A 72,089-nucleotide genomic window follows, 5' to 3' on the forward strand; every position below is an offset into this window, starting at 1 on the left:
AAGTATAAATATATATATATATATATTTAAAAAATAAATAAATAATTTAATAATTTTAAGACAATTACTGATCATTTTAAAAAAGCTCCTAGGTCGAAATCAATGTTTAAGCCATTTGGAGAGAGGGTTTTCAGCTCATAGATCCAGTATGACTCTCGCCTACTGATCTTATTGAGCTGATCGCCCCCCCTCCAGCTGGCCCGCACTGTTTCAATGGCCTAGCATTTCAACCCAACCAGATTTTTATTGTGATGAGTTAAAAAATGGTGTGAAACACTATGTGTAATGAGACATCTCTTTAAATTATATATATGCTCATACACTCTCCTCTGATAGCACCTCCCTGTATGGCCCACATACTGAAGGCCGCAGGGGCACTGGAGTAGATAGATCACAAATGAAGTATGACAATTAATGTGAGACTTAATATTATAAGTTTTTAAAGTCACATTGGATCTAAATATTTTAGTGTTATAACTATATGAATAAGCAGTGCATTTGATACATTTAAAAAAACCTTTGATCGCATTTGTTGACACAGATTCACCATGATCCAAAGGACAACTGGGTGCCAACCGTGATTTCAAATTGGATGCTTTGATGAAAATGATTTTAGGTTTAGCTGGAAGATATTGTGCTAGCGTGTTATCACACAGAAGAATGGGCCAATGTTTATTTATGATATGCCGAATTTTTGGGGCCATTTCGTTATACTGTGTTACAAAGGCCAAACTACCATTAAATTCATTATACCTTGCTGGTTTTTTATATTCTAGGAGACTATTTCTATCTATCCGATCTACCTGCTGGGATGCATCTGAAAGTAATTTCTCCGAGTACTTTCTAGCCTTAAATTTATATTTTAACTCATTTGCCTGAATTGCATACTCCTCCGGATTGGAGCAGTTGCGCTTCAGGCGTGTGAGTTGTCCCTTTGGGATATTGCGAATCCAGCTTGGATCATGTTGGCTGTCCGCTCGTAAATAATTATTCGCCTGTACGGATTTAAAATAGGTCTTAGTCTGAATTTTATTATTTACAGCTGAGATATTGAGGTCCAAGAATTCTATGTGATGTTTGTTGTGGTTAAATGTAAATGAAAGATCTCTATTGTTATTGTTTAAATAAACAAAAAATTATTCTAACTATTTTGAGCTACCAAACCAAACAAAAATCACGTCATCTATGAAACGGCGCCAGAGCACCAGGTATGCCCCAAGAGGACAGTTGTTCCATATATAATCTTCTTCCCAACTGTCCATAAAAATGTTGGCATAACTTGGGGCAAACCTGGTGCCCATCGCTGTTCCACACACCTGTAAATAAAATTGTGAGTTAAACTGAAAATAGTTATGTGTTAAAATAAAACGTATACTGTCTAGCAAAAATGATTTGCGGACTATTGAAATGGCAGTATCTGATTCCAACATGCGTGATACTGCTTGACAACCCTTAAGATGGTTGATCGTGGTATATAAAGATGTTACATCTGCAGTCACCCATGTATAATCAGTCTGCCATTCCAAGTCCCTTAATATCTGCAGGACATAAGTAGTGTCACGCAAATAAGATGTAGCCTGACACACCAAAGGTTGTAGATGGTAGTCAATGAACTGGGATAAATTAGACGTGAGTGATGATATACCCGAAATGATCGGTCTGCCTGGAGGAAAACTAATATCCTTGTGTATTTTAGGGATAAAATAAAAAATGGGTGTTTGTGAAAAAGGTGAATGCAAAAACTCTGACTCGTCTGATGTAATTGCTCCATCCTCGATGCCTTTACTCAACAGCATTTTATATTCTGTTTCGTATCGGCTCAGAGGGTCTTTTAGAAGGGGGAGGTAAGTGGTGGTGTCCCCAAGTAATCAGGAGAATATGTCCACAGCGTATTGACATGTAAACATTCGTTCAATCCACCAGGGGTCAAAGTGCCCAACTGGTGGATCCAGAATGTTTCCCGCTTGCAGAGGGTTTTAAAGCGATCGCATATTCTCCCGGCCGCTCTGGTCTCCTCTGCATTCCTCTGTCATCCATTTGTCTGAATCCTTCCCAGATCTTTTTCTGATCTTGGAATCAGGCATCCTTTATTGTTCAAACTTTCACTATTAGTATATGTATATACATATATATGTATGTGCATATATGTATATCCTATATCCCTGACTTGGGCCCATACCTCATATATCACCACTATGTGGTGTACTAGTACTACATAATACCACCTATTAAGTACTTATCGTCTTGTCCCATTATATTTGTCTAGCCCACACTATATATCCCTTATACCTTAATATATCATACATTTTGATCTATATTCATCAGATTTAGTTTATGTATATTAATACTGTTCACGTTATTCAATCATCCTGTCTTTTTCCACCTCGTATTAATTTCAATTACTACACATATACATGGGTTTCTGAGTGCATATATATATATATATATATATATATATATATATGTGTGTATATATATATATATATATATATATATATATATATATATATATATATATATATATATATATATATATGCATTTTTATTTAGATTGTTGGTTTTTAATGGATATTTAGATATTGTCTACTTTTGATACCACTAACTGTTATAATGATATATGTATTGGTTATATTCCCTTATTATATGTCACTCACATTATTATTATGTCTTATTGATATGTGTGTATAGTTTTCCATATGTTTATATTATTTATTTATTTATTTCTACAATTGTTGTGGTTTTTTACACTTTTCTTGACTTAGTTTATTGAATGTAGTCTCATTGTATAGTATTAGCCCTTTTGTTTTTTCTTTTTAGCTCCGTTTATAATTAGTTCGGCATCTATTAGCTCATTCAGTCTTTATGTATTGAATTACTTACTAACAGCTGGATTGAGGGGTTGCTAAGATATAATTAGGGTATATATACATATCCCTACATCCCATCTCTACCACCCTTTGAAAAAGTCGCCCGTGTGTGACGAAACGCGTCAGGGAGCGTCATTATGGAATACGCTCGGACACTACGTCATCACGCATGCGGAGGAACAGGCCGGTTCGAGCGCGAAACATCACAGAGGCCATCCAGCAAGGAGACATTCTCTGGGATTTCTGGAACGTTTTGCTGAACATTATCTATGCACCCTGGACATCCTGACGGATCACTGCCCCTTCATCTCTGAGAGACTGATGGACTTTTGATTCAAGTACAGATACCGGATGGTGGTGATATTGTCACGAAATGCTTTTAATTCTTGTACCCTTGTGAGTTTATTTCTTCCCCCTCCCTTTCCCTTCATTAAATATATGGTTTTATACTGTGGGGCGTGCGCTCTCTCCTCTCTCTTTTCTGCAGATTCCAAACGGATGTGGTTAATCCCCTTGAGAGCAGCCGGAGACCCCTTTTCCAGCATCACCATCATCATTGTTGGACATTTTTGAAAGGACTGGTTTTTATCTTCTTTTCCTTTTTATCATCACAGTTTAAATTACTATTTGGTTTTACATTTAACACTATTATTTAATCCATTTTATCAGGCACTTACACATTCATATTATGTTGGTTTATTGTTGGTACTAATTTTGTATATTCATATTTATTTTATATTGTTTTTTGATCTAATACCTATTCTAGGCGCTGCTTTATTGTTTTTCGTTTGTTATATATATATATATATATATATATATATATATATATATATATATATATATATATATATATATATATATACTTAGTTAAGTTATGGTGGGTAAAATAAGTAACAAAAACCCTCCACAGCAAAGCATATAGCAAATGGAAATACTCCTGTATGCTCATTTGCATGTCTTAGACAGATCTGCAACCCTGCCTTTCACCATTATCACCCAGCACACATTTATATATATATATATATATATATATATATATATATATATATATATATATATATATATATATCAAAAAGAAAAAATGGCACCAACCTAAACCTCTAAATGAATATAAATGATGAAAAAAAACCTATACTATACAAGGTAAGAAACATAGTATAAACAATACACAAACATATAAAATAACAGATGAAAAGTCCAGAAAAAATATATAATAAAAAATATACAAATCCTAAAAAATGCTCCAATTGCTATCCAAAAGAGTCTCTGCAGCCCGATTGAAGGGAACACCACTTCCTTGAAGATATCTATAAAAACACAGAAAAAACAGGCGCACTCATAGCGTAAAAGGTATAACAATATATTTATGGAGTCAAGGATTTAAAAATGCACACTCACAAACATAGCTTAATAAAAAGCATTTTTGAGTAAAACTCAGCCAGCCAGACGCAGGAACCCGGTAGCAGATGACTTTGGTATAGTGTCCGGTGTAGGTACACTGCAGCAGCCTCTATGGATACCTCCGGAGCCCGGGGAAAATGAGGGACGCCGCCTTCCTCTCAATCCTGCGTCACACAGTGAGTACTCAGCTCCAGATACAGCGAGAACTCAGTGACGTCAGTGGATTCAACCGGAAAAAGTTCCCATGTATGCAACGAGTGGACAGCTGAGAGTAATACTTCCAAAAACGCAATAAATTGCTGTAGCAAGCCAGTGAGCTGAAATATAATAAAACTGGGCAGTAAACCTCCCCACAACACTCTCTTTGCGTTTCGTCTCAAAGAGACTTCATCAGGAGTAGTTTGTGAGTGTGCATTTTTAAATCCTTGACTCCATAAATATATTGTTATACCTTTTAAGCTATGAGTGCGCCTGTTTTTTCTGTGTTTTTATATATATATATATATATATATATATAGTCAGATAAGGCAGTTGGCACTCCAATAGGTGCTGTTAAGCCACAGGTGCACGTCCCATATAGAGAATGTAGTTATACGTTACCGTTCCAAGGATTGGTAAACAAGAGACAGCACTCAATGTTGAAGATCAAAGTGTATTAGTGATACCCCTGAGGAAGGTCCCATTCTGTAGGACCGAAACGTTGGGTTTCTGGATGTATTTTTGCTTTCACTAATACACTTTGATCTTCAACATTGAGTGCTGTCTCTTGTTTACCAATCCTTGGAACGGTAACGTATAACTATATATATATATATATATATATTTATATATATATTTATATATATATTTATATATAATCAAAAAATAAATAGATGATACCGTTCTGTGGCTAACGAAATGCTTTTATTTGTGCGTGCGTTCAAGATACACTGATCTCTTCTTCCGGCGATGTTACAATGAATGAAGCAAAAGGTATACTTAAAAACAGTGTCTCTTGGAATGTTATCTGTGCTGTTCCTTCCCCCGGTGTGGATGTGTTTTATGGCTAGAGGTGTCAAAAGGTCTGGATCTGGCACACTTACCGAGAATATTTCTGGCTGGGTGGAGGGCATTCTAAAACCACTTGTCAGGAACACACCCAGCTATATCCAGGATACCACCGACCTGCTAAACAAACTGAATGCAATTGGCCCCCTCCCAACAGGAACACTACTAGCAACCATGGATGTAGAGTCACTTTATACCAACATCCCCCACGAGGATGGGATTTCAGCCTGCAGATACTTTCTGGGACCGCAGGAGCCACTCACAGAGACAGTGACTAAATGCATCGAATTTATTCTGACCCATAACTACTTCACATTTGGAAATGACACATACCTTCAGACAACCGGGACCGCAATGGGTACTCGGATAGCGCCACAGTATGCCAATCTGTTCTGGGCAAAACTGGAAAGTGACTTTCTGTCCACCTGTCACTTGAAACCCCTTACATACCTTCGCTACATCGATGACATCCTCCTGATTTGGACCTCTGGCGAACAGGACCTCCTACAGTTCTATGACAACTTCAATGCTTTCCACCCGACCATCAACCTCAAACTCACCCATTCCCCGGATGAAGTACATTTCCTAGACACCACCATTACTATAAAGAACAACCAACTACAGACCTCTGTATACCACCAACCTACAGACAGAGCCAGCTATTTGAGGGACAACAGCTTCCACCTGACACACACAAAACATGCAACCATCTACAGTCAAGCCATACCAGGACCCAAGATGCAAAACCTGCATAATGCTCTACACAGCGGACACAATACAAATACCACACAGGAATCGGGAATACAAAATCAGAGGAAGGTTCACCTGTTCTTCCAGCAATGTCGTGTACCTCATCATGTGCATGAAATGCCCAGGGGGTTGCTACTACATAGGTGAGACAGGGCAGGGGCTAAACAAGAGAATGAACCTGCATCGCCACCGCATCACACGCGGTACAAGAGACAGTCCTGTTGGCGAACATTTCTCTGACTCTGGCCATAAGATGAAAGATCTGAGGGTTGCCATACTCAAAGGTAATCTTAAAACCCCGAAAGAGAGACGGTTGCATGAGTCATTACTGACACTAGTGAACTCTCGTCCTTGAGCGCTAAAGGCCATGTCTGTACATACTGTGCTATATGTATGCACACACAGCTGTCTCTCACACATACTAATACTCCTTGTTTTTCCATCCCTATACACCAATAGGGACAACTTAGTATCCACACACACTTTTAGTTGTGCTACAAACTCTCACATTTCCACACCCACCCACACCATTTATATCCACTCTCACTCCACACACACCTTATGTAAAGCACTGTATATACTGTGGACTCTCCATTCATTTTTATTCACACTGATACACATACACACTCTTCACTTGCTTTCAGTTACCCTTTGACACCTCTAGCCATAAAACACATCCACACCGGGGGAAGGACAAGCACAGATAACATTCCAAGAGACACTGTTTTTAAGTTATCCTTGCTTCATTCATTGTAACATCGCCGGAAGAAGAGATCAGTGTATCTCGAAAGCTCGCACAAATAAAAGCATTTCGTTAGCCACAGAACGGTATCATCTATTTATTTTTTGATTATTAAAGCTCGGCTAACACGGTACTGATACCTCTACATGAAAATATGGAAGATACCACATTGTACCGCACCCAAATGAAGCTAAAGGATTTACTTAAAAAACAGGCACAACTAGACAGCGATATCATCTTCCTCAGCAAATGCAAGAAGGAGCATCTGATCCCAAAAGGACTCGTCCTCAAAAACCCACTTGCTACCACATACAACACAAAATTCTCCCAACAGCTGTGCACCAGGAACTCAGAAAGATTAAGGAACCATCTCATCAGCATCTGTTACAGCAACAGGAGAAAGACAAAGGTGACAATAGACAGCATCCTGGAGACAGGAGAAATTCACACAGACACATGGAGAGGACTCCAAACATTCCATGAAAAACTCCTGAAGGGTCTAATTAGCAATAAGGAAAAGAAACTGCACAGACTGAGGCTAAGAATCAGATACTCTGCAGCAGCCAGCACAACAACTAATAATACAAACATTGACAGTCACCAAGAGCAGGACTGCACTGTTAACCTCTCAGATTACACACCTAAACAAGCAGAGTCCTCAGTATTATCAAAGGGTCTCACATTCTGCCCTACCAAGCCTATGGACAAGATTGAACTGTGCAGTGACCTAGAAGAATACTTCAGAAGGCTGCGTCTTAAGGAGTTCTTCCATGACAGACACAACCAAGATTATGCCAACACTGCAGAAGGAGAGCCGCTGCACATGAGCAGGGAGAAGAAAAAATCAAACTGGATCCCACAAACTGGGCGCAACCCCACATTGGACCGGTACATTGAAAGCTTCAGACACAGCGCCAAAACCACCATCCTGGACAAAGTAAGGAAACAAACATATAATCTGACACTGATGGAGAGGAGAGCCATAGAATCGCTAAAGGCCAACCACAACATAACATTCAAACCTGCGGACAAGGGAGGAGCAGTGGTCATAATGAACACCACAGACTACCTGCGGGAAGCACACAGGCAACTCTCTGATTCAAAGTACTACACCCAACTGCAGGAGGATACAACTAAAAAATACATGCGAGAACTCAACAGGATCATTAAAACACTCCCGATCCACACAAGAGAACAAATTCTGGACCTGATACCAGCTAACCCAAAACCTGGCACATTCTACATGCTCCCTAAAATTCACAAAGAGGGTAACCCTGGGCGCCCTATTATCTCTGCATCTGGCACCCTTACCGAGAATATTTCTGGCTGGGTGGAGGGCATTCTAAAACCACTTGCCAGGAACACACCCAGCTATATCCAGGATACCACCGACCTGCTAAACAAACTGAATGCCATTGGCCCCCTCCCTACAGGAACACTACTAGCAACTATGGATGTAGAGTCACTTTATACAAACATCCCCCACGAGGATGGGATTTCAGCCTGCAGATACTTTCTGGGATCGCAGGAGCCACTCACAAAGACAGTGACTAAATGCATTGAATTTATTTTGACCCACAACTACTTCACATTTGGAAATGACACATACCTCCAGACAACCGGGACCGCTATGGGTACTCGGATGGCGCCACAGTATGCCAATCTGTTCTGCGCAAAACTGGAAAGTGACTTTCTGTCCACCTGTCATCAACCTCAAACTCACCCATTCCCCGGATAAAGTACATTTTCTAGACACCACCATTACTATAAAGAACAACCAACTACAGACTTCTGTATACCGCAAACCTACAGACAGAGCCAGCTATTTGAGGGACAACAGCTTCCACCCAACACACACCAAACATGCAACCATTTACAGTCAAGCCATACGATACAACCGGATATGCTCCGACACAGCAGACAGAGACCAGCGGATTAAAGGCTTCAGATCAGACTTTATAAACCGTGGATATAACCACAGAATTGTAGACCAGCAAATTCACAAAGCCACCAGAATACCAAGAAGTGATCTCCTTGAATTACAAACAGAAGGAGACAAGCGACAGGGTTCCTTTGGTGGTCACATATAACCCACACCTAGGAGCCTTACGCAAGATCGCCAGGAAACTACAACCCATCCTCCTGGAAGATACAAGACTGCAACAGGTCTTCCCTGAAGCACCCTTATTATCATACAGACAACCCCATAATCTCAAGAATATTATGGTGAGGAGTAAAGTATTCAGCAGTACAACTGAATGCGGGACAAAACCATGCCAGGACCCAAGATGCAAAACCTGCGCAATGCTCTACACAGCGGACACAATACAAATACCACACAAGAATCGGGAATACAAAATCAGAGGAGGGTTCACCTGTTCCTCCAGCAATGTCGTGTACCTCATCATGTGCATGAAATGCCCAGGGGGCTGCTACTACATAGGTGAGACAGGACAGGGGCTAAACAAGAGAATGAACCTGCATCGCCACAGCATCACACACGGAACAAGAGACAGTCCTGTTGGCGAACATTTCTCTGACTCTGGCCATAAGATGAACGATCTGAGGGTTGCCATACTCAAAGGTAATCTTAAAACCCCGAAAGAGAGACGGTTGCATGAATACAAATTTATGCAAATGTTCGGGACACTTAGCAGTGGCCTAAACAGAGATCGAAATTTTATGAGTCATTACTGACACTAGCGAACTCTCTTCCCATGAGCGCTAAAGGCCATGTCTGTACATACTGTGCTATATGTATGCACACACAGCTGTCTCTCACACATACTAATACTCCTTGTTTTTCCATCCATATAAACCAATAGGGACCACATAGTATCCACACACACTTTTAGTTGTGCTACAAACTCTCACATTTCCACACCCACCCACACCATTTATATCCCTCTCACTCCACACACACCTTGTGTAGAGCACTGTTTATACTGTGGGCTCTCCATTCATTTTTATTCACACTGATACACATACACACTCTTTCTTCACTTGCTTTCAGTTACCCTTTGACACCTCTAGCCATAAAACACATCCACACCGGGGGAAGGACAAGCACAGATAACATTCCAAGAGACACTGTTTTTAAGTTATCCTTGCTTCATTCATTGTAACATCGCCGGAAGAAGAGATCAGTGTATCTCGAAAGCTCGCACAAATAAAAGCATTTCGTTAGCCACAGAACGGTATCATCTATTTATTTTTTGATTTTATATATATATATATATATATATATATATATATATATATATATATATAGGAAACCAGGTGTCCCACAAAGGAGACAAAAAACAGCACTCAAGGTATATTGCAAAAGTGTATTTGAAAAAAAGCAGGCACATATAAATCCAACGTTTCGGTCCTGTATAGGACGCCCCTGAGGAAGGTCCTATACAGGACCGAAACGTTGGATTTATATGTGCCTGCTTTTTTTCAAATACACTTTTGCAATATACCTTGAGTGCTGTTTTTTGTCTCCTTGGTGGGACACCTGGTTTCCTGTTATTTTTGTTGAACAAGCACCTATTTCTTTGGAGCCTTTGAAGTGCCTGCTGTTATCTTTATATATATATATATATATATATATAAATAAATACATGGTTATCAATATATATATATATATATATATATATATATAATACAGTGTGTGTAGATATATACACCTTACTACCCCACAATACACCTTATTACCCACAATGTTTAGGTGCATAAGATAGCAAGGGTGGGTTGCATGGAGTCAGATGTAACCACAAAAGGGTTCCTCAGTTCCTAAAAGGGAAGACCACTCTTGTGAAACAATTTTCTGGGTTTACATTCAAATATAAGTTCTGGAGGAAAATAGTTTTTTTTCCCCAGTTCAGTTTATAGTAGACATGCAGAAGAGAACTATAAGGTTTCAAAAACCCTGCATACCTTAATTTCATCTATAAAAAACATTCATGTTGATCCATTAATTATCTGAAAAAGATCATGCCACTTCAGAAACAATTTCAGCTATTTATTATTTATAGAAACTGCTTAAGAACTTATGTTGATTCACTAAAAAGCGTAACTATGTATAAATAATGTAGCACGTTGCAAGTGTAGAAGTATGCATTGCATTCCTTATGTAGTAAAATGTGGACCATACAACTTCAAATCCCTTTTTCACGTGAGAGAATAATATGTATTCTTCACGCGTGTTTCATATTGTTAGGATCTTTCATCTTAAATGTGCATTAGAAGTAATATAAAATTAACATTGTTTTAGCCATAAAAGCTGACATATATATCAAGTATATGTATTTAAGTATTACCCTACAACATTACCTCTGTAAATAAGATTACTTAAAAAAACATTGTGTATATGTAGATGCATGTCTCATAACTTATGAATAGCAATACATTTTCATCTGTATGCTATAGTTGGAAGAAAATTGATGCTTTCAGCATTCAACTAAAGCATTGCTCAATTTAAGAGACTTTTTATAGCTCTCATAAACTAGAGATTAAAGTAAGTAGAGCGTTTATTGAGGACAAGAAGATACATCAAACAAATAGGAGGAAACATACATAAAAGTAGAACTTTGTAAAATGTTTATTTATTTTAAAATAATTTGTACATAGCATAAAAAAGCGTTTGAACTGGTTTGAATACATTATGTAGTATCCAAGAATTATTAGAGATTACTAGATGCAAGTGTATGGTTTGCAAGTTGGGTTTGCAAATATTATGGTGATTTTTTATTTAAATTAAATGAATACAATGACAAAAGTTTGGTGTTTTTTTGTTTTTTTTTATATTCTCCAGCAAAAAAAAAAGACTTTAGGTTTCTCACATTATCAATGTGGAGACTGCAGAAGTGTGAGAGTTTGGTATGCAAACGTGTAGAGATTTTGTTTGCAAAGGCTCTGGTGAATTTTTTTTCTGAAATTCACGTAGAAGTGAATTAATTCAGTGGACTATTTTCATATCCGTAAATTTAAAACTAAGCATTTTTTTGTTTTTTTGTAATTTTTTCATTCATGTGAAAGATCGCTGTGTGCCAAATTTGCTAATTTTGTGTAAGTTTGTGACTTTTATGCTGATGTGGAAAATTCAAAGTTCACATGCTGGTGTGAAGGATTTGCCCATCTCTGACAATTGCACTTATTATAAACACTTGTCCAAAAAACTTCCCATTGGCACATGTAATTGAACAATGCCCTACTCGATTCAGTCTGTTAATTAAAAGGGATTAATTAAACTACAATCTATCTTTACTCACCAGGTAAAATGCAAAATGTCTCTGTAAAGCGCTGCGTATAACTAGCAGCGCTATACAAGAACATGCTATTATTATTATTATTATTATTATTATATATATATAGCTATGCCATCTTTGGCCACTAGCCTGCCCTACTCCTGGAAGTAAGCCCTGCTAGAATAAGGCTGCCAGTAGTCAACATGGGGTTTTCCCCCTCTTTGGTGTTGCACTTGAGTGACAGTGGGTGGTGGTGACATATCTGGTCTGAGCATGTGGAATCATGGGACAGACCGCTAGAGGGCCAAGGAAGAGCCAGGACAGCTGCAGGGCCCTGACCTGTAGTGGTAGTCCAGGGACATCCTCAAGTTGACCATCCCAGAGACAGCAGTGGGAAGAGATTTGTCTTGTTCCTGTACTGTCAGACCGAGACCAAGAGAATAAACCATTCCTGTTGTTATACTCCCACCTAGTGTGTGATCTTACTGGGGGAGAAGTGATAGCTCTACTGTAGGAAATCATCTTCACCTATCTGGAGCCTACAGTAGATGGAGGCGCTACACTGCTAGAGAACCATGTGGGTAATATACCCCAGAAACCTGATCCATCGGCGGACAGCTCAGCCCTCCTTTTACCAGTAGGAATCCTGCACCACACGACCAGTAATGGCAGAGTCTCCCAGAAGGTGGGGAAACACTGTTATATATATATGAAACACGAAAAAAGCCTGTTTATATCTCCAATGAGGTGCAGTTAAGTGTAAGTACCATCATCCTTTTTCTAAAAAAATAAAAATAAAATAAGGCGCCCTTTCATCTATAAAAAGTGAATAACACAACAATACAGTATAATGCAATTCAATAAATTATACAATATAGGTGAATACGGCTGGACCCAATCATCTTATCCTTGGAACTTTGGGGACTTTATTCAGCAATTTATTCTCACCTATACGGTTGTATTCACCTATATTGTATAATTTATTGAATTGCATTATATTGTTGTGTTATTCACTTTTTATAGATTCAAGGGCGCCCCTATTTTTATTTTTGTATGCTTTATGCTAACGTAGGGTAGTTAGTTTTTTAGTTGGCAGCCCATTTACCATTTATATCTATTTTATTTCATTTAGAGTGATTTTTGTAGTGTATTGTTAGTATCACTTATGTTAGAATAGCGCTACACACAAATACACTTTTTTTCTAGTTATCATCATTTTTCTTTTACCTTCAGGAGAATTATACCTTGTATCGAATCTGAGTCACTCACCTAGTAGTTTTACCCACTCCATCAATGAGCATTAGTCCTATGATATATTTATGGATAAGAAGCAATAATTCCAGGACTGTTGGCGCATCCAAGCTCTCTGTATATCTGTATGAGCTGAGCTGTCAAGCCCACCCCTTGGTTTTCTGCACAGAGGTAAGTACTGATGCCCTCCCATGCCTCCCCCCTTATATTGTGTGTGTCAACGGCGGGGGGGGTGTTTCTTTCCTCGGGAGGGGACAAAGTGCTTCCTTGCCTTCTGGCGCTCTCTTGTCTGTCATGACATGTATAAAGCCTGGGTTGCGGGAGATGGGCACGGGGGGGGGGAGCGGAGCGGTTGAGGTGCGCGGTCATGGCTCTTTGACAATGTCCCAAGCGGGATGAAATGCATCAGTGTGTCTGGAAATGTGAACATGCTTGTTTTTCAATAAATTAGCCGGTTTTCATAGAGCTGCGTTTGGCTATTTTTCTCTGCTGTGCACCGCAATCCTTGGACATTTTCTGTGACGGATTCAGCTGGCAGCACACAGATTCTACACACAGATTCAGGATGTCACTCATCAGTGGATCCTACTCCATTACAGTCGAGCACACTGGTCTTAGCGTGACAGCAGGTACTTCTGTGGGTGGAGTGGGCTGGGGGTTTGTTTGGAGTCTGCCGGGGTGTTCTCTGGTTGGACGGTCAGCGACTCTATTCCTTACCTGGGTTATCCCCCCTCCCCCTAGCCTACATAATAGTCTGCTTTGCTTCTAGACCATGATTTATATGTGTCTGTCCTGTGTGATTTCTATTATTATTAGGGATTGGATTTTGGACACTTACAAGTTCTGGAGCACTGGTTGTAGGAATATTGTCCTACGTTCTCGCGGTCGTGGCTGGCTGGCGGCGCATGGTGTGCGCTCCCGTTTCCATGCTTGCCCACTCGATGTGGATGGAGTGTGAGGGGGAAGCTGGTGAGGGACTGGCGCGCACAGGGTGAGGAGGCTGGAGTGCTGAGTCTTTGCACTTTTTCACCTGCACAGGTACACTTCTTCCTCCACCCTCGGTTGCTGGGCTGGCCCACCTGGGGTGAGCGCTGGGTGCAGGGGGAGGTGGCCTGCTCGGATCGCTGCCTCTCATACTCCACTCTGTGTGTGTGAGAGAGTGTGTGTGAGAGTGTGGGAGAGTGTGTGGGAGAGTGTGTGGGTGAGTGTGTTTGTGTGGGAGTGTATGTGTCACAACAAAACTACCCACCCACCGAGTCACCAACCCAGTCAGTCAGTCACCCACCCAGTCAGTCAGTCAGTCACTCACTCAGTCAGTCACCCAGTCAGTCAGTAAGTCACCCAGTCAGTCAGTCAGTCACCCAGTCAGTCAGTCAGTCAGTCACCCAGTCAGTCAGTCAGTCACCCAGTCAGTCAGTCAGTCACCCAGTCAGTCATCCAGTCAGTCACCCAGTCAGTCAGTCAGTCCCCCAGTCAGTAAGTCAGTCAGTCACCCAGTCAGTCAGTCACCCAGTCAGTCACCCAGTCAGTCCGTCACCCAGTCAGTCTGTCACCCAGTCAGTCAGTAACCCAGTCAGTCAGTCACCCAGTCAGTCAGTAACCCAGTCAGTCAGTCAGTCACCCACTTAGTCAGTCAGTCACCCAGTCAGTCAGTCACCCACTCTCTCTCTCTCTCTCTCTCTCTCTCTCTCTCTCTCTCTCTCTCTCTCTCTCTCTCTCTCTCTCTCTCTCTCTCTCTCTCTCTCTCTTTGTGCCTCTCTCTCTCTCTCTCTCTCTCGTTGTGCCTCTCTCTCTCTCTCTCTCTCTTTGTGACTCTCTCTCTCTCTCTCTCTCTCTCTGCCTCTCTCTCTCTCTCTCCCTCTTTGTACCTCTCTCTCTCTCTCTCTTTGTGCCTCTCTCTCTCTGTGTCTCTCTCTCTTTGTGCCCCTTTGTGCCTCTCTCTCTTTGTGCCTCTCTCTCTTTGTGCCCCCCCCTCTCTCTATCTCTCTCTCTCTCTCTCTCTCCCTCCCTCTCTCTCTCTCTCTCTCTCTTTCTCTTTGTGCCTCTCTCTCTTTGTGCCTCTCTCTCTTTGTGCCTCTCTCTCTCTCTCTCTCTCTCTCTCTCTCTCTCTCTCTCTCTCTCTCTCTCTCTCTCTCTCTCACACACATACACACACTGTTTCTGTATCTGACTGTCTCACACACTGTCTCTGTCTCACACTCTGTCTGTCTCACACTCTGTCTGTCTCACACTCTGTCTGTCTCACACTCTGGATCTGGATATCTTATTTACCCTAGATATCTTCACTGCCCTATACCTACACCAAAATAACCTATAATGCTTACTTCCAGATCTGACTCTCAAGCTTAACACGGGAGACATCGGCATCCCCTTAACCCAGAAGACAGGTAGGGAACACCTCCCCTCCAACATATAACATTGCGGGAATGAGGGTACCTGGACGTCGAGGGACTGCGGATCGGGTAAGATCCTAGGCGGGATTGCTACATTAGAAAATTTTGAAGCGGGGACATCCAGACACTGGTTTTTTTTATCTGGCTTTTTTTTCTAGATTAGTGAGGTCATCCGATATTTACACACACACACACGCACACGCACGCACGCACGCACGCACGCACGCACACACACACACACACACACACACACACACACACACAACTATGTAACAAGGACTAATTGTAGTAAAGTATACATGTAATAAAATAAATAAATGTATGTCAAAAATGAATGTTATTAGTTCTTACTAGGAATTTATTCAATTTCTTTTTTAAGGGGTGGGGCTGGGGGCGGGGCTACGTGGCGAGTAGATTTCTTGGTTCGGCGAGTAGATTTTTGGGTGATTTGTCAAGCACTGTCTATGCCCCTTTCAGGGTTTAGATAAGCACATTGACAATTAATGCATTTTTTGGCAAATGTTTTACTTTAATTTAAATGTAATGTATTTATTTTGGTGGTTGTTTTTTTTTAAGTTCCCCATTTATTGTCATTGTGGCAACCCATGCCCAGTGTTTACCACAGTGATAATCAAGGAGTTTATTGGCTACTGTGTAATGTACAGTAGAGGCAACGTTTATTCTAACATTTGCCGTAAACTAGCCGGGTTACATTCTGGGTATGTGCTGGGTATGTGCTGGGTATGTTCTGGGCTAGTTTGAGGCACGTTTAAGGCATTTCTGCATTGACTAACGACCCATAGGATTAACACAGCAGGGATCCCTGGCAGTCCAATTCAGTTTGAATGGGACTGCCAGGGACCCCCGCTGTTAATCTGATAGGCCATTAATCAATGCAGAAATGCTGGGGCTAGTTTAAGGAAAGTTTAAGGCATGTATTCAGAATGTACCTGGGTGTTTCCTGGGTTTTTTGGGGAATTGCCACTGGTTTTTGTTCGAATAAGAGTTGCCTCTACTGTATTGTACTGTTACGTAAATGTTATTTTATTGTGTGTGTATTTTGTTTTGAAAACAACTGGCAAACGTGATATTAGCCATTTTTTGCTATTTGTTCTTTTCCCATTTATATGTGTGGTGATGGGGGTAGAGGAGGTGGGGGATGGGGGTTGTTGCCACAGGGAGAGTGGTTAGGCCTCCCAGGTGGGTAGTGGGCAGGGTAAATCCCATTAATTACTGTAGCAGTTAATAACCGCTAAGGTAATTAAGGGGTTAGTACTTCCTGGACCAACAGGTGAAGATGCAGCTGTTAATACTTCCTCTAGTTATCTGCACCTGAGTCAAATGCAAAAACTCTTGTTAATCAATTTTCTAGCATTACGATAGCCCATTGCACTTTCAATATCACTCATGCATGCCAGCTGGAAAGGAGGCACAAATTGCCTCAATACTTTGATGCACAGAATAATATTCAAAATAATTTTCCTTGCATTAATTCAGAAGCAAACAATGACACTCTTATGTTTGAAGAATAGATCATTTTATACCTCTGTAGAGCATGTTCCCCCACCCCCTAGGACATATGGCAGCTACTGTGTGTGTGCTGTGTTATCTGTGGCTCACAGAAGGGCCAATCCTCCGCTGCTGTGAGCCTGGGGTATGCCTGATCCATCAAGTGCAAGCGTCTCCACCTGTAGCGGGATCCGACTATGTGGGATGATCCGGTACAGGGCCCAAATAATAATATACATGTAGTGATAGACAACAGTTTTACTATAAGCAAGCGAATAGAATACAGTACCACACCAATGTGGGCCACACATGGCCGTTTCCCCACAAGGCTCGTCAACCCAACTCCCACACCCTGATGGAATGTCCCCTAAAGTACTGAGTGCTCCTGGGCACCTAACCCCCCGGTGTCCCCAAGAGCTAGCCCACCCAAATGTGAGAAAGTGTTGCCCCACTAGAAATGAATGTGTACAGTTGGTGCATGAGATGAGGTACCTGTCGAGTGCTCCAACACCCGGTAGCGCTGATATGGTATGGTGGCATCACTGATCCAGCGATGTCATCCGCGAAGCCTCCGCCTCTACGTTGGGTGTTTTCCGGCGTGGACGGTTTCACCATGAAGAATGTCTCTGTACGTATGGTTATGATGATCCAGTCCCAGATCACCAAGGGCCCAAGTTGCGTCCTTGCTTTTCCTCACGCTAGTGCTACAGGACAGGGTCCCTATCTATGGGGGTCCCTGCAGCAGCTGCAAGCTATTAAAGTGAGTTGGGGCCTAGCTGGGGCCTAGGGAGGTCTCTGGCCTAGTTCAAGGGTCAAAGATGCCCTGCACCTACACCACCTACCCTAACCTTGTCCAAGCTCCAACTGGCATGGTCTCCAGCGTGCAAAATGTATCCTTTCTCGAGCAGGGGGATCGTCGCAGCCCTATTGGCCTACCTGTGGCACCTGACTACTTGCCCCTATGCATTATGGGACTTATAGTCCCCCTGGAGCCCTGTTCCTCTAATGGCCCCTCTCGCGCATTTGCGATCTTACTGTGCATGCGTGCGCACCCTCAACATGACGGCACCCCGCACAGGGAGCCGTCGGGAACCTCTGACGATGTAGTTGTCACTCCACAACTCCGCGCAATGCCTGCAATTTCCCCCGCTGTAGCAGAGGTAAGCGGGGGACTGTGGGAACCAGGGAACCGGGGAGAGACACTGCTATACCTGTATCTATAAATGAGGAATCCTCAGGAGGGGGCATGATTCATTAAAATATGAACCCTTACATGCATTGGTGACCCTTACTGCTTGCTGTTCTTGTCCTAAAGTTCCCGGCAATAATGTAAGGGTATGCACAAAATGCTTGAGGGCTCCATCTTGTGACCATATATATATGCTGACTGAGTTTCAACATGCAAATCCTTATTCAATATACTGTAATGCCTTTCCCTAGTGTTCAATTCAAATAAAATGAAAGAAACTAAAATCTTCTCCAGCACAGAAGATATCTTCACAGCATTTTATAAAGGGACCACCGTGTAAATAAAGAAAAGGTACAGTATAGTGTACTCCTTTTTACTAGAATGGCTTCAAATATTAAATAAAGGGTAGTAACTTGAAATACAGCTGTGTGCTAAAGTCCCTCTCGCATGGTATTTTCCCAGAGTTAGTGCCATATCTGGTAGGATAATATTTGATATTATGAGTTACAAAGATCTCTTTAGGTTATACAGTACAACAGCATTGATACAATTTTACTTTCCATCTTTGAACTTTACCACAGCAAAATATGACTTTGTTTTTAGAAATCCTGCCAGTTAACGCTTTTATTTTCTCTTTGTATTTAACATCTGGAATAAATTAAAAGTTGTATCCAGTGAGTAATATACTATTAAAATGTAGTGTTAAACTGGGTAACTGTAGCTACAGAGAGGTGGTTTGCTAAAGACTTAGGGCAGTACTGTATATATAAAACTCTATTAAAGTGGAGTCAATATCGGACCTGCTAAAACAAAATTCAGAAATTCTGAGTGATTACAGCAATTTTAAGTTGATTAAAATTGCAGTAATAATTTAGCAGGTGCGATATTCGGGCAAAATAGCAGTGTGGGAATTAACGCTGCCATTAATGACTCCACATCGCAATCATATTTGTATCATACACTTCTGTTATAACTATTAATACAGAAGCCTATGGTAGAAATAACATCAACCTGTTTGATGCCTGTGGCTACCACGGTATATACAGGCACCGAAGGGGTCAATACATTTAAAAAAAATGCACTACCTAATCCCGTTTCCCACCCATTAGTGGCAACTAAAGTAATCCTAAAGTAACAAAAAAGACAATTAGCCACATAAGTCAAATAAGCAATGTTGCAAACGTGCAACTCTTTGCTAGTGTTGGTATGAATACCAATAATGCTGTATATAATGAAAAAGTGCTACAAAAGGCAAATAAAGCCATTTGTGAATATTGATCATGTGAAAAAAAAGGGCAGGGTGTGTGTCGAGTACGCGCGTTTTAAATTAAACTTTTGTGTTTTGTCACTGGAATTTTAATTATACTCTCAAAAGTCTTTCATTCAATCAAAAACATAAAAATCAAAATACAATTTCACTGACAAAACACAAAGAAATTACACTTAGAACGTGCGTGCTTGGCACACCCCCCATCATTTTTTTGGAGACATCTTTGAGTCTAACACAAGAGTCAGGATTGTGTATAGCGAGAAAATAGGGCTGAGACATACAGAAAGGAGGGGCAGAAGAGTGTAAAGATTTAACAGTGAGGAAGAAAATTGAGTGTGTAGTCCGTGATTTGATAGGAAGCCAGGAGAGGGATTTCAGCAGTGGAGATGTTGACACAGATTTAGGAAATAGAGTGATTCTGGTAAGCAGCATTAAGGATAGATTGTAAGGGAGACATGTGAGAGACAGGAAGGCCGGACAGCAGGAGGTTACAGTAGTCGAGACGGGAGAGAATGAGGGCCTGAGTCAGAGTTTGTAAGGAATCTGGTGTCTAAGTGCCGTCAGCGCGACCATTACTCACCTCCCATCGGTACTCAGGTGTCTAAGCGTCTGCAGCGCAATTCCCACATACCTCCGTTGTCTGCCACTGGCACTCTGGCTCCTCACCATCACAGGATTGCACCAACCGAAGAGGTGCCTGTTGAACCGCAGCCTCTGCGTGCGTCCCCAGCTCCGTGCTCTATGCACACACGTGCATCTGTCTCTGACCCCATGTGCATACGAGCGTCAGTCACCGAATCCACGCACACACGCACGCCAGGCCCAGACGTTATGTGCATGCATTCCCAGCTTACAGAGCACACACCTAACAAAGCACTTTTTACCACTGCTCCTGCAGTGAGGCGTCGCCCCCAAGCATCACACTGTTCCATGCAAATCAATGATTACACTCAGCTGGGCTGTAACACCTCCCTCCTATCAGGGAGGACTCCTTGCAGTCCTCCAGGCCTGCCCCCTTTTCCCATTGGCCTGCCCAGCCTTATTATGCCTGTGCTTCCCATCACTCATCACTCTACATAGTTCTTTATGGAAGCATTTGACTACTCTCTCAGTGACTCCTCAGGTATTGACGCGGATTGGACGACTACCCCCTCTGGCTCTCGACTTCAGCTCTACTTGGACTTCATGACTTCTGGCATCCCTGTAACACGGCTTATACCTTCGACCATCCGCAACTCTCCAATCCCTGATCTTGGCAACGGCAATAACTACTCCTCTACTACTGGTACCGACAAGTATTGTCTTCCTTACTATACCTGGCCTGGCAACACTAACACCACACTCTGGACGCGCTCCCTTTGCTGCAGGTGCGTGTATCCCTATGTCCCACCTCAGCACAGGGGACGGGTCTGGTCTGCGGGCAGCACCGGCGTAACATTATGTCGAGCCCACAGACGCAGACCAGACTGAATTAGATATGAGGATTCCTAACCCCAAACCTTACGCAGGTGAATCTCAAGATTTTCGGGGCTTCATTAATCAATGTGAGGTACAATTTGAAATGGCCCCCCACCAGTTTTCTACTGGCCGAAAGAAGGTGGCCTATATTTATAATCTGTTGACGGGTAGCGCACTGGCTTGGGCCTCCCCCATCTGGGAGCGGCGAGATGACCTTACCCAGAATTACTCAGCCTTCAAGACGGAATTCAGGCAAGTGTTTGATTCCCCCGCACGTCGGGAGGTGGCGTCTTCTTCTCTTTTACAGATTACTCAAGGGCGAAGACTGGTGACTGAATATGCCATAGAGTTCCGGACCCTTACAGCAGAGACCAACTGGGAACAGGAAGCCTACGTCGCCGTATTCTGGCAAGGACTGTCAGACAGCATCAAGGATGTACTTGCTCTCCAACCCAGGCCACGTCTTTTGGAGGATCTCATCACTCTGGCGATTAGAGTGGACCAACGTATTCAGGTACGCCGCACGGAGCGCCAGCGCACTCGCTCGGTAACCTCTTCGTCTCACTTTCTCAGCACTACTATAGTCCCCAGGTCCACTTCACCGCTCCGTCCTTCCTTGGACTCGTCCGAACCGATGCAGTTAGGGGTTCAACGGGTTCGCATACCATTACGGCAATTCCGCCGCGCCGGGGAATTGTGCTATTATTGCGGACCTGCAAAAACATTTGACCCAAGAATGTCCTCCATCTCTGGAAACGGGAACACCCAGTGAGTATGAAGGGGCTCTTCGTGGGTGTTATGTCTCCTCGTCCCCTTCACCAAAAAGGATTCCCTAAGAAACTCACTATACCCGTGTGCCTCTCAGGCCGTAAGTTCCGCGTCTCCACAGTAGCCTTCATAGACTCCGGAGCCGGAGGCAATTTCGTGGATCAAGAGTTTGCCAAACACTACCAGATACCGCTCGTGGAGAAAAAGATCCCCATCGCCTTGGTCGGAATTGAAGGGCATCCACTCACGCCGGCATTTATCTCATTAGAGACGGTTCCGGTTGTACTTTCCTCTGATAATCACAAGGAAACCCTGACCCTCGACGTAATTCAGGCTCCGGGAACACCCATAACCCTAGGTTTGCCATGGTTACAACTGCACAACCCACGGATCAATTGGACATCAACCAACCCCATAACTTGGGAACAAAGGTCAGGCGAACCACAGCGACTCCTAGCGAATACCACCGTTCCTGAGACGAACCTCCCTACGGTTTACCACCAGTTTCTGGACGTATTTAATAAGGTGCAATCTGACCTTCTACCCCCACACAGGTCATATGACTGTCCTATTGACCTGATTCCTGGTTACACATTACCTAAGTCCAAGACTTATCCTCTGTCTCTCCCCGAAACTAAGGCAATAGACGAGTAGATCCAGGAGAACCTGAAGAAAGGTTGTATTCATCCATCTACTTCACCAGCTGGAGCAGGGTTCTTCTTCGTAAAGAAGAAGGATGGAACTTTAAGACCTTGTATTGATTATAGAGGGCTTAACCGCATCACTGTAAAGAATCGCTACCCACTCCCCCTTATCACTGAACTTTTTGATAGGTTGCAAGGTGCCAAAATCTTCTCCAAGCTGGACCTCAGGGGAGCTTATAATCTTGTACGCATACGTCAAGGAGACGAATGGAAAACGGCCTTCAACACGCGTAGTGGCCACTACGAATACCTTGTGATGCCTTTCGGACTGTGTAATGCTCCGGCCGTTTTTCAAGATTTCATTAACGATGTCTTCCGTAAAGTACTCAACGACTTTGTCATAGTCTATCTGGATGATATCCTGATTTTTTCAAAGGATTTACAGGACCACATCTTTCATACATCTTACGTACTCTCTCGCCTTTGTGAACATCACTTATATGCCAAGATGGAGAAATGTACCTTCCATCAGACTTCGACCCAGTTTCTAGGCTACATTATTTCCAGCGATGGTTTCATGATGGATCCGGACAGATTAAAAGCCGTTACTAACTGGCCTAGACCCGACTCTCTTAAATCCGTCCAGCGCTTCCTTGGATTTGCGAACTACTACCGCAAGTTTATCCGTGATTTCTCCAGAATTGTTGCACCTATCACAGCCCTTACGAAGAAGGGGGCCGATCCGTCGGTTTGGTCACCAGAGGCCAATACTGCCTTCAACACACTTAAGGAGGCTTTTTTGTCCGCACCGGTTCTCCATCACCCCAACACTGATCTCCCTTTCGTGTTGGAGGTGGACGCTTCTGATTGTGGCGCCAGTGCCATTCTATCCCAGAGACCTTCACCCCAAGAAAAATTGCATCCCTGTGCATTCTTTTCGAAGAAATTTACCTCAGCGGAGAGGAACTACGACGTGGGGAACAGAGAGTTACTGGCCGTTAAAATGGCACTTCAAGAACGGAGGCATCTCCTGGAAGGGTCGAAGGAACCGTTCACCATCCTCACAGACCATAAGAATTTATTATATATAGAGAACACTCACCGTCTGGATCCACGGCAAGCCCGCTGATCTTTGTTCTTTTCCAGATTTCATTTCCAACTGTCATATATTCCTGGGACTAAAAATGTCAAAGCCGATGCTCTCTCAAGACAACATTCTTCCGAAGAGAGACCAGAAGATTCCATGGAGACCATTTTACCTCACGAGAAGATTTTCGCCGCATCTTCCTTCAGAAGCTTTGACAAGATCGTCAAGTCACAAAGGTCCATTCCAAAGAACCTGAAGGTCCCCAGGGGCAAGCTCTTCGTGAGACCAAATTTCATAACCGAGGTTCTGGATTGGGGACATGCCTCGAGAGCAGCTGGTCATCCTGGCTACAAAAAGACTTTGGACCTTATACGTCGCAACTTTTGGTGGCCCAAGATGTCCAAAGACATTTTCGAATATACGCATGCTTGTCCGGTCTGTGCGCAAAACAAGACAATTAATCAAAGGCCTCACAGTCTTCTCCTTCCTCTGCCCATCCCAGATCGTCCATGGTCACACATATCAATGGATTTTATTGTGGAGTTGCCAAGGTCCAAAGGGAAGAATACGATTTTAGTGGTGGTGGATCGTTTTTCTAAGATGGCTCACTTTATCCCGCTCAAAGGACTTCCCACCTCACCCGCCCTTGCTGATATCTTCACTGATCACATCTTTCGCATTCATGGTATTCCTTCGTCCATCGTGTCTGACAGAGGGTCACAGTTCATATCCAGATTTTGGAGAACTTTTACCAAAAGACTAGGGATCTCTTCTTCTTTTTCCTCAGCTTACCATCCTCAGTCCAATGGTCAAACAGAAAGGGTCAATCAGTCCCTGGAAAAATACCTGAGGTGTTTCATTTCCAATTCTCAGGATGATTGGGCACAACTTTTGCCATGGGCCGAATATGCTTTTAACTCCGCTACCAACGAGTCCACCCGAGAGTCGCCATTTTTCATCAATTACGTTTTTCATCCCCCATGTCTTCCCGTCTCCAACATTCCTTCCGGAGTCCCGGCTTTAGACGACCGTGTCACATCTCTGCAGTCAGCATGGTCCAAGATTCAGTCTGCTCTTCTTACTGCCGCTCAACGGGCCAAACATCAGGCAGATCGCCACCGCCGTCCGGCATCCAGATACAAGCCAGGGGATATGGTATGGCTGTCTTCAAGAAACATTTATTTGAAGGTACCTTCCCCAAAATTGGCGCCGAGGTTCCTGGGCCCTTTTACGATAACTGAACAGATTAATCCGGTAGCATTCCGGCTTCAACTTCCCGACAGCATGAAGATACCAAACGTGTTTCACACATCTCTACTCAAGCCATTCGTATCCAGTCATTTCTTCCCCAACCATAACCGTAGGCCTGATCCGGTTATTACCCAGAATAGGGAAGAATATGAGGTCCATCCCTGCTCGATTCTCGCATATCCAGGGGTCAACTGCAGTTCCTTGTGCACTGGAAGGGTTTCGGCCCAGAAGAAAGGTCTTGGGTTCCACTTCGTGATATCCACGCTCCGGTTCTTCTGAAGACTTTCAGGAAGAAGTTTCCAAACAAACCATTTAAGGACCGTCCTGAGGCCGTTCCTGAAGAGGGGGGTACTGTAAGGAATCTGGTGACTAAGCGCCGTCAGCGCAACCATTACTCACCTCCTGTCGGTACTCAGGCGTCCAACCGTCTGCAGCGCAATTCTCACATACCTCTGTTGTCTGCCACTGGCACTCTGGCTCTTTGCCATCACAGTATTGCACCAACCGAAGAGGTGCCTGTTGAACCGCAGCCTCTGCGTGCGTCCCCAGCTCCGTGCTCTATGCACACACGTGCATCTGTCTCTGACCCCATGTGCATACGAGCGTCAGTCACCGAATCCACGCACACACGCACGCCAGGCCCAGACGTTATGTGCATGCATTCCCAGCTTACAGAGCACACACCTAACAAAGCACTTTTTACCACTGCTCCTGCAGTGAGGCGTCGCCCCCAAGCATCACACTGTTCCATGCAAATCAATGATTACACTCAGCTGGGCTGTAACACCTCCCTCCTATCAGGGAGGACTCCTTGCAGTCCTCCAGGCCTGCCCCCTTTTCCCATTGGCCTGCCCAGCCTTATTATGCCTGTGCTTCCCATCACTCATCACTCTACATAGTTCTTTATGGAAGCATTTGACTACTCTCTCAGTGACTCCTCAGGTATTGACGCGGATTGGACGACTACCCCCTCTGGCTCTCGACTTCAGCTCTACTTGGACTTCATGACTTCTGGCATCCCTGTAACACGGCTTATACCTTTGACCATCCGCAACTCTCCAATCCCTGATCTTGGCAACGGCAATAACTACTCCTCCTCTACTACCCGTACCGGCAAGTATTGTCTTCCTTACTATACCTGGCCTGGCAACACTAACACCACACTCCGGATGCGCTCCCTTTGCTGCAGGGGCGTGTATCCCTACGTCCCACCTCAGCACAGGGGACGGGTCTGGTCTGCGGGCAGCACTGGCATAACAGAGTTTTAGCAGTGGAACAACAGAGGAAAGTGTGTATCTTTGTAATTTTGTAGAGGACATAATGACAGGTTTTAGCTACCTTTTGAATGGGAGGGGAGAATGTGAGAGAGAGTAGAGTGTGACCCCTAAGCAGCGTGCTTGTGCTACTAGGTGTATGATAGTGCTTCCAAGAGTAATGCAGAAGGAGGTAGTAGGGCCAGGTTTGGGAGGAAATATGAGGAGCTCTGTTTTTGCCTTTTAAGTTTAAGTCGACGGAGGGCCATCCAGGATGATATACAGTAGCGGAGATACACTCAGAAACTTTGGTTTGTATAGCAGGTGTAAGGTAAGGGGTTGAAGAGTACATTTCTGTGTCATCAGCAAACCGTGATCTTTGAACCCAAGAGATGGGATTAGGTCACATAGAGAGAGTGTGTAAAGTGATAAGAGAAGAGGTTCCAGGACAGAGCCCTGGGGTACCCCCACAGAGAGATCGATAGAGGAGGAGGTGTTAGCAAAGGAGACACTGAAAGTATGATGGGAGAGGTAAGAGGTAAAACATATATGTATATTTTGTTATGTGTAACCCCTCTATATTTTTCCTTAGACTAACTTCTATATGCTAAAGTTGTATCCCACATATGTCCCTTTTCTATAGATGATAATGTGTTAATTGTCTTTACCGTTACTGCTTGAGATGAGTAAACACTTAATATAAATCTGTAGCTCAAAATCACTCCTAAATTAATTGACTCTTATGGCTGCTTTATTTTTGGTCCCATTTTATTTCTATAAACCTGCTTATTATTAACTACACAAAAATCTGCAAACTGTTTTTCCCAGTCCTGGTAAGGACAGTTAGTTCAGCTCCATTCATTTGAATACATGAACAAGGGTGCACAAACTTTTTTTCCTGAGCCCCCCTGCCAGATCTCCCACTGCTCGCGGACCCCCCTTTACCTTGTCTTCGGCGTTCTTTCGTCACCACGTCATGTAATGTCACGTTGCAATGGCAATGCAGCGTCATGTAACCCCATGGTATCATTTGATGCTGCGTCGCCAGAAGCCACCGGAGACCAGGTTAGGGAAGATACAGAGGTCTCACGCGCTCTCCCTGGCATTTTATTTAAATGCTTTGGGGACGAGAGCGGGGCCTCTGTAAGCACTGTACCCCCAAAAAATGTTTGTGCCCCCAGTTTGCGCACCCCTGTCTAGCATATGACAGTTGAATGGAGCTCAACTCTTTTTCTCCACCTCAGTGAAGATATCCCACCATTGAATACTGGCCATAGTAACATTGATATTATTTGACATTATCAACAATAGATTTGCCATTAACAATTAAGAGCTCATCATCAGTCTTAAAAAGTACTCTTAGGAAAAGATCACCGTTACATTGTCTGTCCTATAGCATGATATCATGAAAAAGATCCAGTATCACTATTACATTATTGTCTTTGTGATCTTGATAATATTTTGTGTACTATTACCCAGAACTCTACTTTTTCCACCTTTAATTCAGATCTATCCTTTGAACAAACTTTCGAGCATACTATATGAACGGGGAAAAAAAAAAAAAAGAAATGTCAGACATGTACTCTTACACTAAAAGGATGAATAAATAAGGCTCAAATTCAAGCACTTCACAAATTTCCACAACAAATGCTGTTTTAACACCCTGTGCAAGTGCGGAACTTGTGAATAAATGACAAATGTAATTTAAATCACTTGTTTAGTTATTTAATACACACATTCCAGCTTGAATTCAATGCAAGTGCCTGCCAGGTGAGGAATTTCCTGCACACCTTTTCTGAAACTTTTCTGAGTGCTGACATTTTCTCGAATAGTAATATAATATTCACCTAATTCAAAAAAAGAGTGGCACTTTTGGAGGTTGTAAAGCTAAGTAGATATTCTATTTTCTCCACAATCCTGGACTATTAGCAAGGCAAGATTATTTTGTTCAAGCACAATATAAATATAAATAATCATATAAATAAATATATATGTAGAGGTATCAGTACCGTGTTAGCCGAGCTTCAATAATCAAAAAATAAATAGATGATACCGTTCTGTGGCTAACGAAATGCTTTTATTTGTGCGAGCTTTCGAGATACACTGATCTCTTCTTCCGGCGATGTTACAATGAATGAAGCAAAAGGTATACTTAAAAACAGTGTCTCTTGGAATGTTATCTGTGCTTGTCCTTCCCCCGGTGTGGATGTGTTTTATGGCTAGACACCTCTAGCCATAAAACACATCCACACCAGGGGAAGGAACAGCACAGATAACATTCCAAGAGACACTGTTTTTAAGTATACCTTTTGCTTCATTCATTGTAACATCGCTGGAAGAAGAGATCAGTGTATCTCGAAAGCTCGCACAAATAAAAGCAGTTCGTTAGCCACAGAACGGTATCATCTATTTATTTTTTGATTATATATATATATATTTGTGTGTGTATATATATATACATAAATATATAAAACACCTTTTGCCCCCCCCCTATCGCAGATGGGGACCATATGTAATAATACACGTGTGTTACCGGGTGTGGTGCGTTACCTGATAGGCTCACAGAAGGCCTGAACCTCCACCACTGGGAGCCTGGGGATACCTGATTATTCGAATACAGCGCCTCCACCTGTAAGGGTTCCCACCTGAGTGGGATGGTCCTCTTACAGGACACAGTGATAGTAATACACGCACACAATATTTGTTAGCAACCATTTACTATAACTAATGATAACTTCAGTACCCTGTACCACACAGCATAAGTCATTAACCATATACATAGATCTTCAACTAGTGGACACATCAACATAGATATTCCCTCCTCCAAAGTACTTGGGTGCTGGGCACCAATCCCCTGATGTCCCTTTATGTCCACACCTACTCAAAGTGTTGGAGATAGCGCTATCCCTTGAAGTGTTAGTGCACTACTAAAGGTACCTGTCCGGGGCTCCAGCCCACGGGGCCGCAGTATAACTGGATTTGGATCCGCCTGATCCAACGCGACGTCCTCCTATGCGTGGGGTGAATTCCGGCATGGATAATATCACCATGCACCATACCGTCTATACCTTGAGCGGATCCGTCTGCAGCCGCTGACGCAGTCCCGGCTTGGCGGGCCTCTGTGAAGATAGTCTTTCTATATATATATGGGTCTGCGCCCAGACCCAGTAATTAGGCTGCGCGCCACAAAGTGCTTTCTTGGGGTTAACCAAACAGATAAAGGGGCCGAACTACTAACGTAGGGCCTGTCCCTGAAGCAACCACAAAACTGGGGCAAGGATAATGTTAATCGGGACCTATGGGGTTACCTGGCCTAGTGCAAGGGGCTACTGCTCCCCTGCACCCTCACTCACCCAGCTCCCTACACCAACTGACACACTGCAAGCCCGCGAAATGTATCCATATATGCGGCTGCCGAGAATCATGGGCCCTCATTGGCCACTCTGGGACACCTGGTGTATGTCTCCCTTTGCCTCATGGGAATTGTAGTCCCGTGAAGGCTGCTGTAACATTGGGGTCGCGTGCGTGATTCCACTGTGCATGCGCGACTTCCTAATGGCCGCCGCAACTCCCGCACTTCACTGCGCATGCGTGACCACTGCGCATGCGCGTGCAAACCATCATTGCGGCCCCGCTAGCCGGGTGCGCCACCGAGCCTCCTGAGGCTCGGAATGCTCCCTGCTCCGGCCCCCACCTTTGCCGTGTGCCGATGGGTCCCTCGCTGCCTCCGGCGGCACCCGCGACCGCTCAGCGCGCAAGGAGGGGGGTCTCTGGGAGCCGCAGGGGACTGGGGCTACATATATATACACACACACAGACACACACAGACACACACACACACACACACACACACACACACACACACACACACACACACACACATATATATATATATATATATATATATATATATATATATATTGTGTGTATAGTGTAGAAATTAAATTTAAAATAGACTACAACATAAGATATCATGTTACAGTGTCAACATAACATAACATATGATATAGAAATGAAGGATACAACACTAAAATTAACCCCAAGCATACATACATAATAAATACAATCTAATGGCCCCTAACCCCTTAATCACCTTAGCGGTTAATAACCGCTTTAGTCATTAAGGGGTTAACCCACCCTGCCCCGTTACCCAATCGGGAGGCCTAACCACCCTCCCCGTACCCACTATACCCACCCTGTACCCATTGAGTAGTATAGTGGTACATTATACCCATATAATAATATGGGCATTATAAGCCACTATAGCACTCAATGGGCACCTTAATCACAATACATTAATGCACAAAACACACAATAATAAAACATTAAAAAACTTTAAAAAAAACACTTCACTAAATAAAAACATTAGCCAGCTAATCCAATTAATACAAGCAATAACCAGATCAACAATGAATTAATGGAACCATTAAACAATCAAAACAATTAATTAATCAAACAACTCAGAATTATTTCAAACAGTAACCAATCAAACCAATTAATTACTAAACAATCTCGAAATTAATAGTAACAGTAACCAATCAAACAATTAATTAATACAACCATAATGAATTAATTGAAACAAACTACAAAATAATACATTCAAAAAATATCAGAAACAACCATTAAACGCATTAGCCAACACAATACATCATTAATTAAAAAACGAAAAGCAATCGCCAACATTTAATTTCAATAAAGCAGAAAATACCATACAATGACATCCACATAATAAATTGACATTGAAAAAAACAACAGCAATAGAAAGTCAGAAATGCCCCCAAAATATTGTCCTAATAATGTATTGATCTGTACTCTAAAGTGGTACAGATTAATATATTGTCAGTCAATGTGCAAAAAAAAAAAAAATCAAAAAACACATACTATGTAAAAACCTGTAAAAAAAATACATTTACAAACATTCAATATATTACTTACCATTAGAAGTGCCCGACTACCGGGGAAACAGGAAGCTCACGTACCTTGAAGGCCTCAAACAGCATCTGATGCCATCCGCCATGAAAATCTGGTTCAGGTACCCAAATCTTCTTTCTTTAATCAGCTTCTTCTATCTTCTTCATCTGTCACTATTTCTTGATCGTCTTTATCTTCTATCTTCTTCTTTTAATCCAAAAAGCCCCATGGATGATCCCAACCGATGTTGCCTTGTCATCATCTTGGGCTCAAATGAGGGGTCGCGGCCGTAAATAGGGCTTGTGATGTCACATTTTGGCAAGAACCGGTTTAACAGCCATCAGATTGGCTGTTTAAACCATGTGCCGACTTTAATTTTTTTTTATGACGTCACTTAAAGGGAATGATGCCAGCCAATCAGAATGGCTGTACTTCATTTGCCTTTAAGATGACGACACTAAATCCAACATGGCCGGCGACCCATGGTATTTCAGCCAATCAGATCGTGGGAACCAATTCCTCAATCTGATTGGTTGTTGTACACCACGTGAAGGAGTCATTCTAGGTCAAGTATGTGACATCATCCAAAGGGAGTCACATGGTATACAACAACTAATCAGATTGGGGATTTAGTTCCCACGAAAGAAAGTCCCGTATCGCCGCTCATCGATGCTTCTCCCCACGAATCTGCCAACTTTTTCTGGCATTTGGATTTGGGAAGAAAATAACCATGCTAGGGTCGCGATAGGCATCTATAGGCGGCGATAGCCTACTCGTGGCTACTAGAATCGCGCGTGTTTATGAACATTCTGAAAAGTGTTGATAAGTGGCTTAATGACGCTCAGTCGGCGATTTGATTTTGTACAAAAGTTTATTCGGAGAAAACGGTCGTTATCGCCCCTTTATAGAGGCTTAATGAAACTGAGTAGGCATTTTGGCCGATAAGTGCTCTATAAGAGACTTATCGACGATTACTGCATAGACCCCATAATGAGGCAGGTTGAAAGAAGTATGTAATTTGGGAAGAAGTGAGGTCATAGCAAATATGAATAGTAAAATCGGCATCACAGCAATAGTTACTGTCAAGTGAGAGGGGATTTGGCCTGGGATTAAAGGGGTTACACCCCATTTGGCCACCCTCTACTCTCACCTGGGAAGCAAGGGGTTAACTGGACTGGGGTCCAGTAATGTGTTTTTACCTTGCTTCAGCATCCTAATGTATATGCCCCTGTAAAAATGTATTGTTTCTGTTCCAGTGTTGCACCAACACATACACTGGGATTGATGCGGGAGGCTTAAGGGGTTAATGAGCTACAGTTTAGGAAAATACAATTGTGTGGGGTCTTTTCAGAAATATCTGGGCTTCAACAGACTTGATTGAAGTTGGGTGTGAAAAGTACAGAGAGGGTTTGGTGTATGTTAACACATATTGCTGGCAGAGACAGCTTGGACCCAGGCTGGGGCATTGGGTGTGAAATATAGCACCGGTGACAAATGTTCACTACACACAGCCCAGCTTCAAAGGATTTCTTGATGGGGGCTAGGGGTGCGTTTACGCAAGGAGATCTCAGAATGAGTGACCTTATTAAATATAAGAATATTATGAGATGTCCTCGGCTGAACATGCTAAGAGTTACATATGTGTAACCAGGGGACCGAGCCGCAAATAATGCTTACAGACACATGAAGTCTAGCAGGTACTAAGAGACAGATATTACTATCTCTCTTAATTTTAGTATTACACGGTAATATTTAGGGCCTCATGCAGTAAGCGACGAATATGTGAAATCGGCAAGCTTACCAATTAGGCATGTTATTGGCGATTTTCCCTCTCCGTATGCAGTAAGTGCCGAATCCCTTCAAAATCAAGACGAAAACATATCCGCCCACTCTCACGATGATTTGCCGATCACACACAGGTGTATCGGCGTGCGTGGCGGGGTGCTGTTACGTTCGCCAATCAAAAATCTTGCTGAATCAGGCAAAGCCAGCATGTATTGGATAGCACGCCATATTTAAAGGCAACATGTACTGTTAATCATTCTCTGTGTTGTTGGGAGTGAGAGAGAGAGAGACGCACAGAGCTGGGCGATTTAATATTTGCATATTGACTGAGAGACTTGTTGTGTATTGGGAAAGCTTTGTCCTTTGTTGTTTTGTTTACATCTTTGTCTTGTTTTATATGTGGAAGTGTTTCGTGTGATTGGCTGTACATTTGTTTTCTGTTTTTTGTGAGTGCTGTAAGTATGCCCGCAAAGCGTGGGAAGAGTGATGCTGGTGTGAGTGGTAGTGCTACTCGAGCGAGTACGCATCAGAGTGAACGTACTGTTCAGGGGAGTGATGTTGCTATGAGTGCGAGTACTGTTGCTGGGAGTGGGAGTGCTGTTGCTGGGAGTGCGAGTGCTGTTGCTGGGAGTGGGAGTGCTGTTGCTGGGAGTGCGAGTGCTGTTGCTGGGAGTGGGAGTGCTGTTGCTGCGAGTGCTGTTGCTGGGAGTGGGAGTGCTGTTGCTGGGAGTGGGAGTGCTATTTCTGGGAGTGGGAGTGCTGGTGCTAGGAGTGCGAGTGCTGTTGGTGGGAGTGGGAGTGCTGCTGGTGGCTCAGTTGCTGATGGGGTGTCTGGTGGTGGCGTGCTTGCTGGTGGCCAGCTTTTGGAGTCTCTTCCATTGGAACAAGGAGAGTCCAGTCAGCAGCAGCCAAGCTCTGAGCCTAAACCTGCTCGGAAGAAACGTGTGGAGAAGCCACGTAATCCTCGCTTCAATGACCAGGAAAATAGGGCTCTTGTCACTGGGATTCTGGAGCACTATGACAGTCTCTATGGACATTTAGTAGGTAAGTGTACCTTTCCATTTATTCTTCAAATACATGTGATCCTAGGTCATGTGAGTTTTGTTAATATGCAAATATGGGTTCAGAATATCTGTCTATGTAAATTATTGTGGAAACACAGCTTTTTATCATGCGTTACAAGGACAACTAAACACAGGCGTTCAATTTGCGATAACTGCATACAATATTAATTCAAGCTTGCTTACATGTCTAGGTTTAGTAGTGAATGCTCATGTGATTCACATATTACACCTAAAACAGCATGTTTGATATCTCTTGGAACAGCTTGCAGTGTAGGTAACTGGTGTTTCTATTATTATGAATTAACGTCATATATTTTGTTTGTATTTCAAGCGCGGACAAGTTCATCAAGCAAAAATGAAATGTGGGACACAATAATAATTGGTGTCAATGCGTGCGGGAAACGTGTCAGGGACAAGCTGAATTGTCGCAAAAGATTTGACGATATTAGGTCAAAATTGAAAAAGAAAATACAAGACCAACGCATGCATGCTTCTGGCACTGGAGGTGGCCCGCCACCACAACGTCTGATATTAACTCCATTGGAGGAGCTGCTTCGGGGAAAATTACTTCCCGTCGTCGTGGAGGGCGTGGCCGGTGACCGGGACATCGGAATTTATCCCTCACAATTTCCACCAGGTGAGAAATATTACTGTACTAGGCGTGTCGTTGCTTACAGTTATTTTACATATTTCCGCTGCTTTTTATACTGTCTTCACAATATAAGCATACCTACATCTATATATGTATATGTCTGTTTCTCTATATATATATATCTCAAAATAGACATATATGTTGTAGTCCTACTAAAAGCAGTAACTAATATACCACGTGCCATTGCGTGGTCATTTACATGTGAATTCCCAAAATGCATTGCTGCATTGGAAGCAATTGATGGTGGGCGAAGATGGGGAACAACAGGGTAGTACACATGTGTAACACATGCTAATGAGAAATTATTACTAGCTACAGGTACAGAACATAAATATGTGTAATATTAATGTGTATATTATTTATTTTACTCCTACAAACACGACATTACTGCCTATTCTAATCATGCATCGAATATATTGCATGCAACGGCCTACAAACATAACTTGCACTAACAAATGTATAGTTGTTTATGAAAAGGTCCATTTTTGCTTGATGTCATATACAGACAGCATAATGAGGCACACGTAGCATATGTTATGTCATTGTGTTCATAACTTGCACACTGCAGACGACTATTTAGCTCCTCTACCATTGTGTTAAAGCAGCTGCAATGAATATGTCATCACAGCATACACATCAACTGAGGGGTTGGGGTTCAGCACACACCCAAATTACAGGGTCATCTTATGGTCAACTTAGTTCACACCATTTTCACCTGTTTGAAGTAATTGAAAGCTCTGCCTGATTAGGGTTTTTGGGGAAGGGAATACCGTTCTTACAACCTGACTAGCAAAACTGAAGGTAATCACACTCATTTGAAAGCTTAACTCTAGGTACTAAATCCCCCAACAAGTCATTAGTTATGAAACCGTACGTCACACATTCGTTCACTCATATATATAGTTGAACTGATATCAACAACACATTATCACACACTGCATGTGTTGTGTTGTTGAGTGACAGCCACATTCAGGTGTGCCACAGCTTCTATTAATGTACCACACATATCCTCTACCAAAAACGAATCTTTTTGCAATATGACCACCTTCATGATAACCATTGTGAATGTTCATCTCATGATAGTTATGTACATTATGATACTGATATGACTACACAACATATGATTTGTATGTACAAATTTAATCAATTTATCCTAACGCATTACTGCAGAAACATAGTATGTTGTATGTTAGGGAACTCAAAAGTTCTAAGTACACAGGCATGTACATTGTTATTACAACTATTTATGTTCACATTCACACACACATTTTCGGTTAAGGAACTGATGCTGTTAGTTACTCATAAATACAGACCATACAATAACTGTTTGTTCAATATTTACACATGTAAATGTACAACTGATGTTATTGTTATATATAGTTGCCCCTGGAGGACATGTGTCACCTGAGACGTAACAAGTGTCTTCACCTGGGTCATGCAGCTCAACACACCTAGAAGGTGAGTGTATGAGGTGGTGGCCATATAATATGTGCACTTCTATATGTTATGTTGTCATGTTCATTATTTGTTTTGCACATGTTCTTTAAATAGGATTACTTAGTGTCAGTGAAAATGAAGTTTAAGACAACATGTATTGTGTTTGTGATGTTAAGTATCATGTAGGAGTTGTGAGTTTAGAGCAACTTTTCATTCATTCATATTTAGAGCAACTTTTCATTCATTCATATTTCATACTCAGTCCAAACATTATTCGTAAGTCAAGGTAGTTTTTAATGTGACGTTATAAAACGTATGGAAACATGTTAGGTGTTACTTATGACACAGTATAATTACATAGTAAAACAGCAGAGATTAACATGCCATTTCATAATGTGTACATTTATTTTTAGAACATGATGATGAAGATGATGATGATGCCGCCATAGACACAGAAATACAATCAAGTGACCATGAAGAGGTTCCCATTGAAACAGTTACACAGCCAAATCGTCCATCAACTAACACATACGATGCAATAGTAGCTTCTGAGGGAAAAATTGTTGAAGCTGAAAATCGTCGCCATTCTGATCTGATGACAGTGTACGAAAGGATGATATCACTGCAGGAAGAAACGATATCACAATTGGCACATCTCCACAGAGTCTTCATTGAAGTGCCTAAACAATTGCAAAAAATAAACACGTCATTAGAAGCATTAGTTGTTCAGCAAACCCAAGCTAATTACTTGAGAATGACTACAGTACCAAATTTCAACTTTAACACATCACAGGAAGGATCTTTACATGGTGGTCATTTTTCACCCCATGCATCTGATGTTCATTCCCCAGGTCGGGATGTTACCGGTAAAGTAGCAGAAAGTTCTGTGCATGTTCCTGACAACATCCTACCGCTGCCATCTGTAGAAATTCTGGAGCTGACACCTACAAAGGAGGCGGCAAAAACAAAGAAGTACAAGCAGTTACTACAGACCAGTTTTTGGACACAAACAAAAAAAACCAAACATGAAACGGACCAACCATCAGTTGTGCACTGTCTACCAACTTGCTCACATATGTCAGTGTGCACAAGCCCTTTCCGTGATCAGTCACTGGCCACAAGCCCTGCCCGTGAACAGTCACTGCCCACAAGCCCTGCCCGTGAACAGTCACTGCCCACAAGCCCTGCCCGTGAACAGTCACTGGCCACAAGCCCTGCCCGTGAACAGTCACTGGCCACAAGCCCTGCCCATGAACATTCACTGGCCTCAAGCCCTGCCCATGAACAGTCACTGGCCACAAGCCCTGCCCGTGATCAGTCACTGCCCACAAGCCCTGCCCGTGATCAGTCACTGCCCACAAGCCCTGCCCGTGATCAGTCACTGCCCACAAGCCCTGCCCGTGAAGTGCCACAGGCCACTCAAAGTGGCAGGCCTGTGACTCGCTCTCAAAAGGAAAAAAAATAATACATGTTATAATTAAGTAAATATGTCTTTGGCCTTGTTTTGTTGACTTCAGATTATCTAATGAATATTGTATGTATGGTGAAGACCTGTTGTTTCCAAACATTCAAGTATGTCATTGTACACGTGAAGTTTTGGAAATGTTAACAGTCCTAATGAATGGTGTTATGAATATGTATGTATTAATCATCTGCTCAGTAATGGTCCACCAGGACCCACTTGCTATGTTTAGAGAAGCTGCCATTTACTTACCTGCAAAACATTGTATTTGGGTGTGTTACTTGATGTAATCATTGCATGTAAATATTATTCACATGCAATTTAAAACACACATCTATTCAACTGCTAACATCTTTCTTGTCAGTGTACAGCATGATTAAGTGTTAAATATTACTTACCTTCACCTTGCTTGAACATTCTAATTTTGTTCTTTAATCATTTATGAGTTCTGTTTTCAATAATATATCTGTGAATGTTTAGTAATATATATGTAGTATGTATGGATATATGTACACAGTGTGTGTGTATATATATATATATATAAATATATATATATATATTATTTGTACTATCTAAACTGGTATACATGTATCTTCAGAAAACATACACTTAATGCTTCCTTCTCAAAACACAGTATTGTAATAATACAGGCCTACTGTTTGTGAAAGATACTTACTGTGAGCCTATAACAGTATGGGAGTTAAACAATTATTAATCACTTCATTCACTCATGTTTACCACCATTTAATTAGGTTTCATACAAGGCCTACTTACTGCCATCAATATGATCTGTGTAGAACTGGATTACATAGATATATTATTGGTTGTAACACTACAGGCCTTCTCAATTAAAAAAAGGCGTTGTTTGATGGTAAATCACAATTGCTCACAAGCCAATGTCAAAGGCCATACAACATTGTAAGCCTCTATTATTTAAACCTTTAAATAAATCACACCAATATTAAAATCCCTCTTTACATATAAGCCATTAAATATTGTAATACACACACACATTAAAAGTTTGTTTTTACACACATATACATATGTATATTGTAATATTTATATATATATATATATATATATATATATATATATATATATAATATATAATATATAATATATATTTATATATATATTATATATTTATGAGTCAGATATAGATATATATATATATATATATATATATATATATATATATATATATATATATATATATATATATATATATATATATACACATATACACACTTACTTAAACTCTGATGCAGTCAGGGAGTTAACCAGACTGAAAAATAGACACTGAAATGTATTTTAAAAAAAAAGATTACAACATTTGCAGGTGTCTGTGTATTTCATTATATGACTGTGTAAGCACTATTTTCATAAAGCGTTCAATGTTTCTTTCCTCAACCCACAGTGTTTTTTAATTAAAATTTTACAGTTGTTTTGTGAAAGTAGATAAAAGTTGCTTAATGTGGCATTCACACTGAAATGCCTATCAGAAACCACAAATGTGAACCAATTATTTGTACAACTCCAATTGGTGGTTAGAAAACAGGAGTAAAAGAAGAAACATTTTCTGACCTTGAATGCAAAAACACTAAATAGATAACATTATACTAGTTTGACCATTCTGAGCAGACAACATTCAAGTTCAGTCAGATTTTGTGTTAAGCTGCAATGGCTAACGATATGATTCAAAACAGCCATCCACACAAAGGATATAAAAGGATGATAGCTGAGGCGATCGTATCAACTGCGGAACAGAAAGCCAACGTGGGCCAAATCTATGATTTGATTAGAACAAAGTATCCTTATTACCAAGAACCTGGGCGGGCGCGAAATTTTAAATCCTCTGTAAGATTCACTTTATCAACTAATGAATGTTTTGAACATGTGCAGGATAACCTACAAGAAAGGTATGGTTTTTGGCAGATTGCTAAGGAAAATAAAATCACCGTGGAACACGGCACATATATTCTGCTAAATAGCATATTTATTCCTAATAACAATAGCAATGGATCCGCTACTACTGTTCCGTGTGAATCGATACCTGCTGCAATATCTGCACCCTCCATTCCTGAAACACACATTCTACAAGAACATAACTACTATGATTTTTTACCAAGCCTTTCTGCTGCAAACGCATTCGAATGGGTAACCGAAGAAATAAACCTACCTCCGGACCAATTGTTTGAAGAAGGCAGTGGCGATTCCTATGAGCGCCTCATGGAGGAGATGTGTGTCACACAGGATTCAGCGTTTGGGTCAACCATGGATGCAAATGCATTGGTTTTCTGGAGCGACCAGTTGCAGGCAGACGAAGTGTTACTTCTACAAGAATGGTAAATATAAAAATCGTTATGCCTTGACTCAGCGGTAAAAGTTTTTTTTTTTTGTAACCACCATTTTTACTTTAAATGCGTGGATACAGCGTAACATTGCAGACTGCATAACATGTAGCGATCACAAACACATTGTTTCCTATTACAATATAGTAGAACCAGAAAGATTAGTACACATTGCTCACGGAATAAATATACGTAATTTCCTATCCCTTTAAACATATTAGCAACATGTTACCATAACTGTAACACACACCTGTTTTTTTATCATGCAACATCTAAAAAAAAAACGGGTCGACCACGTATGACGTGGGATCCTTGTCATGTGCCAAGGCGTCCTTAAAAAGGATTACGGATGTAAGTCCCGCCCCCAAGCGACATGCGCGCGTCAAAGCCTATTGGCTGTGTTGTTTTGTTATAGTTACGGTAACTGCACTGTGTCATGCGTGCGCGTCTGTGTTTGTGGGCGTGCAGTGGACGTTAGCCGAATGTTAATTGAGTGGGAGGAGTGTTTGCGTGCGCTTCACGCTGGCTTAACATGATGTCACACGTATTGCATTTGCGCATTGTGTTATCGGCCGTGCTTTCTGTCCACACACGTCTGTTTAAAAAGAATACAGATGTGGTCGTTTAGAACGAATGTAGTTTCTCCTTTATTGTATTAGAAAGAAATATTTTATGCTTAATGGTATTTACAACATGTATTGAACGCACAACGTACGCATTGTTTTGCGCATGCGCTAACACTTAGTCGACCCAAGCGTGAAGTGCGTGCGCACAGTAAGATGTGCGCGGACATTTTTAAGTTTACACCCAACGTTAACTTCATATACATAGTTATGCGTGCTACTAATTTTACAAACGAATACATAATGATGTATAGTTGTACTTCTAACATATAACTGAGTGACGTGTGTATCTACACAATCATATAGAGATGTGTAACGCGTTGTCACGGATACATATATAGTAAGGTGCCATCTTTGACCATCATGTGTTTGCTGTATTTCAGAGATGTCGGGCAAGATACAATCGGATCAATGTATGATTTCAGAAGAGTCTAACTTTATATGAGATGATTGTGAGGAGGAGCCACCGACTACTATACTACATATGGAACTAATTTTATATTGCTTGCAGCACTTATTAACAAACAATTAAAAATGTGATACCCTTACTGCACCGACACACTTTATTCGAGCAAATACCCAGTATGTACCTGGCAGATACCTGGAATGCGCCGCTCCTCACCTCTGACAAACCCCGTTGCGTTTGCCTTCCCAGCCTGGGTTCATGCCTGGCTGACAGGCGGCTGATCTGTTAAATGATAATGATTAGGATTTAATAGGCTGCAATGCTTCGCGTGTCTACCAGATGGCATAAATTCATGAATTGTAATGCAGTATATATATATATATATACTGTGCAGTATTGCAGCTAGCGGGAATAAAATGCTTCAATCCCTGCCTGGAAAGTACCTCAATGCACTCGGGCAGAAAACAGTCACAAACCTCAATACACCCGGGTATACCCGAATTCGTGGGACTAGCCGAGCTCGAATAAAGTGTGTCGCCAGTGTATGCCTATATTGCATAAGCACTTAATTAACATAATGATGTTGCAAAAGAGTGCAGCTAGAATTTTTCTTGAGTGTTCTTTAATTACTACTAACATTTTATGACATGGTGTGTTTTATATATAACAACCATTCCCACTCTGCTAACACATTTGTGTATTCTATTGTGTAATGGAACGTATGACTGTCGAAACTATGTAATCATAATAATAATAATAATAGTATGTTCTAGTTGTACGCAGCGCTTTACAGAGACATTTTGCAGGCTGAGGTCCCTGCCCCGTGGAGCTTACAATCTATTTTTTGGTGCCTGAGGCACAGGGAGATAAAGTGACTTGGTCAAGGTCACAAGGAGCCGACATCGGGAATTGAACCAGTCTCCCCTGCGGGAATTGAACCAGTCTCCGACATCGCGAATTGAACCAGTCTCAAACTCTCTGTGCCAGTCTGTGTCTTTACTCACTGAGCCACTCATTCTCCCAATGTAAAGGACACTTACAACCAACTAGCCATTTATAGTTAAAAATTTCTTGTTACATGGGTATGTTGATGAAATGATTTGGAACTGTAGCAAAGAATGTTATTGGCAAGATGTTGTGGTCCCCTACAATGCATGATGTTATGAATATTACATCAACATCATGTAATGAAGTACGTTTATGTGTATATTTCATGTAACAAGCTAAGTATAGTTTACTGTGTTCATTAAACTTTCTAAACATAAATAGTACAGTCAATATGATGATATAAGCTACCATAATAAACCTGCTGTTATCATTTGTCGGTGTTATACATGGATCATAAACAAATTGATACAGACACAAACAGTTGTCTTAAAAAGTGTGCCTATGTTAATGTGCATGTGATTGACGTTTATATTTTGAGAATACTTGTTCATTATCATCATGATAATGATGAAGTGACGTCAATGACATTCCAAATATATTAAGAACATTGTGATTGTGGGTAATTATTAATGCAAAATTACACTTACATTTCTGACACAATTGTGGTTTTGATTACAGTTTGACACTTGTTACATGTAGGTCACATCAACACACATGGGTGACTTATACATACACATGTGACAATGTTTAATTAATGTTGACAAATAATTTATAGCATTAATAATCACCTACATTGCTAAATATAAGATGTACAACGCATTGCTGTGATTACAGGCTTCATGCATGGAGTGTTATGATCAGTCAATTGCATCCGTGATTAATGAGCTCCCGTAAGTAAAAAAAATTCTACACTTATCCCCTTCTCTCCAAACACCTCTATATTACATAAATGGAAATTATAAGGGAACATACATTAAATGTGATGAAATGGGAGTAATCATTTTATAATACAATGCACATTAAACCTCATTAGTAGCTAAATGCATGTACATGATACAGAAAGTACATGTATGTAACATTTATCGTTGACCAATATGTTGGATTTGTAATTCAAATACTTATACGAATATTGAGGTAGGCACATCTTATGACATATGTCAGCAAATATACATACCATGAGCAGTCATACTGGAGATATACCTAAAATGCAATGGAACAATATATAAATTGCAAACATTCACATGCCATCTTCAGTACTGTAAACAACACAGCAAAGTGTGTATTTGGTGTTAAATGTGCAACACCATGTATATTTAATGACATTCAAAATGTAAACCAGCCTGGTGTACACATCATATGGATGTACATATTACACTGCAACAATAACATTGTATGTAACCATACTGCAAGAATGAATGACTATGGCCATACTATGTGTATTGTGTTTGCATAAGGAACAACACAAAGGTTAAATATTACTGCTTTGTTACACCAGTTGTATTCACATACACACAACTAATTTACAATGGAAGAGGGATTATATAACCTGTGCAACAATAACATACCGGTGCCACATCCCTTTGTGCACACAGCAGAGAAAAGAAAGGTGTGCAACCCATATTCATCTGTGTCATAACAGAAGGTTAATGTGTCCTAACAGAAAGAAACATTATTGTTAATATAACATAATTAATCTATAAAAGTAGTACTAGGAACATATATGTTTTAATTTACAAGAAAAAAAGGAATTTATGAGATTCTGGCGTGTCTGGCCACCACTGGCTGTTTGTTCATTTTCAGCAGCTACATGGGTGGGATGCTCGTCTACCAAAGGCTCAGCTATGTCTGATTGTATATTGTGTCTGAGTGCCACATTGTGCAAAATGCAACAGGCAATAATAATATCAGACACTTTTTGAGGCTTGTATAGAAGAGCCCCACCAGTTCTGTCCAGACACCTAAATCTGGTCTTGAGTAGGCCAAATGTCCTCTCTATAACAGATATTGTAGAGATATGGGCTGCATTGTACCTCTCCTCTGCTTCAGTTTGAGGGTTTAGCACCGGAGTCAAGAGCCACGGCCTAATTCCGTATCCTAAATCACCTATAATCAATGGAGCACACATAAGCTTACATTAGTGATAAGATTCTACAATGAAAACATTCCTAAAGAAAAATGTGTTTTGTGTTACAATATCCAAATCTGTACTCACCCAGCAGCCAACCATGTTCAAAATGTCCCTCTTCGAACGCATGGAAGACTGAAGAGTTCCTCAGGATAGAGGAATCGTGACTGGAACCAGGGAATTTGGGTACCACATGCATTATCCTCATCGTGGCATCATATACCACCTGTACATTCAGTGAATGGTAGTGCTTACGATTACGGTAAACATGCTCACTCTGACTAGGTGCAATCAAAGCAACACGTGTGCAATCGATTGCACCCAGCACACATGGTATCCCTGCTATATTATAAAAGGCATTCCTGACTTCCAGCCACTCTGTCGCCTCTGTAGGAAAATGACCTCTGGCTGTCAAAAAATCTAAATCTCCCCTTATCTCTTCATAAAGAGATAAGATTGCTGCTGAACTCAAACGATAGCGACTGACTATCTCCTCCTCACTCATCCCATCTAACAGGGTTCTCTCCCTGTACACACGCGGACGAGGCACAACTTGTCTCCTCTGTCTTCTCCTCTGATCTCCTGTCCCTCTACCTGTCCCTCGGCCTGTCCCTCTCCCTGTCCCTGTCGTATCCGCGTGCCTGTCCCTGTCACTGTCCCTGGCTCTGTCCCTCCCTTGCCCTATGTTATTCTCTTCATCAGCAAGCATGTCATAAAAAAGAATGTTCCTCCGTCTCCTAAACAATCGCAACATTTTGAAATGAGTAGCTGTGAATGAGCAGGTAATGGGAGTCCTTTAAATAGGTATGTGATGATGTCACGTGACATAGTAAAAAGCAAGGTGTTTCATTAACATATTAAAGTACTTTGCTCACAAGCTGTGTCCATTTGAACAAAGAATTATTTGTTCTGTGTATTGAGCAGGCAATCATGATATTTGCCAATGATGTAACGTGAAGCTTTGTACAAACATTGTTTGGAAATTCTTAGTGTAATGTGCAATGCATGTAACACTTCTGAACGCAACAGTCAGTCATGTAAATAGACAAAAAGCCTGAGATTGCCGTGTAAAATGTTTGCTGCAACATGTGTAATTAGCCATGTTATTGTCACATGTTCACAACAATGAATTGTCGTGTGCATATGCATACATTTATGTAATGAGGATAGTTGCTATCGCATCAGTTTGAAAGGTGTCACAATGATTAATTACTGTACATGTGTGTATAAGTTAGGTTGAAGTGCTTGTAATGCAACGGTTACAATGTGAACATGCAATATGATTGAGTGTCCAATAAGTGATGAAAAGTCATGAAAAAAGAGAGGACCCAAAGTACAGGTAAACATGAGAAGAAAGATGTACATGAACGTTTAAAGATACGTTACACATTACAAGCATTGTGTAATGTAAAGCAACATGAATATACGGTGTATGTGTTAGATGTGTGGCATGTGTAACATCATATAAATAATTGTCGCTCAGTTCAGTAAAATGTGTGATATGATGTGAGGTTCTCCTTTAAGAGTTGAGTATAGGATTTTCCCTTGACACATCATCACATGATGAGTAATGTGACACGCAAATGCTGAAAACATCTAAAAGTACAATGTAAATGAAATAATACACGTCTGGTGTGACTCAATGCAGTGAATGCCCCCCACACTGTAATGCTAATCACATTTGTATTGTGAGCAATGGAACGTAAACTGTACTATAATGTTATACGTCCCCGCTCCATTGACTCCATTGATGTGCAGATGATTTTTTTTTCTAAGTGCCGTTCCGGCAGCCTTAGCGATCGTTCTCCCCTCCAACTTGCCAACTTTAGTTGGCGGGAGAAATTGGCCATAACATCTCAATTTCTTAGTGCCGATCAGCCCCGATAAGCTGATTTTGGTACTTGAATCCAGCCGAATTAAAAAAGTCGCGATAAGTGCCGAAAACAGGCTTATCGACAGCAGACTGGCCATAACAAAATTATCGGCTACGAAACTTGCCGAAATCAAGCACATATCGGTGCTTACTGAATCTCAAACCCAATTTTGCCTATAAAATGGCGAAAAAACACTTATCAACGCTTACTGCATAGAGCCCTTAGTCTCATTGGGAGCGTCATGCGTGCCGGAATGTATTAATATGTCTCACAGGCCAGTAAGTATTACTGAACTGAAGTTATGAAGTTATTTAGATAGGAATAGCAGTTTTTAAACGTCCTTGAGTGGGAGGAGTTTTACTCTGAGGAAAACTGTCAACCTCACCACTGATTTATGAGAGGGGCTGGGTTTATGTTGTGTTCAATGTGAAATAATTGTATAAGAACCAGGCTCAGCCTATGGCTATGGTATTTTCGTGTCTTTTGTGATTTTCAAAATTGCTGTATGAACTGCTAGTCACGATTTCTGACTATTTCATCATTTCCATCTTAAGTAAGTGTCATATTTTGTCTGTTATTTGTATATCTCGTGTGTTCACCTTTTTCAAGGAATAAATTACATTTTATCATATCTAAGCCTCGTTCAGTTCAACCCAGTGATATTTGGTGTGTAGTATTAATAGCCTTTCTCAAAGCTACCGTCAGAGTTACGTGCTAAAATGTGCAGTCTGGGATAGATAATATCCTCCTTTCCAGCGTAGTTCAAAATCAGGAATCAGGGCCTGTAGGTGTTGTATTGTACACTTGTTCAATCCTTTTGAACTCCCTTTTATACCCCAGCACTGCATGCTACTTAAAATGGGCTACTTTAAATATGGCCTGATTTGAAATCAGGCTGCAAGACAGCACAGGCTGCAATTGAGACATGATGCTGCAAAAGTCACAAATATTCCAATCACTGCAGATTATGACTAGTTAGGTTCTAAATTCTCTAAGAATAAAATGTTTTACAGGGAGAAGGCAGGGACAGAAGTGTTTCGAGATAGTCAACAAATCAACAACATTTTGCAAGGCGCATGTTTATTTATAGAGGGAATAAAAATATTTCCTTGAAGCTCGCTTTCAGAGTTATGACATTTGGATGTGCTTCCTCAATGTTCCATATTTAATAATAAAATAAGTTGAAGTATCAGGTTGTGTAACATAAAGGAACAAACCAAGGATTGAAAAGAAATCTTCAAATTGTTGGCACAAAGTAAATCCAAATAGATAATACAAAAAAATTATTTATTAAATATAACAAAAAGACATCAAGAACAAAAAGTTATAACACAAGTAAAAATAATCACAATCCAGAGCGAGGTATATGAAAAAACTAGTAAAAAAAAATCATATTACAAGAACCAGTAATTGTGTGTGTCAATCCAGCTCAAGAAAAAGTGGAAACAAAGTTTCCAACTATTACCAAAGTACAGTACCCGGGAACAAAATGTATCTAAACTGTGACTAGTGAAGGAATACATAGCTACTGTAAATTAGACACGGCATCTATCATTAATATCAAGGTTCAAAAGCGCATGAATAACTCATACATCACTAAAACTGGGTATGGAAGTAGGCTCAGCCAGTACATGGATGCAGGAGAAATATGCAGGTAAATAGAGAAAACATTGGTAAAACGCCCCGAATATCCAAAGTCCACATGCAGATTAATTGATCACATAAATCAAAATGTGTGTGTTGCTAGTTAAGCAACTCATACGTGTAACTTAAAGGAAGTCCAAGAACTTGGAACAGCATAGCATAGCCTCTCCGCATATATATCAACTACGTGCAGCCATCCATGATGCCAGAACTAAAAGCCTCATACCCAGAAGTGACGCTTGATGTATATTTAGTTTCGAAAGGCTGGAAACATCAGGATCTGTTATCAGTTTTATTGTTAAAGGGAATAAAACAAAATACTGTACCTAGTTCCTCTCTGGAGTGCTAAATAACACACTTATTAGTTCCTAACTATAAGTTGAAGAGCTAAGCTCTTTCCAGCAGTGAGCCCTGTCGCTGTGCAAGCGACAGAACCTGCACCCTGCACCCTGCACCCTGCTTCTGACGTTCTCAGGGTGTGAGCTCAGTCCAAAAACTAGCAGCCTCTAGGGAACTGCTTGAACTGCCTTATTAAGGCAGCAACCAATTAATTATCCCCCAGGTGAGGACAAAGGGTACAGCCGTAGGAAAGTGCTGGGTCCTAAATACCTTCCCTTCTTTACTTTACTGTACATAGGCAAAACAGAGCTAACACCAGCCTAGAGAAGGTGATAAAATGCATGCTTTAATTTTGATGTTAGGCCGTTTCCGATACATTTCGGGAGTTGATGATTTGCATAAAAATGACTATATTTGTGGTATTTAGTAAATAAAAATATTTGCTGCTCCACTTATTTTTTTCAGACACGTTATAAAATACGTTATTTTTAGCGCTAAAACATTGATGATTTGCATCACAAAAATAACACTTCTTTTGGAGAAAATACCGCATTTTTGCTTGAACAAACTTTGATGACTCTACACTGACTACTCTAGATAGGTAGATTTGAAACAAACATTATACGAATGGTGTCATTTCAGTGACTGCATTACTCCAGTGGCATTGATAAATGGCTTTGAATGACTGAAAGTAATGCAAGAAGCATGTAATCATCTTTAAAATATGTTCTGAGCTCACGTTCATTAAATTAGTAAAAACCATTTTTTGTAGTAATCAAAATTCCTTTTAATGTGCTGACATCCTGAATTTCACACGTACAGTAGGAATGCCTTGTCTAACACTTCTGCCTGTCTTAGATTGTAAGACTAAAATTGTGCCATGGGCAGTTTTCACAGTTGAGATATTTACCACTTGACCAAGTTGATACTTTTTCTGCATCTTTTAATTATCACATTATTAATTATATTCTATCCCAGTTTATTCCGATAAGCTTTGTACAAATAAATACAAATTAAAATATTTTTATATTGCACTATTAGATATGGCAGCAATAACTTATAATTTTAAACCTACTACCTCAATCAATAAAATGTTTCCCAATCAGACTCTTTCCATGTCCTGTTTTAATCGGATCAGACTTCCCACATGGAAAGATTCTAACATCTTAAATTGCTTTGTGAAAATCTGTGACAAGTGAAATTTGGCTGTGACAGTGGGACATTGAGAATATTTGCCTATTTCCATTATGTTTTTATTAATGTAACTATGGTTGAATAGTTGTAAATTGTTTATAATAAAGTACCAAAATGCTATTAAAATTAAATACATTTAAACCAAGCTAAGGGCCTTATTCATAAATCAGTTGGGTCTAGGTTCAATATGCTGCAAAGCCCCATTTCCCCTACTTGGATTTAAGCACTGTTTATTTAAATACTGCTAAAATGTCCCCGAGCAACGGGAAGATGGCTTTACAGTATATTGAATGATTAAGTTTATTCACATATACTGTAGTACCATAATCTCCTAAATCAAGCACTAACTAAGGCTCCTTCCTATTCAATGTGGTCAGAAATGGAATATAGCCCAATGAATACATTATTTTCTATTGCATTTGACAAGCATGTAATAAACTGTTAATCCCACAATTGTTCTCACCAAAAATCTAAAATATTATATAATGGCTTACAGTAGGAGTCTCAGGAAAACAGCCCTTGAGAAAGAGTTAACAGCATTAGTAAACAAATAGGGACCTATTCTAGAAGCCATCATAGCCCACTTATTGAGGCTTTTTAGCAGTTATCTGCCAAAAATAGCTATAGCGATTCAAAAAGCCTTAATAAGTTGGCGTTTAAAGCATTAATCGTCATTTTTGGCTCTCGTCCAAAACACATCGCCAGGTGTGCCACTATAAGCCCCTTATCGGCAGGTTTTGAAATTCATGCAATTTTCTCCCAAATTCCTCTCACCAGAAAAAATTGGTGTGAAGCTGGTGAGAAGGCGGCGGGCGAGGGACTTAGAATAAAAATGAATTTTTCCTGCATCGGATTGATGTCGGGAGTCTCCGGAGCTGATATTCATTAATACCAGCACAGGAGACGCCCGGCATGAATCCGATGCAATAAAGATGCATTTACAGACAACTTCATTACCTTATTTCAGTGATTTCCAACCTTTTTTGTTTGGAGGAACCCTTTAAGTATTTTTAGTACAATTTTGGTGAACCCCTATCTGGATGACACATGTTGGAAAGGGGTAAATCACAAAATAGACATGTAAAGCAGAAGGGGTAATAAATAATAATGAACTCATACTTTTGAATAAACAATGTGTATATATTGTGTAATGATTTTGGTTTGAACGTCACCCCCACCCTGCATCTCACATCACCCCTCCCCACTCATATCACCCCCTCCTGCATCTCACATTACCCCCTTACATCAACCCCCCTGCATCTCACATCACCCCCTCTCACATCCCCCCCTGCATCTCACATCAACCTCTATGCATCTCAAATCACCCCCCTCAAATCACCCCCCCTGCATCTCACATCACCCCTCTCACATCCCCCCCTTCATCTCACATCACCCCCCCTTGCATCTCACATCACCCCCCCCTCATGTCCCTCCCATGGATAGATGATCTCTCTCCTCTCCCTCCCCCCCCTCTCCCTCCTTCTGTCTCCTCTCCCTCACTCCTCTCCCTCCTTCCTTCTCTCCTCTGTCTCCTTCTCTCTCCTCTCCCTCCCTCCTTCCTTCCCTTTCCCCCCTCTCCCTCTCTCCTCTAACTCTCCTCTCCCTCTCTCTCTCCTATCCCTCTCTCCCTCTCCTCTCCCTCGCCCTCTCTTCTCCCTCTCTCCTCTCCCTTTCCCCTTTCTCCTCTCCCTCTCTCCTCTCACTTTCCTCTTTCTCCTCTCCCCTCTCCTCTCCCTTTCTCCTCTCACTCTCCTCTCCCTCCTCTCCCTCTCTCATCTCCCTCCTCTCCCTCTCTCCTCTCCCTCACTCCTCTCTCCTCTCCCTCTCTCCTCTCCCCTCTCTCCTCTCTCCTTATTCTCTCCTCTCTTCCCCCTCTCTGCTCTCCCCCTCTCCTCTCTCTCTCTCCTCTCCCTCTCCTCTCCCTCTCCTCTCACTCTCTCCTCTCTCCCTCTCCTCTCTCCCTCTCCTCTCTCTCTCCCTCCTCTCCCTCTCTCCTCTCTCTCTCTCCTCTCCCTCATCTCCCTCTCTCCTCTCTCTCTCTCCTCTCCCTCATCTCCCTCGCTTCTTTCTCCTCCTCACCTTCTCTCCCTCTCTCCCCCTCTCCTCTCCCCTCTCCCTCTCTCTCTCTCCTCTCCCTCTCTCCCTTCCCTCCCTTTCTCCTCTCCCTCTCCCCTATCTCCTCTCCTCTCCCTCCTCTCCCATTCTCCTCTCTCCCCCTCTCCTCTCCCCTCTCCCTCTCTCTCCTCTTCCTTTCTCTCTCCTTTCCCTCTCTCTCTCCTTTCCCTCTATCCTCTCCCTCTCCTCTCCCTTTCCTCTCCTCTCCCTCTCTCTCCTCGCCCTCTCCTCTCCCTCTCTCTCCTCTCCCTCTCTCCTCTCCCTCTCTCCTCTCCCCTCTCCCCTCTCTCTCTCTCCTTTCTCCTCCTCTCCTCTCTCCCCTCTCTTCTCCCCTCTCCTCTCTCTCTTCTCTCCTTTTCTCTCTCTCCTTTCCCTCTCTCCTCTACCTCTCCTCTCCCTCTCCTCTCCCTCTCCTCTCCCTCTATCCCCTCTCCCTCTCCCTCTCCCATCTACCCTCTCCCTCTCTCCTCTCCCTCTCTCCTCTCCCTCTCCCCCAGGAAGAAGATCCCTATGGGGATCGAAACGTCAGATGTTTGTGTTTGTTTCAATACATTATTTTGATGACTTACCTCTGAGTGCTGTCTATCTTTGCTGTTCTGCTGCCCTGCTGGATGGTAACGTTCTCTCTCTCTCTCTCTCTCTCTCTCTCTCTCACACACACACACACTGTTTCTGTATCTGACTGTCTCACACACTGTCTCAAGGAAGCACAGGCTCCATAGCATAATTCTGTGTAAGAAAATAGAAATTAATATTAAAAATAGAGAGAACCACGGTCCGTGGCTGTGTAGGTGGCTCTCCTACTCCTGCAGCAGGCAATGTATGCACGGCAGCTCGGCATCCACGATCAGCTGCTAGCATGCAGGGCGAGATCAGACCGCCCCGCGTTCCTCCATAAGGCGATAATGTCACCTCATCAGCTACATCCCAACGCGTTTCATCATTTGAGTGACAGGGTCGAAGTGTGATGAAACACATTGGGACGTAGCTGACGAGGTGACATCATCGCGTTGTGAATGCCAGCATCTGAACGCGGATGCCATGCTGCCTTACAAACACTGTATGCTGCAGGAGTGAGAGAGCCGCCTATACAGCCATGATTCTTCACGGAATGCACAACAATCTGAGGCAGGAACCAATGGATGTTATACTCCAGCTGTATGGTTCGGGACCGCAACTACTATCTGGTGACATCACCCCTATAGAGATTGACACTAAAATGCTTTTAACTTCTACTCTCTTGTGAGTGCAGGTCCTACAGACCGTGGTTCTCTCTAGTTTTATTATTAAATTATTACACAGAATTATGCTATGGAGCCTGCGCTTCCTCTTGTCTTTTCCTGTAGGTATAGTTGTATTTGGCTATACCACTAAAGAAGATGCAGTGTGCTCCATGAAGATTCACTTATCTGAAATTGCATGTCGTTTTTTCATCACTATTGGAAATTTGTTTTCAACACCTTGGGTATGCTAAATTCTCTTACTAGGTTCCTGGTTCCTAAGGGGAGTTAAGTGGTTAATTCTTGTACAGGCCCTAGTAGTATGTTGTAGGTTGCATGTAACTAATTTCATGTAACAAATGTAATGTTGCAAGTCACATAGACAGGCAATTGGCCACTCCCTGGTTTCAGGAATATGCTAGAAGGGTTGCCCTATAGGGGATGATTCAGCTAGGCTAAGCCCTTCCCTTATTTTGCCCAGCTACAGGGTTAGAGGGAAAATCTATATATATAAGGGACATGGCTCTCCATCTTTAGATCTTAAGTGGACCCGTGTGAAGGGAATATCACCTGTAAATACAATGCAAGTAATGTTAGTCTGCAACTCCATGTGTTAGTGTTAACATCATATTGTTGTTTTACAGCTAGGGAAGTTCACTCTTAAAGTTCGGACCCTCTATATGGCTCTGAGCAAGTTCCACCCACAAGAGGGAATGGACAGGTACTCATGAGAAGGTTCTGTAAGCAATAGCCTGGGAGTATCATCATAGAATTACTAGGGGGAAAGAAACATTTGGTTCTGTCAGAGGTAATATATTTTAGACTCTTATGTAGAGTGTACCCTGCCTGAGGATTCCAGTGAAGAAGGAATTGCTGTTACTTAAGAAGGAGAATGCATAAGTGCAACACAAAGTGGAAGAATGTACCTCTTTGGGGACTGCTGCCTGAGCATCCCTAAGGAAGAAGTTAATATGTGTGTTCCTGTAATAATAAAACTACAAATAAGTTCCTGGCACCCTCTATCTCTTTATTGCTCACCATACCAGCCTGCACGAATCTAGCACCATGAGAACCTGATGAATAAGGTAACAAACCACTGAGTATTGCATACACTACCGTACAGAGAATGAGAAACTTTGGTGTGGCCCCTCTTCTATTGGCTGGGGGTAGAGGCTACATTGTAGCATACCTGAAAAAAAGACATATGTCCTTCAAGTTCAACCTACAGTATGCTAAACTTAGACAACAGATATGTTATACTATATTTGTAGTTACAGTATATTTATCCAGAGGAAGGCAAACAAAAAGCCTCAGTGAAATCTAATCCAATGATATTCCATAAGGGGAGAAATAAATTCCTTCATGACTCCAAATACAGTACAACTCTCTTGATCAACATCCTTCCCATGTTTACTTATTTGGTATACCCTGTATACCTGTACCTTTCCATTCAAAAAAAGATGTCCAACCTTTTTTTGAAGATATTTATTGTACTGTATCTTCCATCACAGTCTCCATGGGTAATTGTTACCCAAGAGAATTGCTTACAGGAATACTTTTGATGCAGGAATCATAAACTGTCTTTTGAAGTAGATACTCTATCTTCACCTGGATAAATATTCTAGGAGAGAAATTAACAAACAAAAGGTTTATTTACTTCACCCTGATAATCAACATTCTTGTATTTAGTATCAGAGACTTCAAAATAAAACTTGTGTTTCCTGAATTAACATTCAGATCTCAGGGAGGAAGCTGTTGTTATTTTCCTAATCAGTATTGTTGACCTGTCCAAACATTTATTGATAGATCTGGTATTTCTAGGTTTTCCCATCAACTTCAAAGCAACACACATAATTTAGTTTGAGCATACTTCCTCAACCAATCAAACCTTCCTACATGTTCAGCTATGGGTTTAGGAACACATTTAAACCAGACAGAGTATTAGTTATTTAGGAGAAAAGAGAGGATAAGGAAAGAAGAGTTTGGAGGGACAGCTCAGACAAGGTACCTATGATCATAATTCTTGTGCACTGTAAATCTGTATATATATATATATGGTTTTATATCAATGTATTGTTAGATAGGATGAACTGTATTGTTTTGTTAGGCCTGTAATAAGTACAAACCTTATAAGGAAGTATAATTAGTACAACCATTTGTGTTATATTTTGTTGCTGTTCTAATAAATTATTGTTTACATAATTGAAGCAATCTCTATCGTGTCATAACTCTCATAAACTAGGGTGTGTATGTGTGAATGTGTTTCCTATTGGAATCCATATCTACCCATTAATTTCCTTAAAATAATAGTTGTGTCCATAGTATATTCATTCTTATAAGCCAGCAATACTTTTATAGATGAATACGCTATAAATCCATCTATATTTTTGTTTCTGGATAAGGATAAACATTATCTGTAACCGTAATGAATTCCACATTTTAACTGCACTTACTGTAAAGAACCCTTTTACATCTCCTTTCCTCCAAACTTTAGGGATGACCCTGTGTTATTTGTACTGCCATTGGGATGAATAGTTCTTGTGGTAGCTCCTTGTATTGCCCCCAAATATATTTGTATATAGTTATTATATACCCTCTTAGACACCTCTTTCCTAATGTAAACAAATATAATTTAGCTAGCCTCGCTTTATAAATCATTTATCCATCCCCTTTATTAATTTGGTGGCTCCTCTCTGTACTTTCTCTAGTTCCATAATGTCTTTTATATGGAGTGGTGACCAAAATTATACTCCATATTCAAGTGTGGTCCAACTAATGCTTTATAAAGGGGCATCATTATATTTTCTTCCCTTCCAAACATTGCCCATTTAATGCAAGATAAGATCTTGTTTGCCTTTGCAGCTTTTGTGTGATTTTGGGCACTATTGCTAAGCTTGCTGTCTACAAGCACTCCTAAATCCTTCTCTATCAAGGATTCTCCTAATTTATTAAAATTGCCTGTTTAGTCTTGTTTCCTAAAAGCATAACCTTACATTTATCTGTATTAAACCTAATCTGCAATTTATCTGCCCAAGTTTCAAGTCTATCTAAGTCCTTCTGGAGAGAAATTACATGCTGCTTTGATTCTACTTCCTTAAACAATTTAGTGTCATCAGCAAAGATGGAGACTTTGCTCTCTATTCCAACCTCAAAGTCATTAATAAAAAGTTAAAAAGCAGGGGTCCCAGTACCGATCCTTGAGGTACTCCACTCACAACTTTAGACCAACACGAAAAAGTTCAATTTACGACAACTCTCTGTTATCTATCCTTTAACCAGATTTCAATTCAGGTGCAAATGTTTTTACTGTGTCCAATTTGATTTATTTTGTACATTAACCTCTTGTGTGGAACCGTATCAAAAGCCTTTTCAAAATCTAAGTAGACCACATCAACTGCATGACCCTGGTCTAAATTCCTACTTCCTTGTCAAATAAACTTAGAAGGTTGATTTGGCATGATCTATCCTTCATAAATCCATGCTGACTATTACTGTACAAATGATTTTGTTTTCCATTAGGTATTCCTGAATATTATCCCGTACTAAACCTTAAAGTAGCTTCCACACTATTGATGTCAAGCTTACAGGTCTGTAGTTCCTTTTTCCTGGTAGGGGGAGCGCTGGTGACTCACATGGTACAATTTATGTAAAGAAAAAATGAGAAATAATGGTGTAGCCAGTAAAAGATGAACCCTATCTGTCATACTGTATGTAAATGGTCTCACTCACAAATTGGAAAATATATAGAACGCAAACCAGAGATCCTTCTCTATCTGTTAGGAGCCCTTTACAGATCTTCACATGGAAAGCCCTGGATGGATGTCAGTGTTCATATGTCCCCCAGTAGGTGGTCCCAATTTCGTAAAACAAAGATAACATGGGAGAGAACAGACTAGGAGATGCAAGTGGTTCACCGAGTTGTGTTGCTGCTCTGCTTCCTCATACGTCACTTCTGCTGACATCCAGCTTCAGGGCGGAAGCGTTCCTAAGGTTACTGCGGTGCCCTCAGGTCCAGCTCTTACTTGCGTCTTGCTTCCTCAAGAGTGAAACGCGTTGAATCAGATCAGCAGTGTTTTCTGGGAAGACTGAGAGGACTGGAGATGCGAGACGCGAGGCGCGAGATGTGAGACGTGTGACGCGAGCTTGGCAAAGAGGGAGTGGTCCCGAAGTCTTTTGAGGACCGGTTGTTCCTCCCTCTCGGCGGCCTTGCTCATGGCACTGGTACTATTTCAAAAAATACTACATTGGAGGTCCTTGCCTTAAGCTTGCGGCCTATATCTGTGAAATAATTTTTTTAGGACTCTCCATCTTTTTCTAACTTTGTCATTGATGCAAACGTGTACCAAAACCGCCGGGTCAGTCCCAGCCCTCCCAACAATCTATCTACCCGATCTGCAATGTGCCGAACTCGAGCCCCCGGGAGACAACAAACAGTTCACTTCATGCGGTCATGGCAATAGATTGCCCTATCTACCTTCCTAATATTGGAGTCCCAAACCAGCACAATCGTTCTTGGCCTCTGAGTATCCACTCTGTGCTGCAGGATTTATTCCCCTGGCTGCTAGAGAAATCAGGCTCCCCCAGCCTTGCCATTTCTGCCCTGACATATATACTGTTTTACATATATATATGCATAGTTCTGTATATGGGGTTAGCCTTTTTAATGATGTTTTGGTGTTGTTCCTAAAATATTTAGTTTTTTTGTTTTGTTAGAACTTGGCTAGTTTACGATTTGTTAAAAAAAAACTGCAAAATAATCAGGATAATTTTTTTTAAATGCAAACAATTCTGGGAAGATGACTTAACCAGACAATGAGAGGGTACACCATTTCAAGCACATCTACATCTTAATCAACATACTGTACCTTACAAAATCATAGACATTAAGAAGTAATAAATGGTTTGGTTTAACAGCAGAAGGTATTTTAATATCTCCGTCGAAAATGTTGGCAAACATGGGCAGTGTCTTACTGAATTTTCTCATAGGAAATATTTTTTCATTGCAACTAGAATACAGTTCTTCAAGCCAAATCCAAATGAGAGTTCACATGTGCATTTATCAAAACAGTAGAAAATCTCTGTTTGCTTTTCCTTTCTAAAAGTCATTACCAAATATATTGACTAGTTTCTCAGGGGACCCAAGGAACAGCAGTAATAGATAACTGTAGTTTTACAGTAATAAAGGAGAAAGTTTGAAAATAAGAAAAAGTCAAGAGCAGACATTGGGTCAGGGCAGGCTATTGCAAATTGATGCATTGTTGTTTGCTGCTAGGTTTTACGACCAGGTGATTATAAATCAAACTTAATTATACCCCAGGTATTTATATGCAATTATAATTTCTCTTTCATTCTCTGCAGAGTATAACTGAGGACAATAGTGTGGGATACTTTATGTATTTGCATTACTCTACATGTTAATGGAAATGCATTGATGTAGCATTTTTTGGATCACTAGTTGCTCTGCTAATGTCTTAATCAACATACCTTAAGTTCTTGCAAGCATCACTCCAGCATTCTAACTTGGAAGTTGCCAGCAGTGCCATACTTCTATTAATATAATGTCTAAAGATCTAAATTGTTTAGACAAGGAGCATTTAAACAATTTCACAGTATAAATCTAAAGATGCATTGCTGAATACGCGGCTGCAGGAACACAGAGTAACGCTTCACCTTTATGTTGCTTACAATATCATGCTTATTTGGATCTCAGGTAGTCCTGTATAATATCTACTACGGGACACGTCCTACTAAAACAAGAAGGAACCGGCCCTCCAGAGGTTTTCATACAAAAAAAGGCATTTTAACCCCCACAGATCAATGTTTCAGTCAAACACACTGCCCTTTGTCAGTGTGTTTGACCGAAACGTAATCTGTGTGGATTAAAATGCCTTGTTTTTTGTATGAAAACCTCTGGAGTGCCGGTTCCTCCTTGTTTAAGGAGGATGTGTCCCAGAATGTAAGAAAGTGCCAATATTTATATCCTTTGGGGAGTGGCTGTAACTCTGACTCATAACAAGCCAGATCTGGATACAGATAGGCCCTCACATCCAGTGTGTGGTCCAATCAGAACCCACCCCTCAGGTTGGCACTCTCTGGCGGTTGCTACGGCCCACCCTTGGATACTTAATCAAGTCTGCAGAAGCAGACATGGCCTTAGGAAGGAATTATCCCATCCACTGCCTGCACCTGACAGGGCTTACATTAGTAGGGCCCAGGAAAAGACATAGCGGCCGGGAGGCTATGCTATATTTACAAAAATCAACATAAATACAGAATGTTCTGCACCTCCTTTTTGCAAATTTGCTGCCAGGCTCACTCTACCCCCTTGTGTGAGGCCTGCCATGCCTCAATGTGGGCATAGCCTCTGTTTCTGAAGTGGCCAAATCCACAGAGGATGGAGGAGGAGGAGTGACCTACAGATTAAGACCCTTGATGTGGTAAGGGACTTGATAGAGACTGCTGGTGTGTTTGATATTTAAGGGGCTTGCAGGCTTTCCATGCCCTGCTGAACTGCCCATGTCAGGCCATTCACAGTTTCCGTGATCTGCGGCCCCGGTGTCGGCGCTGCACACGCGCTTGCCAGGATGGCGGCACGTGCAGCTTAGATTCCTGGTCTGCACTGAGCTGCAGGGGGAAGGCCTGGAAGGGCGTGACAGGGGCATGACAGGGGGCGCAGCCATAATGTTCCCCGGCATGTTTGCCCTCATTCGCTGAACCGCCGGGTGGCGTGGCCAGCGCTCCATCGCCAGTTCTGAAGACAGTTCATCTGTGTGGGGCAGTTGAGAGGGCAGTTCTTGTCCCTGCAACCCAAACTATAGCTTGCGCTGCAGCAGCCTTAAGCTGTTGGTAATAGCACAGCTGTGCTACTGCATCAGGAGAGTCAGGATCTGGAATTGCTGCCGTGACATTTTCCCCATGGTCATCTGCTTGCTCCTCATGCTGCGGGAACTTGGCACTCTGCATTGGCAACACTTGCTGATGTGCTTGGAATGCTGCGTCAGCCAGGGTATCAGCTCTTGGCACAGGAGCAGGACACCTGGGAGCAGCAGTAAGTGCAACTGTGGATGCATCTAGAGCAGCAACAGTGGGTGCAAGTGGAGGTGCAGCTGAGCCTTTCTCTTCTGTAACCTCTGAAAGGAAAAAGGTCACTGTCTTGGGCACAGGCTGTGCAGCCTCAGCCACTTTCTGTATGCGTGATGGTCTTGAAAAAGAAATACATCATATCATCAAAAACATTCATAGAAAATGTGGGTAAATGTAATCACATTTTGATAGATTTACTTCACCAAAACAGCCATTATTTATAGAACAGTCTTTATTTATAGAACATTTTAGCAGTACAATATACTGTACTATAGAGACTGTGATCCAAAAATTGTTGCCAAACTTTATAAGGCATTTACTCACATACATATGAATGAGAGCTGAGGCATGCAGCTGTGTATAACCCTTGAGTGTAGCAATGACATTTTGAGTGACCTCTCATTTTCAAGTATGTCCTGGTCACAATATGATGTTAAGTACTATTTCTAACATGTTTGCAATGGCCAGAAGTCTGGAATGCATTTAGACAGGAAGATTATTTTAAGGACACAATATCTAAAGCAATGCGGAGATCATTGGCAGATGGAAGCGTAACAAGATTCTTCAGTCAACCTTAAGACTACAAGCAGGTTGCTGGTGTTGAATCCAAGGAGATAAATGCAGAGTGCAGTGGCTGTTTAGAGACCTTTCATAAGATGATTAATAAGGTTTGACATGAACTATTTGAGTTACTGACACTCTTTAAGAGCGGCTTAAACTAATGTTATTGTGATTATTGAACAGCTATATGGTCCTCAAATAGTCAAATGATTATTTTATACTGATTGATTCCTTAATGTAATGTGTAAATCATGAACGATAGTGTTTTCTAATATTATGAGGGAAGACATCTAAGCATGTCACATACGTTATCTAGCTAATAAGACAGTAATATTTGTTCTGATGTTCAAGAGTGTGTATAAAGATGACCAGATTGATATATAGTGTATTATATACTGTATGTACTGTATTTTCACTTACTAGGTCACTCCAGATTCTATGTGTCCACCAGTACAAGAAGACCAACTACCTGGGAGATGGTGATCACGGATCTCAAACGCTCTTCAATAGGGGTGAGCTGCAACAGAGCCACTCCTGTCTTCCGCACCTGGGCAGCATGGTCAGATAGTTTACCCTTTCATTTGCATTTGCTTGACCTTGCATTTGCTGTCTTCCCAGCATTCTTTGAGCATGTCCACTGACCTGATCACCTTCCCCAAGGCAATAATCTGCTGGACAATCACCCCAAATGCACTGCTTCTCTGCCATCTGGTGCAGGAGTAAAGAGCCCATAAAAGTTTGGAGTGTTTATCCACCACTCCATTTATTAGCAGTTTTGCCGATGTGGCTGAGTAATTCAGTGAATAATATGTATTTATTTGAAATTGCAACTTGATCATGGACGTTACGAACGCATGCATTAAATAACGCATCTTTCAGTTTGTCCAATTCGTATGTGCAGTGTATTGGATAACGCATCTTTGAGACATGAAATTGGTGAATGAACGTTATTTTTGCATCTCATTAGCTTTGAGGATTGGTGTGTCTGTCTTTTAGAGGCTTGTAATGAATTCTGAGTTTGCATGTTCTAAGCTGCGTGACTGAATTGTCGTTTGATTTCAAGTGCAGTTTGTATTAAGTGTGGATTTCGAACAAGAAGGAGTTGAACCAAGAAGGCGTGAAACAAGGTATTTGGAAGTACAGTAAATTGTTAGCACTTGATACTCCATAGTTCACATATTACCACAGGAAGGATAGAATGTTGTTTTCCCCTTATGAGACATCATTGGATTGGGGGGATGCTCTCACCCAATGAGAGCAAACCAGCCGCATGAGGTCATGGCCACGCCCCTGGAAAACCCCAGCCACGGTCCCCCCCCATCTCAAACTCTGCAGTCTTGTCCCAGACCATAGATCGCGGTGAAGCGCTGTGCACGTGGCGTGCGTGCTACAGTGCACACTGGGACCGCAGCCTTAGAGTTGCCAAACACTCATATGCAAATGAGATCATTAATACACGGTTATCATGCATATATAATTCTTCGTGAATATGGCGCGCTAGATCGGAAACATTATCCTGCAGAGTTTTTTTCCATATGAATATTACAATGACTGAAAAACTTTTGTGAATCTAGGCCTTTGTGTCCCTCCATTGTAAGCTGCTTATACTACTGGGGTTTATATGCAACACTTCCAACACTGTCAGTGCTTTATCTACTGTAAGTATTTTTTTAATATATATTTGACCAATTATTATTGCACCCGTGCTGCCAACGCATGCCTAATTTTACATATTCATTTTAAATACTTTCATTCAATTTGCTGAAAGTCCCGTCAAGGTCAGTTTTTCATGAAAGATAACAGAAATAAATGAATGTCATAAAGAAAAAGAATATTGTATCTAGTAATGCGCCTGCTGAAACTGGCATTGAACAGCCCAATATTAGAATGGTGCCAATGAATGCGATTTTGATTTTCTGAAAGACGCCAAAGCATGAAATGTTGTGAGTGTTATTCTAAAGATTTTTATTATCAGCTATTTAGCTCCTGGATAATACAGAGTTTCAATCATACACAGTCTTAAGTGCAAAACTGTTATGTTTAAGCATCATTCTTCTCTCGCCTACAATAGACAATAATAACTTTACAAAGCTCCTTCACATTTTAAAACAATTCATCACCCATAAAAATGATAGTGGAATATATCTTTGACAAATGAATCTATTTAAATTAAGTAACAGATGAATGGAACTGTTAAGAGGGAAAGTGTGTGAAATGCAGTTGGGCAATAGCATGTTTTTCACCTAAAAAATAAAGATTATTCTAGATTTTATTGTAACCTAAAGTGTTCTCTGCTAAAGCAAAACATTTTGTTCTGGTTTATAGGTTTTGTTTTTTTTTAAACTTGGATTTATTCATTTTAAATGCTAACAGAGCTGATGGATACACACGTGAAATATGATTTTATTTTCAGATACAGTACTGTAGTTCTGATATAGCATAGAGAACTGCATATACACTGCAGCATTTACAGAAGCAGTTAATGCACACCCAAAAGACCATACTGTGTAATTGTTGTCTCCCATACAAATGCTATTTAAATGATGCCCAAAGTCACCAAGTGCTTAGATGCCAGGCTCTTCGGGGCAGAGACTCCCTTTTCTAATGTTAGTTTTATGTCTGAAGCGCTTATTCTCATTACAGTCGTGGCCGCCTTTATCCTAATGCGGCTGCCATCGCGGGAATTTTAAAACGCGGCCTGCGTGCGGCTTTTTTTAGGTTTCCCGCGCCGCGGGCGCTTTAAATGATAAGCGCCATTAGCGCTTATCTGATGAATGCGGATGCCGTGCGGGAAACTCTGATACAACGGAGACAAGCACCGGAATTATCCGTGTAAGTGTTAGAATAAAGGTGGCCGCGACAGTATGTGTTATATTAGTATGTCACGTGTATTACCGCTGTGAAGTGCTATGTACTGCAGATGGAAGGTGCTACTGTACAGTCTATAAATAAAGATATATAAAGATATAGAGAAATAAATATATAGCACCCCCCCCCCCCCAAGGGAGATATGCATCAATGGGCGTTATGGTGCTAACCTGCTAACCTGAAGGCTTATAGAATGCCTGAGCCTCTGCTCATAGGGAGCTTGGGGGTGGCAGGTGCAGCGCCTCCACCCATGGGGATCCCGCCGTAGACAGAATGGCTCCTCACGAGAACATATGTAGATATACATGTTAAAAAGGGAAATGAGCACTGCTAGCTTGAAAATAGGCAGGATGCAAAAATAAAGTTCAATACAATTTATTCAGGCATAATAGCCAAAAGAGTAAATCACTGGATCCTCTGACGTGTTTCCCGCCCTTCAGGCACTGTATCTTCATAGCCATAGGTCAGGTGATAGAACCCCCATTAGGGATTCACTTCCATCTATCGATTGTGGTTATTTGCTGTATATCTACGTACATATGCACAGACACAATAGTAATAAACAATAACTCTTTACTGCAGGGTCCCCCACAGATACACATAAACCATACAACACACTCCCAGTATTACCCAATCCTTCCTCCTATCCCAGGGAGTAATTACACCCCTAAGGATCCTGGTTGCACCCGATCCCTTGGGCACCATAGAACCACAGATGTCCACCAAGGCAATCCCCAAATGTATATGTAAAGGCAGCGCTACCTTCCTTTGTGTATTAGTGGTGCACGTGGGTACCTTCCTGGTTACACTCGGTCAACCAGGGAAATATTTTCTGCGAAAGGAGAACCACATCCATGATCCCACGATGCAGGGCCTCCCAACAATATCCCTTCTTGCCTCATGTCCGGCAGCCGCGTTGTTGTTCCTCCAGGTCAAGGGATACTCCTCTTCAGCTCGTCCTGCTCTGTCGCTCCGCTGGCAATTGGGCTAAATGGCAAGTTCCTAAGGTATGGCCGTTCCTATAATACTCCGGTAGGGTGGCCCAGGGCCTAACTCGGGCCTATGGGATGTTCTCTGGCCTAGTACTAGGAAGCCTGACTGGCTCCCAGGACACAACCTTCCCATCTGCGGTCCCAGACAGCTCTGACTTTGCAGTCTCCAGTCCCCCAGGATATCCTGTCCCCTGCCAGGATATCCTCTATCTCTAGTCTTTGTGGGAACCAACGTGGCTGCCGCACATAGGGGTCCGAATAGCTGCATCAGCTCCCACTAGAGATTAGGAGGGCTACCCTGCTACATATAATACTGGTTTTAGATTAATTCTCTCCTTTGAAGTACTTCAACCACTACACAATGCATTCTTCAGGGGTTTTGGAATAAGGTACATGCTGGATATAGTACAGAACAATAGGCTCATATTGACTATTATTTGGGATTCCAGTTTTCAGTTCTAACCAAAAAAATGGGTTCAACACCAAAACAAATCATGTTTTCTGTTAAAACCGATACAGACCGGAAAATGAAAAATTGAATTTAGCCGCCAATTACTTTCATTATGGGAGTTTCCTCACATAGTGCACGTCCCAAACCCTGTGAATAAGGCTGTGCGGACTCGGGAAGGGCTGGCAGTACCGGGCACCCAACGGGAGCAGGAGGAGCACACAGACCAGCACCTAGCACACAGATCCCCTGCCCCCTGCACACAGATTCCCTACCCCCAGCACACAGATCCCCTGCCCCCTGCACACATATCCCCTGCCCCCTGCACACAGATCCCCTGCCCCCAGCACACAGATTCCCTACCCCCAGCACACAGATTCCCTAACCCCAGCACACAGATCCCCTGCCCCCTGTACACAGATCCCCTGCCCCCTGCACACAGATCCCCTGCCCCCTGCACACAGATCCCTTGCCCCTAGCATACAGATCCCTTACCCCAGCACACAGATCCCCTACCCCCAGAATACAGATCCCTTACCCCCAGAATACAGATCCCTTACCCCCAGCATACAGATCCCCTGCCCCCAGCATACAGATCCCCTGCCCCCAGCATACAGATCCCCTAACCCCAGCATACAGATCCCCTACCCCCAGCATACAGATCCCTTACCCCCAGCATGCAGATCCCCTACCCCCAGCATAAAGATCCCCTGCCCCCTGCACACAGATCCACTTACCCCAGCATACAGATCCCTGACCCCAGCATACAAATCCCCTACTCCCAGCACACAGATTCCCTAACCCCAGCACACAGATCCCCTGCCCCCTGTACACAGATCCCCTGCCCCCTGCACACAGATCCCCTGCCCCCTGCACACAGATCCCTTGCCCCTAGCATACAGATCCCTTACCCCAGCACACAGATCCCCTACCCCCAGAATACAGATCCCTTACCCCCAGAATACAGATCCCTTACCCCCAGCATACAGATCCCCTGCCCCCAGCATACAGATCCCCTGCCCCCAGCATACAGATCCCCTAACCCCAGCATACAGATCCCCTACCCCCAGCATACAGATCCCTTACCCCCAGCATGCAGATCCCCTACCCCCAGCATAAAGATCCCCTGCCCCCTGCACACAGATCCACTTACCCCAGCATACAGATCCCTGACCCCAGCATACAAATCCCCTACTCCCAGCATACAGATCCCTGCCCCCAGCACACAGATCCCCTACCCCCAGCATACAGATCCCTTACCCCAGCACACAGATCCCCTACCCCCTGCATACAGATCCCTTACCCCAGCATACAGATCCCCTGCCCCCAGCACACAGATCCCCTTACCCCAGCACACATATTCCTTTTCCCCAGAACACAGATCCCCTGCCCAGCAAACATATCCCCTGCCCCTAGTATACTTATCCCCTGCCACCAGCATATAGATTCCCTGCCCCCAGCATAAAGATCCCCTGCCCCCAGCATAAAGATCCCCTGCCCCCTGCACACAGATCTACTTACCCCAGCATACAGATCCCCTGCTCCCAGCATACTGATCCCTGCCCCCAGCACACAGATCCCCTACCCCCAGCATACAGATCACTTACCCCCAGCATAAAGATCCCCTGCCCCCTGCACAGAGATCCACTTACCCCAGCATACAGATCCCCTGCCCCCAGCACACAGATCCCCTACCCCCAGCACACAGATCCCCTACCCCCAGCATACAGATCACTTACCCCAGCACACAGATCCCATACCCCCAGCATACAGATCCCCTGCCACTAGTATACTTATCCCCTGCCACCAGCATATAGATTCCCTGCCCCCAGCATAAAGATCCCCTGCCCCCAGCATAAAGATCCCCTGCCCCTGCACACAGATCCACTTACCCCAGCATACAGATCCCCTGACCCCAGCATACAAATCCCCTGCTCCCAGCATACAGATCCCTTACCCCAGCACACAGATCCCCTACCCCCAGCATACAGATCACTTACCCCCAGCATAAAGATCCCCTGCCCCCTGCACAGAGATCCACTTACCCCAGCATACAGATCCCCTGCCCCCAGCACACAGATCCCCTAACCCCAGCACACAGATCCCCTACCCCCAGCATACAGATCCCCTGCCCCCAGCACACAGATCCCCTAACCCCAGCATACAGATCTCCTGCCCCCAGCACACAGATCCTCTGCCCTTGACACACAGTTCCCCTTCCCCGGCACACAGTTCCCCTGCCCCAAGAATACAGTTCCCCTACACCTGCACACAGATCCCCTGCCCCTGGCTCACAGCCAATATAGCGGTCCTCTAAGAGAGTCTCCCCAATATGCAATCACTGCTCCTGTACACTAAGCCATCGTGGACAGGGTTAACATCATGAGGAAAAGAGACACAACTTCAAAAGGCCTGGAATTTGGTAACCCTTCCCCCCTACATGTCTGTACATGTTTACTGTGTAGCTGCATTCACTCTTTCTCAAACTCTCTTCTACATAACACCAGTTGTGTCCAAGTTGTCTGCCTTTGGGGGCATCATGGGTTAGCTATTTGCTGCCGTTTGCTGATGTTACAGTTCTGTTATTGGTCTTGGGTAACATATTTTACCCCCCTGTATCTTATGTTGTATTGTATTGTATGCCTTTATTTATATAGTGCCATTAATGTTCATAGAGCGTCACAGTAGTAATACACGACAATCAAATAAATAAATAATAGGTCATGGGAATAAGTGCTTCAGACATAAAAGTAACATTTAAGAAGAGGAGTCTCTGCTCTGGAGAGCTTACACTCTAATTGATGGGGAGAACATACAGAGACAGTGGGAGGGAATTCTGGTAAGTGCATCTGCAGGGGGCCAAGCTTGATGTATCATGCGTATAGTATTAGCCACAGTGCTACTCATGTTTCGACTTACCCTTGTAAGCTCATTGGATCAGTGTCCCCTTACCTACTGTACGAATGTACAGTATGTTATTGTGTGGTATTTTACTGTTTTCATCCTCAACTGTATTGTACTGTGTTACGGAATATGTTGACAAGTTATAAATAAAAATGTTTTTTTTTTATAATACTGTGCATGATTATATCTACTTTACTTCCCATGGGCACTGCTGGATTTATCAATTGCGTTATTACTATAGCTAGGGGTTTACATTCTTATAGGTTTTGATGTAGTATTTTTAAGTGTGGGTAAAGTGTTTTTATAGATAATTGTTATAAACATCTGAAAAATAAATAGTAAAAAAGAGAAAATCTTTGGAGAACAAAGCACTTTTTTTTTTACAAATATTCAGCATTCTTTTTTTAATCTTCAAAAGTCCTATTTATAAATAATTTCATATGTATGTAACAAAGAGATAGCAAGATAATTGGTTCCTTCGAAAAAAGACAGAGGGCATTTTTACAACCATGAAAAAAAAAGAAATACAAATCTCTTGAACACTACAGCGTAAAAAAGAAAACAACAAATCAACCTAGGGAAAAAAATCAACAATATGTTTTTTTTGTTTGGGTATTCTATCTCTGCTATACTTTGCAGGTTGGATGGTTTTTGTAACAAACCAGAATCCTAGTTTTTGAACCCAAGTATCCCAGACCCAGTTTCCCCACAGGTATAAGGTTTCCCAAGTAATATGGAATTAGTAAAATAATGTAATTTCCCTTTATTAAATGAGTATTACATATTTCATCATAACTGAGAAAACACCACATTTGAACACATTTACTATTTACTGCTTTTCATTGTGAGCCATATAATTCAGAGCTGATGGTATATAACGAAGTATTATTATTATCATTTATTTATAATGCGCCAACATACTGTATTCTGTAGCTCAGTACAATAGGTTTGGAGTCTAAAAGACAATAAAACAACATACAATAACATACATTGTCACAGTACGTAAGGAGGGCCCTGCCCCTAGGGAGTTATAATCTGTAAGGAAGGATAACTGGAAACATAGAGTGCGGGGGGCGGGAGGGTGAGAAGGTTGGTGTGTTTTGGAATGATAACAGAACAGCTGTAACATCAGTGAACGACTGCCACTCTTTGGGTGCCGCCTTTGGGACGACACAGATGAAGACTGAAGAGGTTCTGAATGAATTCAGCTGTGCTATGCAAGTCGTTAGTCCAGGGCAATAGAAAAAGCAGAGGTCGGGGCTGACGAAAATGTAGTACAGGCATACCCCGGTTTAAGGACACTCACTTTAAGTACACTCGTGAGTAAGGACATATCTCCCAATAAGCAAACGGCAGCTCGCGCATGCGCCTGTCAGCACGTCCTGAACAGCATTACTGGCTCTCTACCTGTACCGAAGCTGTGCGCAAGCGGGGAGACTATAGAGCCTGTTACAAATGCGTTATTTACATCAGTTATGCATGTATATGACGTTTGCAGTACAGTACATGCATCGCTAAGTGGAAAAAAAGTAGTGCTTCACCTTAAGTACATTTTCACTTTACATACATGCTCTGGACCCATTGTGTACGTTAATGCGGGGTGTATGCCTGTAGTGAGTTCACTGCCTTTTAAGTGGGTGAACCGGATTCAAATCCCAGTTTTGGGTCACACTATGACCATTGATAAGCACCTTTTTCGCCTCAAACACCAAGAATTAGATTGTAAGCTCTTTGGCACAGTGACTCATTGTGCCTACAAAATTATATGCACCATGCTGCACACAATATCAGCACTCTATTTAACAACATCAGAGTTTCTACAATATTTAGAGCCATAATGTGTTTTTTTTAATGTAACAACATGTGACCAGACAGGTTTGCCGTTTAAAACAATAATTATTGTCCATCAAAAGAAGAGCACGACAACAAAGCAAAAATTGATTAAGAATAACATTTTAATAAAGCTAATTAAATTAAACAATGTCTGTCTCTCATTATTTATTGTTCTGAAGTGTTATGTATGGAGCCAAACCTTGTTAATCTTTTGAATTGTGCAGTCACCTGAGGTGAGTTATTCTTTATTTAATATTAAAACCTTAAAGGGGAATTCTCACGCATATATAAATCAGCTACATTTTAATCTAATTGCAGCCTTTCTAAAACAAATTGTGTGTGCCTGAGAAAAAGTAAAAAGGCTGGGTATTTATATAGAAAACAAAAAGAGAATCATATTTTACATGGACTTTTTTTTAAAGTACAGTCAAAAACCTTAAGAAGGGGTATAATGGATATAATGTTAAAGACTGTGTGATATTTATCAAAGACTCAGAACTGGGAAACCTTGGTAACACGGTCTCATAAACAACAGATTTATCATTCAAAAGCAGAGAGATTATTGCGTTTTCATAGACAGGCTGGTCAGTGTGGTGATTGCCTACTGAAATGCTCTGATTTAAAGAGGCAAAACAAGCAGACCATTGAAGAAGGGGATCTCCACAGCTGAACCTCATTCATTTCAGCTCCTGTATGACCCCTGGCTCCTCAAGATACTTACCTCGGTAGGGGGTGCCAGTATCGCGCTTCTGTTTAAAGGTCCTGTCATAAATGCCTATAAGAAGCAGCACCGGATTATGTCACGGCTTGCTATTGGCCGAACAGACGCGGGAGCTTTGAATGATGCCATTACAAAAACATCAGCTCATAAGTATCTCGGGAAGTAGGGGTTCCTGTGGCTCAGCTCCGGAGACTCCCTGCTTCAATGCTAGTTAAAAAGAAATACATTTGAATTAATTAATTGATTTGTTGCTACTGGTTTTATTTCTTTAATTGATTGGTTGGCTACTAGTTGAAATTAATTCTTTGTTTTTTTGGCTACTGGTTTAAATGTATTAATTGTTTTGTTGGCTATTGGTTTTATTTCTTTAGTTGATTGGTTGGCTAGTTCGTTAATTTCTTGTATTGTTCTGTTTAGGTGCTTGTGTATATATTTTATTATTGTGTACTATTGGCCTTCCAATATACCAATCAATGGGTAGGGGGTGGGTATAGGGGTCCCGGGGTGGGTGGTTAGGCCTCGGGAGGACCTGGGAAGACCTGGGTGGGTTAACCCTTTAATTACTATAGCGGTTATTAACCGCTAAGGTGATTAAGGGGTTAGGGGCCATTAGATTGTATTTTTTCTTGGATTCTTGCTGGCATCAGAGGACATGGACCTGCAGTATGCTGATGAGGACGCCCATCATGATGACAGGGGTAGAAAGGTTTATTTACTTTATGCTGGCTGGAATATTGGGCAAATGAGCTACTATCCATATCTGGATAATAGTTATTTTGCCCATTAATGTATTTAACTGTATGTGTTGTGGGGGTTTGTTCGGGGTTACATGAGGTGGGTATTAGGGTTGTTGTGTTTATCATTGTTTCTTGGGGGTAAAGGTATTGGTGCAGGGGGTAGTAGCCCCAAGAGTGGGTGTTTAGGTCTTCTGGGGGGTAGCGGGACTGGTTAACCCCTTCATTACAATAGCGGTTCCCACTGCTATGGTAGTGAAGGGTTAACTCACCTTAAAACCTTCCAGACAGGCATAACCACCCACCCTGGGAGAACTAACCTCTTCATCCACCCCCTCTGCCCCAAGAAACAGGCATTGATGTTTAACCCCTTCTTTGCCTTAGCGGCTAGCCGCTAAGTTAATGAAGCTGTTTTAATATACATTTTTAATACTAGTGTAGATGAGCGGGGGGTCTCCGGTGCAGAACTGCGTTGATTTCAGGTCTGAGAACCCCTCGTTCCAGAGATACAAGACCTGTTATGGGGTGCCAAATCTCCTATGCTTTAAATGTCTTGCGTCACGTGACTGGGGGAATAAAATGCACAGGTGATACCGGCACCCCATAACGGGCCTGTATCTCGGAACCAGGGGGTCCCCGGACTTGAAATCAATGCGGTTCTGCTCCGGAGACGCCATGCTCATGTACACTAGTATTACATTTTGTATTAAATAAACATTCATTTCGGGCGAGATTTGCGCCGGGAGAGGCGGCTATCTGTGCAGCTCTCTCTGCAGCTAAAACAAATCATCGGATTTGGCCTTTTGAGTGAGGCGATCATCACGTCGTCGGCTACTCGCCCGCTTTTGGAATTTTGCTATCACTGGTAATCGAAGCTTTCTGAATACTGTGACAGCAACTTTTAAAAAACTGGCTGATTAAACGGCAGGGCGATATCTTTATGAAGTCTACTAACATAGGCCCCTAAGAGTGGTTGTGTGTGTGCTAATTATCAATTACCAACTCTCACTCAATCCCTTTCCGTCTCGCATATATTTTTCTCCCCTGCTTCTCACTCTTACTCCCTCTTTTCCTCACTCACCCCCTCTCTTACACCCCTCTCTCCTCTCTCTCTACTCCCCGCCGTCAATTATCCCCACTATCACTCAAACTCCTCTCGTCACTCATTCCCTCCGCCCCCTCACACAATCCCCCCCCACAAAATAATCCCCAAAAAAAACACCGCCCCAAATACAAAAAAACTTCTCTACCCCCAAATACATAATAATAACAATAAATCATTTTTAAAAAGCAAATTCATATTAACCAAATACATTAAAAAAAAAACACCCCACAAATACATATATTAAAAAATTCCTCCCAAATACATATAAAATCCAGACTTACATTGGTGATGGTCTCAGGCCTCTGGTTGGGCACAACTTCTTTACCCAGCTGCCGCTCCTCTCATTGCCCCTGGGCCCAGCTCTCCCCCAGCTGCAGGCCTCCCTCACTGTCCCACGCTGAGCTTCTGACGCTGGAGAGTGCCGGGCCTTTCAATCATGCTAGTGTGCACCGGAAGCTGAGCCAAGCTTGCTTCTGGCACACACCGACATCAGAGAGGCCCAGCGAACACCACACTCAGATGCTTGGCATAGGCCTGAAGTCGGGCCCAACTGCTTTGTCAAGTAGGCCAGACCCCCAGCAGCCACGATACCTGGGATACTTGTCCCGGCTCTCCCCCCGGTCTGCGGCCCTGATC

The sequence above is a fragment of the Ascaphus truei genome, chromosome 2, assembly GCF_040206685.1.
Source record: "Ascaphus truei isolate aAscTru1 chromosome 2, aAscTru1.hap1, whole genome shotgun sequence".
Taxonomy (NCBI): Eukaryota; Metazoa; Chordata; class Amphibia; order Anura; family Ascaphidae; genus Ascaphus; species Ascaphus truei.